Source organism: Saimiri boliviensis, chromosome 16 (genome assembly GCF_048565385.1).
Source record: "Saimiri boliviensis isolate mSaiBol1 chromosome 16, mSaiBol1.pri, whole genome shotgun sequence".
In the NCBI taxonomy this organism is placed as follows: domain Eukaryota; kingdom Metazoa; phylum Chordata; class Mammalia; order Primates; family Cebidae; genus Saimiri; species Saimiri boliviensis.
Genome location: NC_133464.1, coordinates 72,875,415 through 72,937,363, shown reverse-complemented (window position 1 = coordinate 72,937,363; position 61,949 = coordinate 72,875,415). Strand labels below are relative to the sequence as shown.

Genomic DNA, 61,949 nt, shown 5'->3' with positions numbered 1-61,949 from the left:
TCAGGTAAAACCCAGGGGACCATTGTCAATGAGTTGAGTGACAGAGGGGAGGAGCCGTTGGAGATGATGTGGTTAGATAGGCTGCAAGGACTGAGGTGCTAAACGTGCTCATAGACACAGTAAAGAATGGTTTTCCATGAATGAGATGAGAGGCCATTGGAAATTTGCAAAGAAATGGCATAATCTGATTTAAACATTAAAAAGGCTGTCTGACAGGGCATGGTGGCTCACACCTATAATCCCAGCACTTTGGGAGGCCGAGGCAGGTGGATCATCTGAGGTCAGGAGTTCGAGACCAGCCTGACCAACATGGAGAAACCCCGTCTTTACTAAAAACACAAAATTAGCCGGGTGTGGTGGCACACACCTGTAATCCCAGCTACTTAGGAGGCTGAGGCAGGAGAATCACTTAAACCCGGGAGGCGGAGGTTGCAGTGAGCTGAGATTGCACCATTGTACTCCAGCCTGGGTAACAAGAGTGAAACTCCACCTCAGAAAATGAAAACAAAACAAACAAACAAACAAAAGATTGTTCTGTCTACAGTAATAAACCGATTGTAGCGGGGAAGGTGAAAGCAGGAAGACTAGTTAGGAGGCTGTTACCTGGGTGAAAGATTGGTGGCCTGGACCAGGATGAGTACTATCCTTCACTGAAGTGAAGTGGTCAGGTACTGATGACATTTTGAAACTCAAGAAGTATTAGAGAGAGAGAGGAGCCAGTGAATCAAAGATTTCTGGCTTGGTGATGAATGGATTTGCAATTCACCAAAAGGAAAGGAGAGGAATGGTGGGGAAAGGTAATCAAAAGTACTTTTGTCTTATGTGGTAACCCCAGAGCCTTCTCGCTAACCCAGTGGCTTTCACCCACTACTGAAACTGGCCCCCAAGCTGCTTGACCACTTTCTCCTTTGACTTGAAACAGATCACACTCCGAAACCTCCCCTGTATGATCATTTTGGGTATTCTTCATATTGCCCATTATTCAGGAAAAATTTTCCAAACATGAACTTCAGAAGTTAGTATTATAAAAACATTGGGATTTTCCTTTTGTGTCTTGGACACCAGCCATTGAGAATCACTGCTGTCACCTAAGCATTTCATTTATATTTTATACACAGTTTCTGATCCACTAAAGAGAAAGGAAAAGATCTTTAAGCCCCCTTTAGCAAGAAATCTTCCGCTCCTGCAGGAGGGTCCACCAAAGACAGAGGGCCTGTAACAGTTGCTGGGAAGCACTGATAGACATCCCAGACCCTCCTCATCCCATTTCCTAGTAGCTCCCTGGCACCACTGTTTGATGATAGCTTGTTGAAATGATGCCTGTTAAAATGGCGAAGGTGAACAGCGTGAGGTGTCAAAAGAAACTTATGACTAACAATAAAGCTTGCAAATTATTTTTTTCAAAGTGAATTGGAGCTAGCTAAGATGTACCCCTCTATTTTTGCCATTCTCCCTTGCATTTGAGAGAGAGAACAGGGAGGAACTGCTGCTTGTGTGTTGGGAATTTCATAGAATCTTGGGCATCCCCACGAGAATGACTGCTCCTGTGAGAGGCATCCATTTTTGTGGATCAGAAAAAAAAAAAAGATTGAAGGCTGCTGACTTAGCTACCTAAGGACAGCAGAGTGGAGGGACTCAGAGAAAATGGAGGATGTTGCTCCTGTTTTTGCAAAGCTTGCCATTTTATGATCTTATTATAATCAAGCATATTGTTTTAACTTTATCGAGATGTATAGACAGAGGCGAATGCAATGGTAGCACTTCCCCTATCTGTGGGGTGCTGAGGTTATAGACTTACATTACTTTTTCCAGCGATCACCCCCTCTTATAACCCTCCTTCCTCCTGCCTCATCTCACACACAGGAACAGCGACTATCATCAAAGCTATTGATTTATGCCTCAAGCAGGCAGGAAGTCCAACAAAGCAGCCTGAGAAAGCAGCAGAGGCAGCTGCTTACCCAGGAGGATTTGTGGGGAGGAACCTACTGGCATAAAATGTATTTGCCCCCACTGGCATCAGATGAGAACAATATCAACGACAATAATAATAGCAACTAATGCATAATAAATGGTTACCATGTACCAAGCCCATTCTCGTTTCATTTTCCCACAGCCTTGCTGGCAGCTTCTATCAACTCCTTATTTTCACAGATTAGGAAACTAAGGCACAGAAGGATCAGGGAGGCTGCTCATGGTCACCCACTAGTATGTGATGCAGGTCGCACTTCAACTGAGGTTTGTCTGACTCTAAAGCTCTTGCGCTATTGGCTTCACACCCAGCCTGGCTTCAAACTCTCTTTTGAATCACTTCTTTTTGGTCTGAACATACAGGCAAAGAAATTACCTTCAGAAGGTTGGTAGGAAAAATAAACATTCCACACGGGTGGTGTAGGCACAGCAATACACAGATTTTTGGTTGCCTTGACAAGGCTATATTAAAAACAAAGGCTGTAGGAGTGGGTTTAACAAAGAATTCAAGAGGGGAATTGGAGACAAGTATGAACTATTTTGAAAAATTTTGTTCCAAAGGGGAACATTCCTGAAAAGGTGATAGAAGCAAAAAATAAAGTAAGCTAAAACAAAATGGCCAGGTAAATGCATTAGCAATAGATCTTAGCTGGTTAATAAGTGAGACTATATTCAATACAACGCTAATATTTTGATGTTGATATCGTATGAGGCAGCCACACTTTTCCACTGGAAGAAGGGGACGTGGGATGGCGCCACTCCCCGAGACAAACTGTAGAATTGAATAGAGTCGTGGCCTGGCATCATTTGCCATTCTCCTAGATTTAACATACACCAACTTCCAGCCCCATCTTTTGCCCAGAGTGCTGTGAAAACCAACACGGAATCAAATATGCGGATCTGAGCAAAAATGTTAAAACTTTCATTTTGAAAAGCTGGGAATTCTTGAGACCAAGACAAATGTGTAGTCATGGAAGAAAAACCAACTACACATCATCTCAGGGTTCAACTGAGTCCTGTAAAAACACTTGTCACCAAGAAAACACACCTTTGTGATGCTGCAAGTGTTAAGAATTGCAAGAAAGAATGTAAATAGTGAAGGAAAACCTCGCGGCGAGGTAGGGCATCCCTGTATTTCCAATTATTTATATCCAGGAAACCCATACTTTTCACCCCGCCTATCGGTCTGCTTTGGATGAGTTGTTACCTCCCTGTCATTCCCCCAAGGCCTGAAATGATTTCTGTTTTCTGGCCTTGAGAATGCTTTCTGTGTTTGATGAAGTATTACTTTTAAGACTCAAGGTTTCTAAATATTGAAGCTTCTATTTATTCTCAGCCATACATTATTCTATTTTAATTTTGAAAATTACAGTTGTTTGCAAAGGCTATTTTTGTTGTAGAGGTGTTAATTATTTTCTGGGGCTAAATTGTGATAGCTGGCCTAGTTATTGCAGGCCCAACAGTGAACCTGGTTTATTATGGCTTTGGTTTAGCTCCACTGAGGGACTGACCTAAAATGTCTTCTTTTTAAAGCCGGAGAATTTAATACTGTGATTGGATTGTTGTAACAGCTTCCTAACCAGTCTCCCTGCTTTCATCTTCATCCTCACCTCCCGACCCATATTCTATTCTCAAGGCAGCAGCTAAGTGAACCTTCAGTGGAAAGATTGTATCATGTCACTCCTCTGTTAAAAACTGCCAAAGGGCTTCACTCCAAAAAAAAAAATGAAAAAGTGCTTATATTGTGTGATCTGGTCCCTGCTGTGTAATAACTTGAACAAATCTCACAAATTGCCCATCTCATTGGGCAAAAGGAAGCATGCACAGAGAAATACATACAGTAATATTCCAAAGCAATTTTTCAAAATAGGCAAAATAATGTGTTGTTTTAAAAGGAATAATGGTAACTGTCTTTGGGGAAGAGGGAACAGTGGCAGTCACAAGAAAGAACTAGGTTTCTGGGGTGTGGACAATGTTCTATTTCTTGACCTGGGTACTGGCACAGGGTGCGTTCACTTTGTGATAATCCACTGTGCTGCGTACCTGTGATTTGTGCACCTTCCAGCAGGCTAATTACACTTCACTAAAAACTCTCACAAGGGAGAGAATGGGAGGTGAGGAAGTGAAGAAAGCAGACACAATGCTATGCTTTCAAGGAGTTTTGCTCCAAAGGAGAACAGAGAAATCGAGCAGTGACTGGAAGTGAAGTGGAGTCGAAAGAGGATTTTTTGGTTTTGTTTGTATAGGTGGGAAATATTACAGCATGTTTACTGTGTAATGGAATTGACCTTGGATTAAAGCACAATCCAGTGTTCAAGAGAGACAAGGGACAATTGCTCGAGGAACGTCTGTGAGTAGTGAAGAGGGGCTGAGACCCAAGCTAGAAGTGGAGGGGCTGGCCTAGAAAGGAGAAAAGTACAAATAATTTTGATGATTATTGAACAACAGAGGCATGTATGTGTTCAGGGTGGTTGGGACATTGGGTTCCAATAGGAGCTGTCCAATAGGGTGGTGGTAGAGACATGAGAAGCTTTGACTTCTGGTGACAAGTGACAGGCATGAAAAGAGTGATGAGGCTAGTTCCCATGGCCTTTTAGGAGAAGGTGTACAGTCATTTCTAATTATACTTCTTTGAGTATTAGATTCTGCTTATAATCGTGGGGCAGATTGTGTTGTGATGGGGGAAGAAAAATCAATGGCTGTCCTTGTGGCCCTCATGTCACCTCTAGAGGAGGAGGAGGTCCTGAACTCGTAATGAATTCAGAAGATTCATAATGAATTCAGGTAAATAGGAAATGTGGAATGAGTGTATGTATATTTACAATCTTGATGTTGCCAGATAATTGATGCAAATTTAAATTCCTATCCACATATGACAGTTTCCCTCAACCCCTGTTAAAGATCATAATCTTGGTCATATCTACTCTGTGAAAAATAGCTCATTGCTTTATCAATTACTATCGTGAATATCTTTTCACATTTATTTTTCTACTGTTTTGTATTCCTGAAATTAACCGTCTTTCTCCCTGGTTGCTTGTATGTTCCTATTCATTTGAAATTTCCTTTGCATATTAGGGAATCAAGCCATTTGCCAGTCATATTAATGGAAAATACAGGGGGAGGAGTGTTTAATCATATAGGTTTGGGTTTCATTGTCACTCTTTTAAAAAAAAAGTCATGTCATTTTTATAAAAAATACGTTTTCTTTATTTTATAGTATTTTTGGGGGGTGATGTAGGAATGCAGCTTTACTTCTCTTTTTTGTTTTGTTTTCTTTTTTGTTTTTTGTTTTTTTAATTTCAAATTGCTTCCCCATTGCTGTTTCTGGAATAATCTGCTTTCTCCTAACATTCTTGAAATGCTAGCTTTATCGTACCCAGTTTAAAAAGTACTTCTGATTCAACTCAAGGAGAGGGCTCATCTGGCTCCTGCTACACCCCATCAGTCTGAAAACCTTTCCTTTTTCTCTCTCAGCATATCGAGCACTTCACACTTACTCCATAGTTCTGAACTCTGCATCTGGGGCTACATTCATCTAAGCCTCTTTGTCTATGAATTTAGATACAAAAGATATGTACATTTACTATCATGATGGATGTTGCCAAATAATTGATGCAAATTTAATTCTTATCCACATATATGATAGTTTTCCCTCAATTCCCTCACCAACACTGTGTAAAAGTTCACAATCTTTGTCATATCTAGTTGGTGAGAAATGGCTCCATTGTTTTTTCAATTATAAGCATCTGTTCATATATTTATTTTCTTTGTAGAAAATTACATGAAGGTCCTACTTGTGCTATTGACTGGAAATAAGCAAGTGATCAGCAAATAACAGTCCCGTCCTCTTCCTGTTATTAAAATAGAAATGTATGACTTTATGAAGGCTTTGTAAGTCCCTGGAAATGGTTACCTTCGAAAATACTGACACGTTATATTCTTCCTTAAAGTGCTCATACATCCTCTCCCTGTCTCGTGATCTCTCTCTGCAAGTACAGTATCTCTAACTATACGATTGATGCGTTCAGCCAACAGGTCATTAGTAAGAGTTATCTCAAAGTCTTTAAAATAAAATATGTGCTTTAAGTATTTGTTGCCTGGAAGGTTTGTATGAACAGGATTCTCAAAGGCTGGCAGTGCTGGAGAGACGAGGTCTTTCTGGAGTTACCAGTTTCTGTGTTCTCTCTGTAGCCTTGTATGATCAGTTTTCTTTTCCACAAAGGAGAAAGAATACTCCCACGCTCATACCAAGAACAGTACCCCCTCCATTCCCACCATTCCGAGTATGCCACTCACTAGCTGCTACAACTGCTTTTACCCCCACCTTACCCTCACATCTCATCCCTCTACCTACTTTTGACATCAATAAATTTTTAATCACAGAGGTGAAGGCCTGCATCTACTGATCCTTCCCAGAGCCAATCACCCTCCTCACTTGTAAAGCCAAGATCCCTCCCGGGTCTTCCTGCCTTGCATACTTATTCAACTCCCTAACCCTTATCTTTTGTCAAACATGCTTGGTGAAACCCCAGTTAAATCTCTGCCTATATAACAGCAGCAACCAGGCAGCCAAATCTGTCTGGAGAAAATCCTATCACCCCCAAAGAACCCAAAGCCCTCCTTGTTTAGGACGCTTCAGAGCCAGGAAGAGTGATAGGAAGGGACATTGAGAGCCATGGTTTTTCTTCCTCTGTGCAGAGTGTGTATGGGGAGGAGACTGCCTACAGGAAGGAAAGGTGGCAGCATAAGAACAGCAGCTACCATTGGGCAAGGTCTACCACATGCCGGGAAGTTTTAGAAGCATGAGCTTTATTCCTCAGACCATGGATGAGTAAATGAATTTCATTACTCCCATTTCACAGAAGAGGAAACGAGTGCAAGAAAGTGAATAATTTACTCAAATATATGCAGCTAATGGGTAGTGGAACCAAGCCCTATTGACAACATTCTGACTTCTAATCTCGTGCTTTTCCCATAACACTCAGCTGCCTCTTCTGGGTAAGGTAATCAGTGCTCTGGCCTGAGCAGTGAACAAGTGGTGTCTGGCCTAGCATCAGGCACTGAGGGTGTAGAAGCAGAGGTCTATTTATTACAGAGGCGACGGCCTGAGAATTGTGAAGAGCAGTCGTAGGGACATGCTGCAGGAGGCCTGTGCTGGGCATGGGAGGAGCATAATCACTAATGACTTTGCCTTGCCTTTGTTCAAGTGGAAGCAGAATATCCAAGTGTAGACAGTGAAAAATAATTTTCAGCTGGAAACCTGCCGTGACTGGCTTGGCTTTGCCAATGGGATCTGATTAGTATTCTTGAGCTTTCATTAGCATTTGAAGGAAATACCCAAATGACACAAAGCCGGTTCTAGCAGCTTCGATTTAACATTTTAACCCAATTTCTCTAATGCAGTTAACCTGTGATAAAATGCTGGTTAAGCACCTTCTTTTCATAAACCATTTTGGGCCTCGACAAGCAAACCATTTATACAAGCATCTTCGCACTCACCTCCGCCAAGCCCGGCCAGTGGACGTGCCTTCTTGAAGCGTGAATTTCATCATTTGCTTCTGGGGTAGAGAACTGGGAGTACTTTTCCCAGCCTTGGCTGGACCAAAGCCAAGGTTGTAAGTGCAAATCCCTTAACATGATCTCTCTGTAACTGCCTCTTGTGCTGACACAAGCCTGCCCTGGGGAGCAGCATTTTACTGCATCCTTTGTTACAGGTTTTCCATTTTAGGGAGGATAGTGAGACTAAGTATAAACACATTCTCTGCCAGTCAAATTCTGCAGCTAGGTTTTTGAAAAGGATCTGGGAAGTCTTGTGGCCAGCAATAATATTTATGTTGAAACGCATAGCTCTTGCTTCACAGGGTGAGGGCAATGATGGTCAAGAAAGGAATTCCCTTCCCCATATACGATGCTTCTCACATGACTCAAGAAAGCAAGGGAGTATTACTTTGAACTTAGAGTAAATCCTGCACTAGTTTTTCAGTTGCATAAGAGTAAAATTAATAACCCTTTAAAAATGTTCCTTTATCCCATGACAACGTGTTCATATTCAAATTTTTCCAAATATTATTTTCTACTTCTAAAGGAAAAAAAAGCAGCTCAATTGGTATTTTGTCTTTCTCCCTTTCTTTGAACTCTATCAAAGGCTTAGGGGTGTTTTCATCCAGCTCCTGACTCTCTAACCCTACAAGAAGGTGGAATTTCCTATTGTACTGAAAAAAAGAAAAAGCCTACAATGTCTCCTTTAGAAAAAGATATGTAACATCTTTAGTTTACCAGTTAAATGTCATAGTTCAATCACAATTCTCTGTTAGGAGATAAAAATCAGTGTTCCAACCTCATTGGCCTTCTTTTTGATTACAGTAAATAAAATCTAAAAATATTAAGGAAACAAGTAACTACCCCTGGGATGTGAGTCCTATAGGTTTCTCACCCCTTCCTTAATGTTCTATAAACAAGAGTCAGCCACATTAGAATACCACAACATGAGAAAACCAGTATTAGCCCAAAGCAGTAGGAAAAGAAATCAGTGAGTTTATTCTTGTTTCTGTGTGCCTATCCTAATATACACATAACTATGGGAAAGATTTTCTACTTTTCAATAGCTGCCACTTCAAAAATGAGTCCTATTTTAGGTCTATGTGGAAAATAATCTACAAGATGCTTGCAGTGTTGAGATCTGTTATTGAGGGTATAAAATAGCATGGAGTCTCATAAGTCCTAAACAGAGAATTTTTGAACATTTGGCTATTATTTTGAAGGACACCAAGAAATATCTTGACGCAGTTTGAAAGCAGGAAAATTTTAGTGTTTTTATGAAATGCACCACTCCCAACACCCTTACACAGTCTCCACACTTCCTGGGTAAGAAATAAGCATAAAGGAATATCTGTTTGTAAAGACTTCTTGCAATCCACGTTCTTCTTAGAGCAATCTGTGCATTTTAGAAGCCTATTTCCCTGAAGTTTCTTCCAGTGGCACTTAAGCCCTCTCATTTTATAATCTCACGTCTAGAAAGCTTTGCTCTGAGCATAAATATTTTTACAAGCCTGATGAGTAAAATTCAACAACACAAGATATGTAATATAATCCTGTGTTTGTATGTGTGTCTTGTTGTTTTTAGAACATTATTCTAGGGTGTTAAAAAAAAACAAAACAAAAAAAACCTTTGAAACTAAAAAGATCAGAGGTTTCTCCATTTTCCATAGGAGTGTTACGTTTCCATGGTGATAAAACCAGCTCCTGATACCGGATTAATCAAGGTGATCTAAGGGCTTCCTGCTTCCTGCTTCCATGTAACAGGGAGATGCACAGAAGGAGAGGGGAAACCATGGCAAGCATGACAGGTGGGTAGAAAAATACCATGGGGGTTCAGTTCGGATCTTAAAATTTTGTTACATCAATGCCATTCAGAGAAAAGACAGATCCTTTCCTTTTTTTTTTTTTTTTTTTTTTTTTGCAAAAGTGGCATTCTGTTTTTAACATTATCTTTATAGTATCTTCACCAAATATGAAAGCTTTGAGAAAAATTCAGAACCACCTCTTCATGGCAGTTTCCACTGCCATCTAGATAAACCAAAATGAGTGAAACCCCCACCTCACTTTTCTGGTTTTCACTCTTCCTGGGAATACCTATTCAAAATTCACAGGGTCCACCCCCACCTTTGAGTTTTCCCACAAATGTACTACCTATTCATCTTCCTAACTTACAAAAGCAGTTTCGGGAACCCATCTCAGCAAACCCTTTCTGAATCAATCACTGTGGGAGTAATGAATGAGTGTCTCCATTGCTGGCTGCCTGGATGCAGGAGGGCAGTGCTCCTTGTGCTCCACCTCAGCCCTTCACATGCACCTGATCAGTGTGCTGTAAGTTAACAGGGGCTCCCACACTTGGCTGTGCATGAGAACCATCCTATGCAGGGTGCTGGGCCTCATTCCAGAGCTATGGAATCAGAATCTCTGGGAGAAAGTCCTAAAATGTATGGTTTTGATCAACCTACAAGTGCTTCTGAGGTCCTGCCAGGTTTAGAAGTCAATGACATATGGTTTTAGTTTGCATCTATTCTGTCCCCTATGGACATCTAAATCTCTTTATGTGAATTGGGTGTGTTTAAGAGGAATAATCAGATAACAGCAAATATATTTTGTAGTGTTCATTAAAATGCAGATTCCAAAGCACCAGGGAGCAAGGCTTACCAGATCTGACCTTGTGGGAGTATGGCCTGGGAATCTGCAATTTAACAAACCTCTCCATCCTCCCATCCCAAAGTGATTTCTTTGTATAGAGAAACGCTATCCCTTTTGGAACCAAACTGGAACACCTACTGGGACAGGGCATTTCAATGAATGAGGCAGGCTGGGTGGGGAGGGACAAACAGAAAGCCAACGCCCCCTGTAAAGGGGGAGGCACTGCTTTGCCTGAGCAGTTTGTCACTATTTTGCCATACTAGAAATAGAGCCAGTATTGTCTATGTTTTGCATTTTTCAGAAGCTAGAAATTCAGAGCAATTTAACTTCTTAACATTCAAAAAACAGCCAATAAACAAACAGCTGCCACTGGCAACTTGTACCCTCTCCCTTTGAGGGTTTTACCCACATACCTTGGATCTCTGGTGACTTGCAATGCCATGTGTCATCAGGAGCCTGGCCGAGTGACCTTGTACGATGAATCATATAGTATGATACAACTGCAGCACCACCAGCAAGCTAAGATCCACTGGCTTGAAATTCTTGCAGCCAGCACAGCAGTCTTGAGCTCAACTTGGGATGTTCAAGCTTGGTGGGGGGAGGGGCGTCCTTCATTGCTGAGGCTTGAGTAGGTGATTTTAACCTCGCTGTGTAAACAAAGTCACTGGGAAGTTTACACAGCGACTGGCCAGAGCCCACAGCAGCTCAGCAAGGCCTCTTCAGGCAGACTGTGTCACTAGACTCGCTCCTCACTGGGCAGGGCATCTCTGAAAAAAGGCAGCAGCCCAACAAGGACCTATAAATAAAGCCCCCACCTTCCTGGGACAGAGCACCTGGGAAAAGGGGTGGTTGTGAGTACAGCTTCAGCAGACTTACACATCCCTGTCTGGCATCTCTGAATGGAGTAGCAGATCTCCCAGCACAGAGTTGGAGCTCTGCTAAGGGACAGACTGCCTACTCAAGTGGCTCCCTGACCGCCGTGTATCCTGACTGGGAGACACTGCCCAGCAGGGGCTGACAGATCCCTCATACAGAAGAGCTCTGGCTGGCATCTGGCAGGTACCCCTCTGGGACAAAGCTACCAGAGGAAGGAACAGGCAGCAACCTTTGCTGTTCTGCAGCCCCTGCTGGTGATTCCCAGTCAAGTAGGGTCTGGAATGGATCCCCAGCAAACTCCAGCAGATCTCTGTAGCAGAGGGGCCTAACTGTTAAAAGGAAAACTAACAGAAAGAAAGTTTCAACATCAACAGAAAGGATGTCCACTCAGAGACCCCATCCAAAGGTCACCAACTTCAACACAGGTAGATAAATCCACAAAGATGGGAAGAAATCAGTGCAAAAAGGCTGAAAACTCCAAAAACAAGAATGCCTCTTCTCCTCCAAGGGATCACAACTCCTTATCAACAAGGGAACAAAAACTGGATGGAGAATGAGTTTGATGAATTGACAGAAACAGGCTTCAGAAGGTGGGTAGTAACAAACTTCTCTGAGCTAAAGGGGCAAGTTCTAACCCAATGGAAGAAACCTAAGAACCTTGGAAAAAGGTTAAATGAAATGCTAACTAGAATAACCAGTGTAGAGAAGAACATAACAAGTTGATGGAGCTGAAAAACAAAGAACTTTATGAAGAATACACAAATTTTAATAGCCAAATTGATCAAGTGGAAGAAAGGATATCAGAGATTGAAGATCAACTCAATAAAGTGAGAAGGCAAAATTAGAGGAATAAGAGTGAAAAGTAATGAACAAAGCCTCCAAGAAATATGGGATTATGTGAAAAGACCAAATTTACATTTGATCAGTGTACCTAAAGTGACAGGGAGAATGGAACCAAGTTGGAAAACAATCATCAGGATGTTATCCAGGAGAACTTCCCCAACCTAACAAGGCAGGCTGACATTCAAATTCGGGAAATACAGAGGACACCACAGAGATACTCCTTGAGAAGAGCAACCCCAAGACACATAATTGTCAGATTCACCAGGGTTGAAATGAAGGAAAAAAATGCTAAGGGCAGCCAGAAAGAAAGGTAGGGTTACCCAAAAAAGGAAGCCCATCAGACTAACAGCGGATCTCTATGCAGAAACCCTATAAGCCAGAAGAGAGTTGGGGCCAATATTCAACATCCTAAAAGAATTTTCAACCCAGAATTTCATATCCAGCCAAACTAAGCTTCATAATTGAAGGAGAAATAAAATCCTTTACAGATAAGCAAATGCTGAGAGATTTTTTTTTGTCACCACCAGGCTTGCCTTACAAGAGCTCCTGAAGGAAGCATTAAACATGGAAAGGAACAACCAGTTCCAGCCACTGTAAAAACATACCAAATTGTAAAGACCATCAATACTATGAAGAAACCACATCAACTAATGAGCAAACTAATCAGCTAGCATCAAAATGGCAGGATCAAATTCACACATAACAACATTAACCTTAAGTGTAAATGGGCTAAATGTCCCAATTAAAAGACACAGACTGGCAAATTGGATAAACAGTCAAGACCCATTGGTATGCTGTATTCAGGAGACCCATCTCATGTGCAAAGACACATATAGGCTTAAAATAAAGGGATAAAGGAAGATTTACCAAGCAAATGGAAAGAAAAAAAAATAGCAGGGGTCACAATCCTAGTCTCTGATAAAACAGACTTTAAACCAACAAAGATCAAAAGAGACAAAGAAGGGCATTACATAATGGCAAAGGGATCAATGCAACAAGAAGCACTAACTATACTAAATATATACACATCCAATACAGGAGCATCCAGATACATAAAGCAAGTTTTTAATGACCCACAAAGAGACTAAGACTCCCACACAATAAAGTGGGAGACTTCAATATCCCGCTGTCAATATTAGACAGATCAATGAGACAGAAAATTAACAAGGATATCCAGGACTTGAATTGAGCTTTGGACCAAGCAGAACTAATAGACATCTACAGAACTCTCCACCCCAAATACACAGAATATACATTCTTCTCAGTACTGCATCGTACTTAGTCTAAAATTGACCACATAATTGGAAGTAAAACACTCTTCAGCAAATGCAAAAGAATGGAAATCATAAAAAACAGTCTCTCAGACCACAGTGCAATCAAATTGGAACTCAGGATTAAACAATTCACTCAAAACTGAACAACTACATGGAAACTGAACAACCTGCTCCTGAATGACTACTGGATAAATAATTGAAATGAAGGCAGAAATAAAGATGTTCTTCAAAACCAATGAGAACAAACATACCAGAATCTCTGGGACACATTTAAAGCAGTGTGTAGAGGAAAATTTATAGCACTAAATGCCCACAAGATAAATGAGGAAAGATCTTAAATCAACACCCTAATGTCACAATTAAGAGCTAGAGGAGCAAGAACAAACAAATTCAAAAGCTAGCAGAAGACAAGAAATAACTAAGATCAGAGCAGAACTGAAGGAGATAGACACACACACACACACACACACACACACACACACACACCTTCAAAAAAATCAGTGAATCCAGGAACTTTTTTTTTTTTTAAGATCAACAAAATAGACTGCTATCCAGACTAATAAAGAAAAGACAGAAGAATCAAATAGATGCAGTAAAAAATGATGAAGGGGATATCACCACCAATCACACAGAAATACAAACTACCATCACAGAATACTATAAAGACCTCTATGCAAATAAACCAGTAAATCTAGAAGAAATGGATAAATTCCTGGACACTTACACCCTCTCAAGACTAAACCAGGAAGAAGTCAAATCCTGGAATAGACCAATAACAAGGTCTGAAATGGAGGCAGCAATTAATAGCCCACCAATCAAAAGAATTCCAGGACCAGTCAGGTTCACAGCCAAACTCTACCAGAGGTAAAAAGAGCAGCTAGTACCATTCCTTCTGAAATTATTCCAAACAAGAGAAAAAGAGGGAATCCTCTTTAACTCATTTTATAAGACCAACATCATCCTGATACCAAAACCTGGCAGAGACACAACTAAAAAAGAAAATTTCAAATCAGTATTCATGATGAACATTGATGTGGAAATCCTCAATAAACTACTGGCAAACCAAATCCAACAGCACATCAAAAAGCTTATCCATCATGATCAAGTTGGCTTCATCACTGGGATGCAAGTATGTGTCAAATCTATAAATGTAATCCATCATATAAACAGAACAAAAGAAAAAAAAAACACACGATTATCTCAATAGATGTAGAGAAGGCCTTTGACAAAATTAAGCAGCCCTTTATGCTAAAAACCCTCAATAAACAAGATATGGATGGAACATATCTCAAAATAATAGGAGCTATTTATGACAAACCCACAGCCAATATCATACTGAATGGGCAAAAACTGGAAGCATTCCCTTTGAAAACTGGCACAAGACAAAGATGCCCTCTCTCACCACTCCTATTTAACATAGTATTGGAAGTTCTGGTCAGGGCAATCAGGCAAGAGAAAGATATAAAGGGTATTCAGATAAGAAAAAAGGCACTCAAATTGTCTCTGTTTGCAGAAGACATGACTGTATATTTACAAAACCCCATAGTCTCAGCCCAAAATCTCCTTAAACTGATAAGCGACTTTAGCAAAGTCTCAGGATACAAAATTAATGTGCTAAAATCACAAGCATTACTATACAACAATAACAGACAGACAGAGAGCAAAATCATGAGTAAACTCCCATTTGCAACTGCTAAAAAAAATACCTAGGAATACAACTTACAAGGGATATGAAGGACCTCTTAAAGGAGAACTACAAACTGCTGCTCAAGGAAATAAAACAGGACAGAAACAAACGAAAAAACATTCCATGTTCATGGATAGGAAGAATCAATATGGTGAAAATGGTCATACTGCCCAAAGTAATCTACAGATTCAATGTTATCCCCATCAAGCTACCATTGAATTTCTTCACAGAATTAGAAAAAACTACTTTAAATATTATATGGAACCAAAAAAAAGAGCCCACATAACCAAGACAATCCTAAGCAAAAAGAACAAAGCTGGAGGCATCATGCTACCTGACTAAACTATACTACAAGGCTACAGTAACTAAAACAGTATGATACTGGTACCAAAACAGAGATAAAGACCAATGGAACAGAACAGAGGCCTCAGAAATAACACCACACATCTACAACCAGCTGATTCTTGACAAACCTGGGAAAAGAAGCAATGGCGAAATGATTTGCTATTTAATAAATGGTGTTGAGAATACTGGCTAGCCAAAGGCAGAAAACTGAAATTGGACTCCTTCCTTACACCTTATACAAAAATGAACTTGAGGTGGATTAAAGACATAAATGTAAGACCTAAAACCATAAAAAACCCTAGAAGAACACCTAGGCAATACCATTCAGGACATAGGCATGGGCAAACACTTCATGACCAAAACACCAAAAGCAATGGCAACAGAAGCCAAAATAGACAAATGGGATCTAATTAAACTAAAGAGCTTCTGCATAGCAAAAGTACTAACATCAGAGTAAACAGGCAGTCTACAGAATGGGAAAAAATTTTTGTAATCTATCCATCTGACAGAGGGCTAATATCCAGATTCTACATGGAACTTAAATTTACAAGAAAACAAACAATCCCATCAAAAAGTAGGCAAAGGATAGGGACAATTCTCAGAAGACATTTATGCAGCCAAGAAATATATGAACAAATGCTCATCATCACTGGTCATTAGAGAAATTCAAATCAAAACGATATTGAGATACCATCTCATACCAGTTAGAATGGTGATCATTAAAAAGTCAGGAAGCAACAGATTCTGGAGAAAATGTGGAGAAGCAGGTATGCTTTTACACTGTTGGTGGGAGTGTAAATTAGTTCAACCATTGTGGAAGACAGTGTGGCAATTCCTCAAGGATCTAGAACTAGAAATACCATGGAGTACTATCCAGTCATAAATAAGGATGAGTTCATGTCTTTTGCACAGACATGAATAAAGCTGGAAACCATCATTCTCAGCAAACTGACACAAGAACAGAAAACCAAACACCACACGTTCTCACTCATAAATGGGTGTTGAACAATGAGAACACATGGACACAGGGGAGGGGAACATCACACACCAGGGCTTGTCAGGGGCTGGGGGACTAGGGGAGGGATAGCAGGGGGTGGGGGGATAGGGGAGGGATAGCATTAGGAGAAATACCCAATGTAGATGATGGGGTGATGGATGCAGCAAACCACCATGGCACGTGTATACCTATGTGACAAACCTGCATGCTGTGCCCAAGTACCTCAGAACTTAAATAATAATAAAATAGAAAAGAAAAAAATTGCAGCATCACAAGTTCCTATTGGGTCATCCAGGCCACTCCCACCATTTAATGTTTAATCCCCCCACTTCGGTATTCCCCTCCAGTGCTGATGACACCCCAAGCCACATCTCTCATCTATATCTCCTGCCTGTGCTGCAATATCTGAATGTATTTTGGCTACTTCAACTCGGTATCATATAAATACCTCAAATGCAACGTATCCCCATATAATTGTCATGTTCTAGTGCCATGACTCCAAGTGTTCTCCTTGCATTCTCTCAGTGGATAGCAATACTGTCTGCCTAGCTGCTAAAGCCGGAAGCCTGGGTGGCATCCTTAATTCTTTGCCCTTCCTCACAGCCCTGTATCAGATCATCTACTATGTTTCACTCATTCTGCCTCCACCAATGTGAAATCTACAAGCTGTCACCTTTTCTAGGCAAGCTCCTTGCATCTTCTTTATTGTGAAAATAACACTGCAACTGTTCCATGACCAGCCAACTTGATTATACAAGGAAAATCCTGCTCTTTTTCTACAAGGTGTAACCCAACTAACCTTTCTTCCTTGGCTAAGAGTTAAGCTTACTTGGAAGAGAAGAATTCATTAAAAATGAAATTCTCACATTAGAAATGAATTTGGACACTTGCATGAAGTCTAGGATCATGGGACCCAGGCTTGAAAAGTAGAGAGCCCTAAAAATGGATCTGGTAGCCTCCTCTTCATGCCGAAAGGAAAAGTGGGATGAGAAAGCAAGTAGAGAGACGGCTCTAGGGGTCGGACTTTTTAGGTCCTCTGTTGAAGAGTTCCCAGTCGCAGACTTCTCTCATGGCCCACATGGAGACGTAAAGAAACCCTGGTGCAAAGTAAAAGCCCCAGCAACAATGAAGACCAGCTGGGAACACAGGCAGTAGTCCCAGTGTCCAAAATACCTTAGCAGGTTCTCTTCCAATGCCAAAGCAATTATTCCTAAAGGAAAGGGGATGAAGAATCAACCACCTGTTTTTAATAATAAAAATAAAACCTTAGTTGGAAACTTCTTGTTCCTTTATAAAGTATGTCAAACATCTACAGATTCCATCATTTTGGCATCCTCAAAGAAAAGTTGTAAAATTTGACATGAGAATTAGGCTACGCCTACAGTAATTTTTAAGCTTCTCAAAACTCTAGGATATTAAATTCCCTACATAGTACTACTAAAAGAGAGAACATGTATTTATTAAACAAAACAAAAATGGATTACAATGTTCAGGGTGAAAACTGAGTATTTTATTTAATAATAAAACTTATGTATAAGAACATTTCAGTGAAATATAAAACAAATCTTTTTTCCCCCTTATTTTCAACTGCCCTTTTTAATACCCACAGGGAGGAAGAGATGAAAAACAAAAGAACTGCTAGTCTGTAACTAAAGGTCCTGAAAGAAATATTTACCTATTAGCCGTTGTTTCACTCAAGGGATCGTGAAATGCAAAAACACACATCAATTTATTCATTAGTAGTCAAGTGAGGAGTTAAACCCCTCTTTCAGCATCTCTCTGGGTATCTTAGTTTGGATGGTGAGTGAAGAAGGAAACTCTCTAAAATGTCAAATAAGGAAAAGACACTACCTAGAAATGAGTGACAGTTATTCACGGGGATACTAAAAATAAGAGTCAAGTTGCAATATCTGTACTCAGTGACACAAGGTATCAACACACCTTCCCAATCTTATCACTTTATCGCATCTACATGGATCTTCTTTATAGCATGCTTTTTTTCATAAATTGTGGAGTATTTTTTGAGAAGAGAGAGTATAGGTCACTGAGGTCATTTGCTCTTGTAGCTCTTTGGCTGGCAGGGATCCAAGTGTGTATGAAGATGAGTGACAGCATGTGACCAGCTTTTCACTGCTGGTCTTTCTATCTACGGAAGCTTTGAGTACATTTATCAGAAGCCAGACCATGCTAATTCTTTTGATGTTAGGTCTTTGGGTGGAGCTTTCAAAATCATTCTTTGTTCCACTTTTCCTAGATGGTCAAACTGCGCCCAGTAGGTGGTTGAGAGTGTGAATTTCAAACAAGTGCTTTTAATATGCCCAAAACTGTTGCTGCAAAGAAGGGGGAAAAACCCACATTAATTGAATCCTCGCCCATTCTTACTCATAATGTCATGATTGTATTTTCTATGTCCCAAAACAATCTGAAATGATTTGCAAAACTATGTGAAATCCTCAGGTGAATAAGATTACAAGTTTTCAAATATGTCTTTGTATTAAAAATAATTATTTTCTCACAGCAATTCTACAACAAAACCGACACAGAGTAAGTATAGGTCAACAATTAAAAATAATAATATTGTAATCTTTTCTTTCATTTATCCTAGTCTTCCCATTGGATACTAATGATCATTAGCAAAATTATGATATCTGTAGACACTGTATATGTTAACATTTCTTTGCAATTCTCTTTAGAATATTTATCTTGCAAATATCTTTCAGAAGATCACTATTATTCCCATTTTATAGATGTCATATGGAGATTATAACAATATCTACCTTCAAAGGATTACCTCAGTGATTCTAATTAGATCATGTACAGTAAGTACATAGAGGATTTGGCACTATGAGTTATTGAGTGCTCAAAACATGTTAGCTATTGTTAATATGCAAAAGCATTAGCAACTATATTAAAGTTAACAGAAGTCCATTTTAAGTAAGCTAATCTGGTTTGAGTCTTCCTCTAGCACTGGACAGTTCTTCCAAACAATACAGGTACAACTGTTTCATATGCTGGTCCATCTGACAGGGCTGCTCTTGCCACCTCTCTCCTGATTCCTCACCGCTCTACCTGGCTAATTCTTAGTGGCTAGATATTAGCATGGATGGTATTTCTCCAGGGGCGAGCCGTCACTAACCTCACCCATACGTCTAGCTGGTATGTATAGTGGGGCACTCCTCCTACCCGCTTCAACCACATCGTAATTCCTGCTTCTTTGTCTGCATTCCATTAACACCAAAGCTGCATGAGGGCAGGGATCGTGTCTACCTTAGTATACTACATTCTTAGCACAATGGCAAGCTCAATGTCAGAACATAATGGGTGCTCTGTAAGTGTCTGATGTAGGAGGACATCTGGTATCTGAAAACAGCCAGGATGGTGACTGGAAGAGCACTTTCTGATGCAGTATGAGTGATGCTGCCCACCTAAGAGATAAGCAGCGGTTGGCTATGGGGCCAGATGAGGATGAGGGTGGAAAAATGGGATGTGCCGCTGCAGAAGCTCTGGGTAGAAGCGGCGGGGGGCAGGGACAGAGGGGTGGGGAATCAGTGCTAGGGGAGATCAGGTTCCACCTAGTCACTGTCAAACTAGCACAGTCCCATCCAGCTTCACTGGTTCTGGTTGTTGAGACACCAGTCCTTCAGCATGGGGAGTGACAGCCTGGGTTGACCACTCCTCCTTTTCACCCATCAGGCTGGAGAGATTCAGAATCAAGCTCTTAGGTACCAGCCTTCCAACCAGAGTAGCAACAAAATGCAGGTCAGGGGCTTCTGCTGGCTGGAGTGAAAAGGTCCAATCTGATCTATGGACCCCTGAAAACTTACCAGACAGTTGGGATGTGTAGTGCACGTCTGGCCCAACCCAGAAGTGCAGTGCTGAGGGAGAAGGTTTGAGACTGGGGGCACGGCTGAAGGTAAATGAATTGAAATGTTCCGATTTGTTACGGCAGTTTCATCGTAGGAAGGGGTGACTTTAGAATAATATCTGACAGTATGGAAGGAATTCAGAGAGAGTGCTGCTGCATTGGGAATGTGAGTTTTATACTGATCACCAATAGCATTCTCTGAGGTGGAGCTTAACGGACCTTAAATGAGAAAGAAAACAAATATGGGTGAGTATCCACAATTCTGTAATTCAGAACGACGACATTTGGCATAAACTGACTGCTATTTCATTTCCTCGCATTATAAATTTGTACTACCACTACACTCGAATGCTGATGGAAAATCAAAGTGAACTTTCTAATTGTGACATTTAGTGCAATATACACACTATAAATTAGTGTTCATGTGCCATTAAAAGACGGATTTTAGAGAAGCAGAAGATCCCTGTGCCTTTTGATGCGTGTGAACATGCATGTCAATCAAAATTGACTCTCTCTGAAGCAAGTAAAAAGGTTGGAAAGAACAACTCCATTCAGCAGACTTTTTATATCTTTATATAGCTATATTCTACATGGTAACTAGAAGAAAAGAATTAATATATAATATGAACAATGTAACCTCAAATAATACCATAAATATTTATTTTCTACTGGATATTGAAAGTAAGATAATGTAATAATATGTCTACTTTAAATAGAGATGTATCTGAAATGTTTGTGATAAAATAATTTAAGCAAATGTATACAGAGATTTATAAAATATAACAGAAAAAGGTAAGCCGATAAGGTCAAACATGTCTGTGTTACAGAACAGGCTCAGCACAGAAACCTTGGGACTTTAGGTGATCATTTAACTTCTCTAGCATTTTCTAATGAGGGTGGTAAAAGTGAAATCTGGAAGACTTAACTGATTGCAACTTCTCTGATCCTCTTTCCAAAACAATTTGGCAACATGCATTAAGAGCTATACATACATTCATGTTCTCTGTTCTCTAACTCACCCATCAGTCTTCCAGGAATCCAGTCCAAGGAAAAGTCCAAAATATAGAAAACCCCATATATGGACAAATATTTCCTATCACATGATGTAAAAACTCACTCTCCCCTCAAACTGGAAATGCTAAATGTAGCAATTGGAAAATGGCTAAGAAAAGTACTCTATAAATCACTTGATAAATGATTAAAACCATTAAAAAGATGAGTGACGCATAACAACAAATATATGTACAACACAAAGTTAAGCAAAAAAAATCAGTAAACAAAATGGGATGTCCACTGATTACTATTACAGAAAAATACACCTGGAAGAAGACTTGAAGAACATACATTAAAAAATGAACACAGTGATTATCTTAGTCGGGTTAGTAAAGGATCTGAACTGGTTTTTGAATGCAAAAATGTATTTAAATCAAATAAAAATGGAAGTTTTGACTCCTTAACCTTCAAGGCCTCCTAGGGTCTGAAGAAGCCACAGGTCTGTGGTCCTCGCATATCTCTGGCTTCCCAAGATCTGTCTCCTTAGGGGAGGCAGTGCCTTGAAATGCTGGGGCATAAACCAGCCTCAACTCGCTGCCAGGAAAGGAGTGTTTCAGAGTTTCTATAAGACATAAATAGTATTGTATGTACAAAAAGTAACATTGACAGGCATATGCCTGTGGCCCGACCTCTATCTGATTTAATCTGGGCTGATTTAATCATTCCATGTCACATTCAGCCACTGCTACTTTAAGTAGATTAACCATGGCTTATGGCGACTTTTTCTCTTCTCCTCTCTCCTCTAGGTCAGGAGAGAAGTCTAAGTTGACTAAAATAACACCCTGAGGATTCTTTGATGATAGGAAGAATCAGGGCTGGGTTCTATCTGGGGGCTCCTTCTCTTTTGACTTTAGACAGCATCCCAAATAACCTTCATCTGTTCCCATGGCTTCCGCCACATCCCATCTATGCAGGGTCCTTCCACTACAGCACTTACACGACTAAACCATATTTTGCTTTTGTGACCCTTTCTACCAGTAAGTTGTGAGCTCCATAAGAACAAGAACTGCCTTCACTCATCTCTGTGTCCCCAACTTTGAGGCAGGGACATTTAAGCTGAGAAGGAGGGATGGACCTGGTGCTAACCAGGGCAGGTGAGGGAGAAAGAGCACTCCTGGCACAGGTGAGGTGCTGAGGGAGAGCAGAGCCTGTTGGAGGAAGTCGGAAGTGTCACCTAGGACTGAGAGGCTGAGGAGAGAGGCAGTCCTGTCATCTAGCATCTAACATTCAGGTCAAGAGGTCCATATCTTCCTGGTTTCTCGATGGAGAGTAACTTTACCTTCAGGAATACTAAAAAGTCACAACCTGCTAGCTGTGTTCTTTTCCTCTATGTTTTCCCCATCCTGTTATTTCAAGTACACGGGCATGTCTAGGCTTATATAACACATATAACAAAAATGCCTCCACATTTTGTTATGTGGAGGTATTTCTGTGATGTGAGGCATTTTTATTATATGTGTTGCATAAACCTAGACGTGCCCATGTACTTGATATAACAAGATGGAAAAAAATAGAGGAAAACAAAAGGGAAAGCATTTGTTCCACAATGAATATTCATATAATGAAATTTCTTGAGCCCCTACTGTGTGCTGGTCATTGTTCTAAGTACTAGAAATTCAGCAATGAATAAAACTGGCCAAAAAATCCCCTGCTTTCATGGAGGTGACATTCTAATGGGAGAAGATAGGCAGCAAACAAAACACACAGGTAAAGAATAGCAGAAGGCAGTGAGTGCTATCAAGACAAATACAGCAGGGAAAGCGGATGCGGAGTCCCCTGTGTCATGTTTATGGTGGGGAGGAATGTGCAGTTTTATCCGGGTGGCTGCGAAGAGCTCATTGAGAGGTGACATGGAAGCAAAGGAATGAAGGAGGTAAATAAATTAACATGTTAAATGCTCAGGGCACAGTCAGTCCTGAAATAATATGAATACTACCCCTCCCCCGAGATTCTATTCATATTCTAAACAAAGTCACCAGCGTGCTTATCATTCATCAACAAGATGAGTTTTCTGGTAATTATGGTCAATTTTGAGCCCAGTTTCCGGCATAACACTATTTAAACTCCTGTCGCCACCTTGTGTACCTGAGGCTGACAACACCAGAAGGACTCATCAGCTCCCCTGGATTCCCTGGTTATGGTGGAGAATGCACAAGAGCCCAAGGGTTTGTAAGGCAATGCAGGTCCCCCTGTAAGTGGCATAGATGTTAGGTAAAGCTCACCTCTCACAGTTGCATCCAAAGAGCCCTCTGCATCAGGAGTGGTGCACACATTCCAGCACGTGTTAGACAGGAACTGGAGCCCTCTCCCAGGAGAGTAAGTGCTCGGCACACTATTTTCCCTTGAAAGGACAGAAAAAATTCTTTGCGTATTATTCAGGGAAAACAATATGAACATTGCTGAGTTCAATCGCCCTTTTTTCATTCAAGTTCCAAAAACACTGACAAAGCCTCAACTATGGATTATTTACATATGAGCAAAGAGTTGCACAGGACCCATGATGATTCCTTTGAATGTGCAAGAATGATACGCTTTTTTTCTCCACAGTTTCTCTTTGTTTACATATTCTGATCAATCTACAAAAGGATCATTTGGGAAGCCACATTTTGCCCTAGTAAGCTGCTTTAAGAACCACTAGTTGAAATAGGGCTGGATGGCTCCAGGGCCCGAGACCTCCAGAGGAACACCAGAAGCCATTGCATCCCTGCTGGACCACCACCATCCCTACACTCCCAAGGGGCAAAGCTCATTTTAAGAACCTCAGAAATAACAAAAGGAGAAGCGAGGGTGAGTCACGTGATGAAAGTCCATAGACCTGAGACTTTTTCCTGTGCTTATCACTGTAACGAAATGATACACATTGGCAATGAGAAAAATCCACTGACCCTTAATAAACCCCCTTGCTTTCACAGTGCATGGAATCAGTTTCTACATGTTTAGCATCAATGTGGGAGGAAAATAACTAGCAGACTTCAGATTCACAAGAGCCCCTTATCATACCGCTGTGCCATGACGGTGCCTGGGAGAGACAGCTGGATGGGTGTTTGTTTCTTACAAAATCTCTTGTTGCTCTGAAGTGCTTCTGTAATCTGACATATACAGAAATATATTTAGGTAGATACTGACATTTTTACATATGTACAAAGACACATACTTTCAATGATAAAAATTAAAAGAAGTAAAATTGTAGTGTTAAAGCATTGTCTATAAGGATAAAATTCAAAGCTTTGGGAGTCCAATACCTGGGCCATAACAGCTGGAGGAATTTTGTCCCGGATATATTTCACATAATCAACTGTTGCCTCAAGAACTGAAGCCGCATCATTCTTTCTCCCCTTTACATACGGCAAGAGAATACGCAGCTGCTCACAGCAATACTTGATTCTTTCTCTGGACAGAGAATTGCAATACATAAAGAATAATTAGTCTCATTTTCTTCCTTGTACCCAAAGACAAACAACCCTTCCTCTAGGTATGTTTGTAAAGGAACCATCCCCTCCCTATCTAGTCTCCATTTCAGAGAAAGGCTATGTCCCTACAAGACAGCAGCCCTCACAGTCCCTGAAATCACAGCTTCCCAGGGCGCCTACGCATATGCCCACTGCACAAAGAACCACTGCCCAAGTTCACTGTATGTGCTGATGGCAGCCCCAGCTCTCCCACCTCAGGCCTGCTGCAGAGTGCAGGATGCCCAGTCAACTGAGGAAAGCACCCACCCCCTGCTGCCTACAGAAACGTGCAGATCACTCTGCCCTCCAGGCAGAGAATTGCACACTATGTAAAAATCCTTTTGCGATTCACACTAGAAGCCCAGAAGGCAAAGAGCAGTCAGGATCTTCATGTCTGTGGGACCTAGACTGCATTTCCAACAAGATCAACTAGCGTCTAGCAACACACTAGTTGATGGTGTGAGCAAAAGGAAAATCAGAAGGCTGCTTCCTTTACATGAGGTAGGTATAGACAGAATGAGTACACCAGGATGTAGATTATCAGAAAAGAAACTAACCTGTCTCTCACAGCTCTGAAGGAGAATAGATGGGAAATGTAGATTTAATTGATTTAAGCCCTTGGTGGCTTCATTCAACCATGTGCTCTTTTAATAAACATTTTTAAGCACTTGTTTTGTGCTGAATACTACCTTGACATCTACAGGGTTGAATGGTGGCTCTGTTATTACTAACTGAGACATTAGGCAAGTTACTAAACCTCTGTAAACACCAGAATGGCAGAGAAATTAAATTCAAAAACCTAGTTTGACATATAACCAATGAATAACTCAAATACTCTGTCTCAGTGGTGTTCTCATTGATCTCTGAGGAGCTTTGGGGGCTCTGTGGGGGTGTCTCAGGAACTAATCTGGGAAGGGAAGGATGGAAGAGCCAACAATTTGACAATGTGTGTGAAGGGCTTTGAAACTTCTCATACCCTTTGACATGATACTTCCACTTACAAGGATCCATCCTAAGGAGTGAATCGAAAACACAGAGCACAGTGCATATACACAGAAGCCCATCAGAGCAATATTTTAGTAAAATATGGAAAACAACACACAACATAGGAGGATGCCTTAAGTAAGCTACAGTATATTAGTTCAGCAGAATGTCACCTGGCAGTGGAAGTGATATGTCATAAAGCTTATTGGGGAAAAGTAGGACACAAAACAGCATATAAAATATAATCCTAGACACTAAACAAAGTAAAAATGAAGCCCAGGAGAAAAGATTGAAGGCAAAAACATCCAGTACAGTTATTTCCGGATGGCTGGATGATGGATCATTTTTATTCCCTTTATTTTTTATATTTTCTGTGTGTTTTTGCTAGGCATATGTCACATTCATAATTTAAACTATTAAAATATTATTAAATTGTTTCAACATTAGAAAAAGTTTAATCATAGAGAAAATTTGAAAGAATTATATAATGAACACCTATATACTCATCACTTAAGAGTCTACAGTTAACATTTATTGTACAGGTTGAGTATTCCCTCCCCAAAATGCTCAGGGAAGTGTTTGAGACTTCAGATTTTTTTGGATTTTGGAATATTTGCATATACATAATAATATATCTTGGGGGTGGAACCCAAGTTTAACAGAGAATTCATTTATGTTTTATACCACATGTATATAGCCTAAGGTAATTATATACAATATTTGTACCTGAAACAAAGTTTATATACACTGAATCTTCAGAAAGAAAAGGTGTCACTATCACATGTCAGTGCTGAAAAAGTTTGATTTTGGAACATTTCAGACTTCAGATTTTCAGATTAGGGATGCTCAACTAGTATCTGCTTTATTATATATGTGTCATCCCGCTATTCACATATCAACGTATTTACATATACTAAAGCAACGTAAGTTGTAGACATAAGCATATTACATGCCTAAATGTATCAGTAGCTAGAGTTCAAATTATTTTCAGGTAAACACTACATAAAACAAAATGCACACTAAGTCCCATTCTGTAAGTTTGGACAAATACATACAACTGTATGTACCTGAAATACATATATAATGAAAATCCATTATCACAACCCCAGAAAGTCCCTTATGTTTCTTCCCAGTCAATACTATCCCCTAACCCTGTAAGGCAACTACAATTCTGATATTTTTTTCCATCCCACATTACTTTTGCCTGTCCTCAACCAGCACATAAATAAAATCGTACAGTGTGTATTATTTTGTAAAGCTTCTTTCACTCAGCTTTAAAGTTTCTGGGATTTGTCTATGTGGCTAACCATATCACTGTTTGCTTCTTTTCACTGAGCAACAGTATTCCATAATAGATAAGTAAGCTGTGGCATATTTATATATTATGGAATACTGTTGTGGAATACAAATAAATATGCCACAGCTTACTTATCCCTTATCTTATTGATGAATACTTGGGCTGTTATCATTTTGGGTTATTACGAATAAGGCTGCTAGAATATTCTGGATGTCTTTTTGTGAATGCATGATTTTATTTCTCTTGGGTAATATCTAGGAATAGAAATAACAGGCCATTTAATACGTTTATAAAAACTGGCAGAATTTTTACCAAACCAAAGTAGTACCATTTTACACTTCCACCATCAATGTATCAGACTTCTTGTTCCAAATCATTGATGATATTTAATATTGTCAGTTTCAATGTTAGCGTTTTGGCCTTTCTGGGGTATACATAGTAATATCTTATTATGCTTTAATTTGCATTTCCCTGACAGCTAATGATATTGAGCACTTTTTCCTGTGCCTTTTGGGCACTTGTATAGCTTCCTTTGTAAAGTGTCCGTGCAGACATTTTACCTACATTTTAACTGAATTGCAGGTCTTTTTGTTTTTTATTTTTAGCAGTTCTTTACATATCTTGAATACCAGGATTTGTCAGATATCTGTTTGGCAAGTATTTTCTCCCAGTCTGTGGCTTTTGTATTTATTTTCTTAAAACTTTTTGATAGCAAAAATTTTAAATTTTGATGAATCCAATTTATTTACACACACACACATACTCTCTCTCTCTAATGGTTATTGATTTCTATGTCCTGTCTAAAGAACATCTGCATATTCTCGGCTCATGAAGACATTCTCCTATTTTCTTGTAGAACTGTATGGTTCAATACAGTAGTCAGTAGACTTGAGCCTATTTAAATTTAATTAATAAATATAAGTTAATATTACATATATTTAAAATTCATTTCCTAAGCTGCAATAGCCACATTTTGAATACTCAATAACTACATGTTGCTAGTGGCTACTGTATTAGATGATGAAGATATAATTTTTAACATAGCAGAAGATTCTACTGAATACTGTCATCCTAGAAGCTCTATCAATTTTAGCTTTACAGTGCAGCTCTGACTATGCTTTATCTTGAATTAATTTTTTTATATGGTGTGAGGTAAGGGGTAAAAGTTGATTTTCTTTCCAGATGGGTATCTAGTTGTTCTAGCATCATTTATTAAAAAGACTTTTCTCTCCCAAAATATTTGCTTTGGTGTTTTTCCTGAAAATCAAATGACCATAAATATGTGGATCCAGTGCTAGCCTACTGTGTTCCATTGATCTATTTGTCAATTTTTATGCCAGTTACCTACTGGTGATTGTAGCTTTATAGTAAGTCTTGAAGTCAGATAGTTTAAGTCCTTTTACTTTATTGTACTTTTACAAAATTACTTTGAATATTCTAAGTCCTTTTCGCACATTGTAAAATCATCTTGTCAATCTTTATGGAAAAACACTTGCTGGCATTATGATTTGGATTCAAATAAGGTTATGTTTCAATTTGGTGAGAACTGATATCTTAATAATAGTGAGTCTTTTATACCATAATTATGGTATAAAGCATAATTTTTTATTTAACTTTTCATAGTAACATTTTGAATGATCAACGTACAGATCAGTTTTTTGCTTTGTTTCTAAGTATCCTAAAGCTATTTTATTCTATTTTAAATGTCATAATATTTATATTTTCATTGTATAATTATTTGCTGTTAGTATATAAAATACCATTGATTTTTGTACCTTATCTTCTGCAACCATGTTACGGAAGATAAGCTTCTTTAGTTCTAGTAGCTGTTTCGTAAATGTCTTAGGAGTTTGGCTTTATACCCAGTCATGCCATCTACATATAGTAAGACAGTTTTTCTTCTTCCTATTTGACATATCAAATAGTATGTCTATTTCTTTATCTTGCCTAACTGTAATGGCTAGAATCATTTATTTGATAATAAACAGAAATGGTAAGAAGGGGCACACTTAGTTTTTTCCTGATCTTTTTAAGGAGCAGTCAACATTTTATCACTAAGTACAATGTTAATTATAAGTTTTTTATAGATGCCTTTTAACAAATTGAGGAAGTTATCTTCCACATCTATTTGTTGAAAGTAAAATGATAATGGTAAATTGAACATTGTGAAATATGTTTTCAGAATTTGTTAATCACATGGTTTTTCTCCTTTATTCTGTTAATGTGGTGTTTTGGTTTTGTTTTGTTTTTGAGTCAGAGTCTCACTCTGTCACCCAGGCTGGAGTGCAGTGGTGCCATCTCAGTTTACTGCAACCTCTGCCTACTGGGTTCAAGCAATTTTCATGCCTCAGCCTCATGAGTAGCTGAGACTACAAGGTACACCATCAAACTTAGCTAAATTTTTTTATTCTTAATAGAGACAAGGTTTTGCCATATTGGCCTGGCTGGTCTTGAACTCCTGGCCTCAAGTGATCCATCTGCCATGGCCTCCCAAAGTGCTGGGATTACAGGTATGAGCCACTGCACCCAGCCCCACTGGTTGATTTCTGAATGTCACACCAGCCTTGCTTCTCTAGGATAAACCTGACGTGGTCATGATACGTTATATCTTTATATATTTCTTGATTTAATTTGCTAAAATTATGTTAAGTATTTTTGCTCCTATGTTCATGAAGTATACTGGTCTGTAATTTTCTTTATAAATAATGTCTTTGTCAGGCTTAGGGTTATGTTGTTCCCATGAAAGGAGTTAGGAAGTATTCCCTCCTCCCATTTCTGTAAGAACATGTTTAAGATTGTTATTCTTTCTTTAAAGCCTTGCTGAAATTCATTGGTAAAACCAACTGAGTGTTTTCTCTTTGGTAAGCTTTTGGTAACAAGTTCAATTTTGTAAATACAGAGCTATTTTGATTTTTTGTTTCATTTGGTATCAGTTTTGATAAATTGTGATTTTCAAGAATGTATGCAGTATATCTAAGTTGTTGAATTTACTAGCCTAAAATTGTTCAAAGTATACTCTTCTGTACTTAAATATTTATAGTAGCTATCGTGATCATCCCTCTTTCACTCATGATTGTGATTATTGTGTCTGTCTCTCTCCCAGCCTCCGCCGCGTTCACTACCCCACTTATTTGGGTTTACTTTGTTTTACTTTCTCTTTCTTCCTAGGATAGAACCTTGTATCACTGATTTTTGGACCTTTTGCCTTTTCTAGTATAAGCATTTAAAGCCACAATGTTTTCCCTAAACTTTGCTGTAGTTTATTTTAAAACTTTGATATATTGTATTATCTTTTTTTAAAATTTAAGTTCCAGGACACATGTGCAGTACATGCAGGTTTGTTACATCGCTAAAAGTGTACCATGGTATTTTGCTGATATATTCTCTTCTCAATAGATTCACTTTGAAATATTTTCTAATTTTTCTTGTGATTTTTTTTTAACCCATGGATTACTTAGAAGTTTTTTTTTAATTTCCATATATTTAAAATTTCCCTTTAAATCTTATTCTTACTGATTTCTATTTTAATTTCATTGTGGTCAGGGAACACATCTTTATTAATTCAACTCTTTCGAATGTATTGAAACTTCTTATATACACCCCGCCCCCCAATATACAGTGTATCTAAGTGACTGTACCATGTGCCATTGAGAAGGAGTGTTCTGCTGCATTTGTCCCGAGTGTTGCTCTATAAATATTCATGAGATCAAGGTGGTGAGCAGTGTTCCCATTTTCTAGAGCTGACCGATGTTTTGATGTCTAGCTGTATAAACTGCTGAGAGAGGAGTGTTAAATCTCCAGCAGTTGTTTTAAAATTATCTATTTGTCTGTTTAATTCTGTAAATTTTGATTCAAGTATTTTGAAGTTCTTACCATCCCATGCTATTTGTGATTTTAATATCCTTCTGAAAGTTGATGTTTCTATCATTACAAAATGTCCCTCTTTACCTCAGGTAATACTGTTTGTCTTCAAATCTACTTTATTTGATATTAACATGGCCCATCTGATTTTCTTATACTTCGTGTTTCCAAAATGGATATATTTCTATTAATTTTTTTTTATATTCAAAGCTTCTCTCTTACAGACAGTAGATAGCTGGGTCTTGCTTTTGCATGTTTTGATCTATTCTGAAAACTTCTGCCTTTAAGTTAGATATAGTTGGATAAAGGTCTACCATGCCGTTCCCCATAGTCTCTTTTGTGTTTTTACTCTTCTGTCCCTCCTTCTTGCCCTCTTTTTTGAATATTTTTAAAAATCCAATTTTAATTTATCTTTTGGCTTCATAGCAATGCATTTTGCCTATCTATTTAGGGTTGCTCTAGGGATTACAATATATATGTGAAGTTTTCATAGTCTGGAGTTAATGCTTTATGACATCACATAAAATGTATAACTGCTAAATTTATGCAAGTGCATTTATCCCACTCATTCTTCATACAATAGTCATATGTACTACAGCTATATTATAAACCCCTAATACATTGCTATAATTTTTGCTAATAACAGTTTTAAGTATTTTAAATAGTTTAAAATGGAAAATGCTTGTTTTTGCTTAGAAATTTGTCATTTCTGGTGCTATGTAGTCCTTCAGGTGATCCTAGCTTTCATTTGGTATTATTTCCCTTCAGCCTGAAGAATTTCCTCCAGCTTTCTTACCCTGAAGGTCCACCTGTGTCATAATATCTAAGTTGTCTTTTATTTGAAAATGTCTTTATCTTACATAAAGGGAAATAATATCTGATGGAAATATAATTTGCACAAACAAGTGAAGTCTAAGACATACTAAATATGGTGACATACATTAAAGGGTAGTTTTCTAATTTATTCATGTTTTAAAGACCAATAGCATACATTTATTTGACAGGCCTAGAACAGCTGTATACTGCTAAGATTTCTATTACAGAAGCAAGAAAAAAGTGCCCTTGTACTTTCTGTCCCTCTGATTTTGGCAGCCAAGATTGAGTGGAGGAATGCAAGAGCAAAGGATGGTAATAAAGGGAAATTCATGGGGAGAGAATTTTTGCAACTCAGACAAAACCTTGTCTATAGTGAAGAGCCTGTTTTACTGCAAACAAGAATCTGAAATGCGGATTAAAGAGATAAGAGTTAAGATTACAGGGACTGAAAATTACTTATTTTTCCAGTGAAGAGTCAGGTCCATTTCCTCTCCCCTTGAATCTTCACTGGCCTGTGCCTGCTTTAACCAAAAGACATCTGGAGAGTGACTCTATGAAAGTTCTGGGACTAGCATTTCAGAAGATGTAGCTTTGATACTGTTGGAATCCTAAGGCTTCATGCAAGAGGTCCTTCTAGCTTGCTGCAGAGACCATGTGGAGAGGTGATGAGACCACAGGGAAGAACAGCCCATTGGAGCACAACCTGCATCCATACCCACCAGAGGACCACACTTGTAGATGATGCTGTGCTGGAATCTCCAGACAGGTCAATTGCTGGCTGAACATCATGGAGTGCCATGGTTAGCACCATGCAGAGAGTAATCACAGAGCCAAGCCCTGCCCAAACTGGTGACTCACAAAATCAGGAGATATGATAAACAGTTTGTTGATTTACATTATCAAGTTTTAGAGTAATTTGTTGTACAGTATCAGATAACTTGACAACACTTACTGTTTAAAGTAAAACTATTAACAACGTAGGGTTGATAACTGATGTGGCTTGGATATTTTGTCCCCTCCGAATCTTATAATGAAATGTGATGCCCAGTGTTGGAGGTGGAACCTGGTAGGAGGTGTTTGGTGAATCATGGGGTTTAGCTTAGTGCCATCCCCTTGGTGATGAGTTCTCACTCAGTTCATGCAGATTTGGTGGTTTAAAAGAGTCTGAGGCTCTCCTTTCTCTCTCTCTTGCTCCTCCTCTCACTATGTGACACACTGGCTCCACTTTGCCTTCTGCCATGGTTGTAAGCTTCCTGAGGCCTCACCTGAAACAGAAGCTGCTATGCTTCCTATACAGCCTACAGAATCATGAGTCAATTAAATGCCTTTCTTTATAAATTACTCAGTCTCTGGTATTTCTTTATAGCAACACAAGAATAGACTAACACAATAACATATGCAAAAGTAAAATGTATGACAACAATAACAAAAAGTGGAAGAAGGTAAATAGAAATATGCTGTTGTATTTAAAGGGCATAATGTCAATTCAAGGTAGATTATGATGAGTTAAGGACGTATATCATAATCCCTAGAGCAACCAAAAATTGGTTTTAGCTAAAAAGTCAATAAAACAGATGAAAAGAAATGCTAACGTATACTTGATAAATCCAAAGGAAAGCAGGTAATGCGAAAAAAGAGAAAAAAATAGATTAATGAAAACAAACAGAAAAATTGTAGACCCAAAACCACACTTAACAGTAAGTACATTATATGAAAATGAGCTAACCATTCCAAATGAACAACAGAGACACAGAGACTGTCAGAATGAGTAAATAAAAAATAAAAACAAGATTCAACTATGTGCTATTTACAAGGGACACTCTTCAAATATAAAGACAGATACAGGTTACAAAAAAACCATGCAAATACCAATCACAAGAAACCTGTATTAATATCAAAGTAGATTTTTTAAGATAGGGAGTACTAGGATAGATAAATTAGCATTATCATTTCCTCATGATGAATGGGTCAATGCAGCAAGACAGACATCTACCAACAGTCTCAAACTATATGAAGGAAAAACTCTCAGAAAGAAAGGGAAAAAGAGTTGTCACTGAAAAATTTAACCCTCAAAAAATAATAAGGGTACAGATTACATAAAAAACACTATCAAGCAGTTCTATTTCATTAATATTTATAGAACACTACACTCCACAAACAGAGGAATACAGTCTTTTCAAATGCATACGGAACATCATTCATCAAGGGAGATCACACTTTGGGCCATAAAACAAGTTTCAGAAAATATCAAAGGACAGAAACCTTACAAAGTATGTTTTCAGATGACAACAGAATTAAATTATAAATCATTACCTAGAAAGTCTCCAAACATTCAAGTTATACACTTCTAAACAGTTACTAATGAAAAGGAAAAAAAAAATCACAGGGGATATGAGAAAATATTTTGAACTGAATGATAGTAGAAATATGTCAAAGTTGATGAGATGCAGATAAGCAATGCTTACAGAAAAACTTTTATAAAGGAAAAGTTTTAGTTTTAAGTGTTTATTTTAGAAAAGAAGAAAAGGTTAAAATCAACTATCTAAGTTTCTACCTACAAAGACTTTTTAAAAATATACTTTAAGTTCTGGGATACATGTGCAGAATGTTCAGGTTTATTACATAGATATACATGTGCCATGGTGGTCTGCTGCACCCGTCAACCCATCATCTAGGTGTTAAGCCCCGCATGCATTAAGTATTTATCCTAATGCTCTCTCTCCTCTTTCCCTCCACCCCCCTGCTACAGGCCCTGGTGTGTGATATTCCCTTCCTTGTGTCCATGAGTTCTCATTGTTCAACTCCTACTTATGAGTGAGAATATGTGGTGTTTGATTTTCTGTTCCTGTGTTAGTTTGCTAAGAATGATGATTGCCAGTTTCATCCATGTCCCTGCAAAAGGCATGAACGCATTCTTTTTATGGTGTATACGTGCCATATTTTCAAAGACCTTTCTTTAAAAAAGCAAAGTATAGAGGCCGGGAGTGATGGCTCATGCCAGTAATCCCAAAACTCTGGGAGGCCGAGATGGGCAGATCACTTGAGCTCAGGAGTTTGAGACCAGCCAGGGCAACATGGTGAAACCCCATCTCTACTAAAAATATAAAAATTAGCCAGATGTGGTGCCAGACGCCTATAATTTCAGCTACTCAGGAGGCTGAGTAAGGAGAATCACTTGAACCTGGCAGGCAGAGGTTGCGGTGAGCTGCGATTATACCATTGCACTCCAGCCTGGATGACAGAGCAAGATTCTGTCTCAATCAATCAATCAATAAAAGCAAAGTATAGAAAGACAAAGAGCAGAAATCAATGAAATAAAAGAAATGGGCTAATATAGAAAATCAATGAATCAAAATCTGGTTCACTGAAAAAAAAATCAATAAAACTGAGAAAACTGTTGCTAGGCTGATCAAGAAGCAAGGCAGAAAACACAATTTATCAATACCAGGAATGAAAAAGCCATCATCACAGACCTATAGATATTAAAATGATAATAAGATCATGTTGCCAAATAAATGTGACACTTAGATTAAATGGACAAATTTCTTGAAAAACATAAATTAACCAAACTGAGATAGGAAAAAATAGGCTGTTTAGTCCTATAATCATTAAAGAAATTGAATTTGTAATTATAACTTTCCCACAAAGAAAATTCCAAGCCTAGATGACTTCATTGTTGAAGTCTATCATACATATCATTTCTACACAAATTCTTTCAGAAACAGAAGACTTTCCATTTGGTTTTATAAGGCCAGCATTTCCCTGATACAGAAATGAGATAAAGACGTAAGAAAACTACAAACCGATATCCTTCAGAAACACAGATGCAAAAATTGTTAACAAAATATTAGCGAATGGAAACTAGCAGTAAATAAAAATTATCTATACCTTAAGACAAAGTAAAGTTTTGCATTTTTAAAAAATCAGTCATAATCAGCATGTTAACAAACAAGAGGAGAAATAATCATCTTACTAGAGAAAAAAAAGACTGACAAAATTTTACATTCATTCATGACAAGATCCTAAACTAGGACTAAAAGGGAACATTTTTTTAGGCTGATATAAAAGCATGCACAAAAGTCTGTAGCTTACATCATAATGTGATGGTAAAAGACAGCATTTTTCCCTCTAAGACTGGAAACAAGGCACACGTGTCTACTTGGGGCTCTCCTCTATACAAATGTGTCTCAAGCAAACAAGGACTCACAGGGAAAGGTATCTGGGCCAGAGACAACTTGGAACCCTCTGAGAACTGCCTGTTCTACCTTTCCTGAATTTCTAAGACTTGTCTAGTCCTGCAAAAGTCTTCATTTATGGCAAAGCTCAAGTTTCCCTTCGTTTCAAGTGAAATAATCATTTCTTATTACAGACTCCTTCTGGCCTCCAGAGACAATTCACTGTGTTACATTCTATTAGAGTGTTCATTCTAAGGTATAAATCTCGTATCACTCCTTTGCTAAAATCCTTTAGAAACTGCCCAACAGACCAGGTTGCAATTCAAATTTCATAGCATGAAATACCCAGCCCCTACCTACCACCTCTCATCTCTTGCCTCTTCCTGCTGGTGTCCTGTTATGGACATACATGCAGTTCCATAAAGTCACTGTACTCTCTAAGACTGCCAACCTCTGTACCTATTATTCCCTCCATATAAATAAAATACCCTTCCCTGACTTCCAAACCAAATTAATAGAAACTTGTTAAAAGCTCAGTTTAGCTACTGCCATCTCAAGAATGCCTTTGCTGTCCCCTCATTCTTAGAAAACTTTCCTAATGTCCTTACTTTGTGTTCTCAACATGAGATGTATTAAAAAGCATCATTTTCTACTTAATAGCCTATTTAAAAGTGATCTGTCTGAGCACTAGAGTGAGAACACCTTTGAAGATAGAGACTTACTTTTTATCTCAGTTCTCCAATCATTCCTTGGCATGCACTGCAGACTCAGAAATGTTTACTGAATAACTACGTGGCTGAATGAGTGAGTGGCATCTATTTATTTGCTAAATTTACTAGTTTCACTTATACTTTTAACAATATTACAAAAAAGGTATAAAATTAATGAAAGCAACTTCTCCCTACAAAACAATAATGCTTAAAAAGTGCTATATTAAAATTCACCTTCTTAATTTTTCCTTGCTTGAATGAAGAAGAGAAATCTTTTTGCTTTTCTCGAACTCTGACAATGAAGCATTTAATTCAAGCTCATTGCCATTTCTTAGAGATTCAGGGCTAGAAACAAGAGAAAATCATACCATACATTAAAAGGGAAAATCGTCAGGTAAAATTAAACAATACACACCAATATACTAAACAAAGGATGCTTCTCTAAGTCTCTTGCTTCATACAAAGGGGCAATAATGTCAAACCACCTTATCTTATACATTTAGTGCAGAATGTTTATTTTAGAATTTCAAAAGAATGTATTATCAAAATCATCCTAAATTCAATGACTGATCAAAATTCTAAAATAAATTGTTAGCAATAGATACAAGCAGGATTAAAACTTTCTGACCTCATCAATTATGACTATACCATATATATATATGTACATACCATATATATATAGTCATATATAGACTTTATCCACCCTAGTCATATACAGACCTTATTCACCCTTCAGAAGGAAAAGTACATTACAGGAAAAAAGCATAAAGGATTAGAAGGTCAAGATACACCCTAGCCCAACCCAACCAGCAAAGCCCAGCTTCCCTCCATTTTACAATTTGTCATTTAATGGGCATTTTCTGGCTTGACTATTTTTGCAGAACTTCTTCAGGCATTCTGATTTAAAAACATATTAACCTAAGAAACTTGCAAACTAATCCTATTTCTTCTATCCTAAGAGATATAACTTGATTTGAAAATTTTATGTATGGAGGTAGGGTGCTGAGGAAAGACAGAAAGATTCAAGATGAGTAGAGATCAAAAAGCACATGCATACTATGTAGTCGTAAAAACCTTTTTAAAAAGAAAAGCAGTTGCAAGTAATATAAGAAAATCATGAAGTCTTCCAAAACCTTTCCCAACCCCATATCCTAGATGAGGGTTAATACAGCCAGCCTCTTTAAGATTAAAATGTTAAATAAGACCAAGAAAGCTGTTGGTATCTCTGCATTACCAAAGTCTGCTTTGGTTTAACCACACTTACTGACTGCCAAGTCCCTTTCTTGTTCAAAACAGTAGATGGCCACACTCCACAAATTCTGGAAATGACTAACTTAAAATTCTCACCATCATCAGTACCCATGCCCTCAGCAGTTATGTCCATTCTTTGTATCCCTAGGCTGTACTTAAAACCTCCTTGGAAATCAGCTTAAAGTGAAGGGAAGAAACTCACAAAAACTGAATTTTACAAGAATACTAGCATTGGAAGAGTCTGATCCCCGGTTCAACTGCCTACCCAACGCAGGTTTGAATGCCAGTTCTAATATCTGTGTGTGTGTGTGTGTGTGTGTGTGTGTGTGTGATAGAGAGAGAGAGAGAGAAACACAAGGAGACACAGACACACACACTAAAACTTGCCTTGTATACCAAAGAAGGCTATTCCAAAAGCTACATGAGGTATGTAAAAGAAACTAAATCCTTTTTAAAGGATGATTTTCAATAACTGGGGGTATAGGTTCATAGGTTCAAGAAAGATAACAGGAAGAAGCTGAGTGGTAGGTGTATAACAGGTGAGGCTGTTCTTATCTGTTTAAGTATTGGGGTTCCATGTAAAATTTCCACTTGAGGAATTCACTCTTTTTACAAAGTTTAAATACCACTGTTGCGATTTAACTTTGCTTAGTGATAACACAGACTCTAATACTGATCATATTCCCCAGTGATGGGGAACTCACTACCTTACAATTTGACCTGCTCCCACGTGGTCAACTCTAATTGTTTACAAAGTATTTTCTTTTATTGAGGTGAATACTTCTGAAATGTGTACCCGGTGCCAGCTCAGGATCCTTAAGTACAGCAAACACTGCATCCCTCTTCCACAAAACAGCCACAATCAATAAGTCCTCTAAAAACATTGCTATTATGAAAAGGTATAAAAAACTAACCAGGCAAATAGATTAGTAGAAAAATATCCCAAGTGTTCGCTGTAAGACCTCTGCAGGGGCAATCCAGGTTCTTCAGGCCCAGTAGCATTTTCAATCTTAACTGAAAGTTTTGAGAGGGGAACTCTTTATTTATAAAATCACTTAAGGAGATGATGCTAATCAAACACACAAGCCCTACTCCTTAATGCGGTTGTCATCTTTTACTCAATAGATTTTACAAAGCAGTACTTTTAAAACAAAAAGCAATTTACAGATTTCTGTGAAGCATAAAGCCACCTAGGTTAGAAAGCAAAAACTAAAATAAGCTATGTTATTACCACGATACCTTTAAACCAGATTCTAGTAACTTAGCAACAGGTGTGCTTAAACACATTCAACTGAGTTTATTTATCAAGTTCCTATTTATAGGTAAATGTCAGGAGACAAAAACCATGCATGAATCTTCAATAAGCAGCTGCAATGTCAAAATATAGCATCTGAACATTTTTTTTTCCTTTTTTGCAGCTGCTCATCCTTGGAGCAAAGATAAGACAACTGGAAGCTGACGTGGTCATAACCAGCAGAAGGCCATGAGCGGGTGGTGAGCAGCTGCTCCATTTCACCGAGAATCAAGTAAGAAGAAGTTGCAAAAGCCCTTGGTCACCATGGCTGGCCATTTCCAGGAGGAAATGCAAGGGCTGGCAGCCACTGGAATGTCACAAACAGACTCATTCATCTGAATATTAAAAAAGAACATTAAGAAAGGAGTACACTGAATCCCACATCATCATTCTCACAGGATAATCCAGGAAGTGTCTCTCAGGCCCATTATAAGAAAAAATCTTATAATTTTATTTAAAAAAATTTTCCCAGCTTTATTAAAGTATAATTGAGAATTTGAGATTGCACATATTTAAGATGTACAACTTGAGTTGATAATATACGAGTACATTGTGAAATAATCACCACAATCAAGTTAATTGACATATCCATCATGTCACCTAGTTAGCTTTTTTGGTGATGAGAACACATAAGATCTACCCTCTTAGCAAATTTCAAGTAGACAATACAGTGTTGTTAACTACAGTCACACTGTGGTAGAATCTGTTAATCTTACATAACCAAAATCTTGTACCATTTGATCAATAATCATCTCAATTTAACATCATCTTAATTTTAAAAGATTTCTTATCTAGTATCCCAGGCCTAGAAATACCAAAAATCGTCACAGACCAATAATGATTCTAGTAGAATTTAATTTCTGTAATTGGAGTCTGTCCTTTCACAAGCCAAATGAAAGCTAATTTAATTAGTTTAAGTGTTTAGATACTGATGATCTGCATAATACAACAGCCAAAGAGTTTAGAAATGTGAAGTCTAATTGAAGCATTGACATTAATCCTCTGCATCTAAAATGTAAAATAGAAAGGACGACTACCCATTAACTTTAAGAAGTAAAATAACTTTTACGCAAGTGTTTTGCAAAGTAGAAAGTACAATACAATTGTAGGTTAGTACCCCTGGCTTTTAGATAATCACACAATGACACAGCACGGTTAATTCCATTTTAATGAGTAAGAAATGATGTTAGCTAAGCTACCAAAATAGAAAAAAAATAGTGACACAATTCTGCTCCCAACCCCCAAGCCAAAATCCTGTGCCTACCGCAGCACTGTATTTGCCAACACACTCTTAACTTCTGAAGATGTTTTGTTTTTCTTTCCAGGCAAAGAACATATATTTGTCCCTTTATTTTATTTATGCTTGTTTTTGTCAGATTGCGTAAGCATAGTTTTCAAAGATTTTAATTAGAATTTTCAAACCTTTAGAAATTTTTTACTCACCAGTGTTTGAGAGACACATTTTCCAGTATTTTACCACAAAACTCATTTTTTCCATTGTCAGTGGTTCAGTTAAAGTCATATCACCTCCATGCCCTGAAATACAACCTAAGAATCTTTATATTAAATATTGACCTTATGGTTTCTATTTAGAGAAAAAACAAATACTAAACTTAGCAGGTACATACCTTTAAAATTTTCAGGGATTATAAAAACAAACAGTGAATGTGTGTTTTTCTTTTTGCCAAATCTGAGAGAGGAAAAAAAATGTTAAAATGAAGCAAAATCATTATTCCAAAAAAGGGGATCAAGAGCTTTAGCTTACTAGAAACTAACTACAGTGACTTTCTTCATTTCTTTAGAATTTGCAGTAATATCATTCATATGGAAATCTAGTAAAAGTGGCAGCTCAAATCATTGAGGAAAAAGATGAATCACTTTTTCTTAAAAGTTAAAAAAAAAAAAAGCCTAACCCTTACCCAAATTTTTGATCAGATCATCAGTTTACAAGAAATTTCTGGAAGGAAAGAAACATTTTAAAGAACACCATGGGCATGAATAAGCAGAATCTAGAATGGGAGGAATTTTGTAAGACAAATGACTCCTTAAAAAAAAATATATATATATATATATATATTTATGACTCAGATATATAAATTGTATTAATATGTAATATAATACATATATATATATCTTTAAAGAATAAGACAAAAAAGAAAGAGAAAAGAGAAAGTTCCATCCTGATTTTTACAAACTCACAGATTTTTAAAAATCATATTATAAGATAAGCAGGGACATCTGAATGTTGATGGGATATCTGACAATACTAAGAAGTGATTATTAATTTTTAGGTATTATATGGGTTTGTGGTTATTCTTTGAGTCCTCACCTTAGAGAGGTACCAAAGTATTTAGGATGAAATAAAATGGTATTTTAGATTTATTTTTAAATAATCCACTGGTGGGCAGGGGTGAAAATGCAGAGAGAAGCACTGTGAGCCAGATGTGAGTGACTGCTGAGGCTACGTTATGGGTGCATTATCATACTGTCTCCCCTTTTATGTCTTGAAAGTTTTCAAATAAAACTTCTTTCTGAAAGTGGCATCATAGTTTACTAAGGTCAGTACAGTAAGTCTGGAATTCTGATAACTGAATGAATACTGAGCTTTGGCATTAGCCAAAAGAAAATTATTTCCAAGGAGAATGTGACTGTGAAGGAGACTTTAAAGAGAACAGTTTAAAGCTACCTAAGAAAAACTATTCTCAAATACTTAAAAATATTATTTATTCGCATGTGGTTATATATGGTTATTATTTATTCATTAAAACAAGAACTGGGAGCATCTCCACTGTATAACAGTGTTACGAAGTATACATTCTATATTTCAAATTAAATTACATATTAATATAATTTATATATCTGAGTCATACATATTGAGAACCTCTTATGTGCCAGCTCTCTGCTAGGCTCTGGGGGATATCATGGTAAATAGACAAGGTTCCTGCTCTCACACAGCTACCATTCTTAGGGAGGAAAGACATTAAACAAATCACTCCAGATAATTTTGTGCCTGAAAATGTGTCCAATGCTGGGAATGAAAGCCAAAGGGGCCAATAGGAGCCCACGCCTGGGCACCAACCTGCCTCAACAGCCTTGGGGGAGGCTTCCAGGCAGACAACACTTGGTGCTGGCTAGACACAAAAAAGGCGGAGAGAGTGGGAGGGCAGAAAGCAGATGTGCAGCACAGAACATTCTGGGCAAAGGGCACAGCATATGCAGGAGCCCTGGGGTGGTTGAGAACAAGGTGAGTTTGAGAAGGTGCAAGATGTCCAGGACAGCTCTGGCACAGGGCATCTGAGGACGAAAAGCACGAGTGGAGACCAAAGAGTGAGTGGGGGCGGGGGTGCTGGGCTCTGCTCACAGAAGACTTGTTAGCCCACAGGAAAGGTTTGGTATTGAAGAAAAATGGGCAATGGAAGATGATGAAGCTGGGGTGCAACCAACAAGATTATATTTGCATTTCAGAAGGACCACTCTGCCAATGATGGGATGCGCTGATAAGGGTAACATGGGGTAGACTGGAGAGACCCTATGGCAGTGACCCAGGCAAGAGCTGATGGTAAGGAAAGCAGGCATACTTGCAAATTTTTGGCAAAATTAAATATTTCAGAGTATTTACTAAACTAATTACTTCAGAGTAGCAGGATTATGAAGAAAGGTGACACCCCGTTGAGACTATTCAGACTTGATTCTGTGCTATGAATTCTGGGGAGTTAAGGCTCAGAATTCATAGCAAAGAATCAAGTCTGAATAGATCTCAGTAGGGTCTCATTTCCTCATAGAAACCATATATTCTTTCCTTTCTTCTAAGAAGATATATATGGTTTTCCTTTCTTAGAAGAAAGGAAAGAATATATGGTTTCTATGAGGAAATGAGACACTCAGACAGAAATATACTGTCATCAAAATAGGCATATGCAGGAGGGAGGATAGAGTTTGCCTGGTCTACCAAATGTGGAGGTAAGAAAGGCACTTCCTACACTGGTGTGGGTGGCGTGCTGACATGGAGGGAATAGGGATATCAGAATGACACCTGCTAGGATGCCAGCATTTCATGTATATATATATATGCACATTATAGATATTTAGATTTCTTTTTTTGACAGACAGACAGACAGGTAGGTAGGAAGGTAGGTAGGTAGGTAGACTTTTTTTTTGAGACGGGGTCTTGCTTTGTCACCCAGCAGGCTGAAGTGCATGGTCAAGGCTCACTGCAGCCTCAGCCTCCCAGGCTCAAGCGATCCTGTACCTCAGCCTCCCAGGTACCTGGGACCACAGGTATGTGCCATCACACTCGGCTATTAGTATTTTTAGTAGAGATGGGTTCTCATTATGTGGCTGAGGCTGGTCTCAAACTCCTGGCCTCAGGCAATCTTCTGGCTTCAGCCTCCAAAAGTGCTGAGATTATAGGCAAGAGCCACTGTGGCTAGCCTTGTATATATTTTTTAAGTGATGAGAAAGTGTAGATTATAATGGAGGTATGGACAACAGAATGAGGAAAGAGAAGTAGAAGGGAAAAATGGACTGAGCAGATGGGACCACTGAAAGAAAATTATTGGGTAGTTTAACTGTTAAAAAATACTTCATAGTGGATTCAAAAGTAAATTATCATCAGTTAAATATGGTTAAATAATTTTTTAAAAATAGGTTGTTTGCTTTTAGAAATCTTCCTATGTCCATTTTTGAAAATCTGATTTTTCAAAAATTTGAAAATTGATTTTATTGACATAAAAATATGTTAGATTTGGATATATGATTTTATAGGCTCCAGTGACTTTCAAATTTCAAGCTTTGTATCAGACAGAGGTGGGATTCTTGAACTTTTGTTATTAGCATAGAATCAATTACCAAACACACACTCCCTCCGCTGTATGGGAACTCTAGCAATCGATAGAGTTCCCAGAATCCAATACTCTGGCCTTAAGCTCAGCTGCTCATTCACGTTCCCTACAAATCAATAAGCTAAAAGAGTTCTAGTTTCCAGGATCAACCAGAAAATGGTCTCTTTTTCGTGAATGAATATTCCTGGAAACAACTAAGCAATGCAAATACAAAACAAAATAAAAATCACTTTTATCCAAACCAACTACTACTACTTCCTGTTCTATATGCCAAAATCAAATTGCAGGCTCTGAGACCTTCTCAATTAATGTCTCTTGTGTTTTGCAATTCATTTGGGGACAATTCATTTTCCCTCATGTTTCATGATTGCACTGCTGAAATGTTTCCTGAGGCTACACCTTACTTTTGAGATTGGATACCAGTATTCTTGGTTCTATTTCTATGCCTGCCTGCCGTGCCCTCTGGAACTGGAGCCAGCATCAGCTCAACCTGCAGCAGCACCCACCTGCTGTCTCGCCCCCATCCCCGGGTCTGTCTGTGGTAGCTGAAAAAACAAAGGTCATGTACAAGCGTGATCTTTGTTTTGTACACTCTGCTGATCAAAGGGTCTCAGAAAAGCCCTGGCCTCTGAAATCCATCATCTAAGAGGACCAAAGTGGTGTTATAAGTCCCTATGAAGCCTGTGGAAATTTCTACATTTACTTCTCTTAGAGCCATAGGACTTCAAGGAACAAAAGGCAGTATCATCTTTGGGTTGTGGTCTTTTTGAGTACAGTTATTCATTATTCTGTGCAAGGGCTAAATGCAGCCAAACTAGCCTGGTATGACCTATACGGAACTTGTAATAAAGAACGTTCTTTGTTAATTACTTAATTAAGCTCTGATAGTTTATTCTGGCTAAAGTGAAGGCTGGTTTGCCCTGTTCCCACTCGGTTCTCTGCAGAAGAGTTCCTGCTGCAGCATTCACCATGTGACAGGGTGCTAGAAGTTAAAGAGTTGCTCTCAGTTCCTACTCATTTCCTCCACCAATTTAGAGGAGAAAAGCTTTAGTAAAGCTACTTAGATGTTTTGCTGTTATTGTGTTTATTGTCAAACATTCAGAGGAGTGGGACATGTAAACTGCCTAATAAGATTTAATGAGTTACGCTGTCAAGTCAAGGATGTCTTGGAGACATGAAAGGACAACTTAGATCTCTGTGGCTCACAAGATTGCATTTTCTTAGTGATCAGTTAGCTGGAAAGACAACTGAAACTACACGAGGGAGAAATGAAATCAGATTCAAACTTGATTTGTTGAGGGAGCAGATGGAGCCACAGCCTGCATGCCTTTCCTATTGCTAAACTGCTCTGAGCTCATGAGAATCACAGAATCGTAACTGCAGAATCGTTTCATGGAGAAGAAAACCACAACTCCCCATATACTGATGAGTTTTAAACATATTTAAAATTTCTGTACCTGTTTTTGGAAGATAAGTATTAGGATGTGTCTGAATTACCAGGGATCTGCCCTTTGAGTGTGGCTCAATTTTGAGAACTTCTCTAAGCCAAAAGTACAATGTCCCTGGAATTCTGGAGTTAAGCATATGAATCCTAAGATGATCTTAAAATATGTTACCACTGGGTAGTGTTTGAGTTCATCTGCTCAATAAAAATACACTCTTTCAATACATTTATGAGATGAAAAAAAATTAGGCATTACTATCAGGAATGCTAACCTGTAAGTGAGATGTACCATAATTCTTGAGCTATTAGTACTATAAAGTACTGATATTTTATGAATGATTAAAGTCAATCAATCACTAGCACCAAGCCTAAAATGTAGTTTTGTAAGATTAAATTAAGAATCTTTTAAGGAGGCTGCTTTCATTTTATTCTAAAATAAATTTAATATTACGGCTAAGAGACTAAACTTCATTCTTATTTGCAATAAAAATCCATATGACATACATTACAGATATAGAGATTTGTGATCATGTGCTCTAAAAATGAAAATATATATGGCCACTTTCATTCTACCATAAATTCCTCATTCATTGACAGGAGACATAAAGCTCCTAGAGAAAGAAGAATAAGGCAAGCAGTTGTACATTTTCCTAGACCTACAGAGCTTTTGAGATATTACAAGACAACAACAAAGATCTAAAGAGAAAAATTTAAAATACATCACAAGAAAAGCAGAGCCAGGCTTTTCATTCTGGTTTAGTCATTAAATATAGCCCAAACTCAAAGGGTATAGTGCTTTAGGATAGATGAAGGTTTAAACTCGTTACAAACGGGGCAGTACGTGTACAGGACTCATTACCATAAGAAAAATCATAGATTGAAAACTGGAAACACTCTCTACAAGGGTTTAAACAATTCAACAAATCATAAACTCATAACAATTCTGAGGGCAGGAAAGAGAACTTCAGAGACATTCATAGCCTCTGAGGACAGCACCATGAAAGCAAAGCTTATACACACACATGCGCACGCACACACACACACACACACACACACACACACATAAACACACACACACAAAACCAAACAACTGTCCCTTTTCACAGAGAAGCAAAAAAGTGAGGAGGCATGGCCTGCCTAGGATGGCACTTCTGCCACTCATCCAGTCATTCACTGGAGCTACAGCAAGGCAGATAACACCTGCTACTAGTCAAGACCTTCACTGGGTATTGGGAATAGTGCAACGGGGACAAACAAGGAATACAAATCCAGGTGTATTACACAAAGTATTTGTTTTCTTTCAAACAAATGCTTTCTTTTAAGGCAAAATAACAGAACTGCCATTTATATAGCTATATACTCAGTACCTTCATCTACTTTGTGTTCTCTGCTAAGAAATCTTAAGTTACATTACTCAAGCAATAGAAGTTGCCAAGGTGAGTATCAGACAAGAAATTCTCTCCTCTAATCTCCTAGGTTTTAATATGTGCAACTAAACATAAAGCTGGTTCTTAAACAGAACTTCATTCTTATCTTGTTCAAAAGGTAGCTCTGACAGTGAGCAAATGCAAAGCTTTACTCCATTGAGGGAGGCATAACTAGGGTCCCAGTCTTGAAACAGAGAGACCAGGGTTCTTTCAAAACCATTATCTATGTTTGGTTTACACCCAGCTCGGCAAATACTGAACCTCAGAGGTGAAAAAGAGGTGGCTTCAATACAAAAGTCAATTAATTACAGACTTTTAGAAAGAAAATGAAGGGAAGCGTAGAGTTCTACTCTAGTTTTATAAAATTAATCTGAGTTTCGTAGAAATGAGCCATGTGGTCTTAGGCAAGTCACTTCAGCCTCAGATTTCTGATCTGTCAAGAAGGGACAATAAAATCCTGCAAAAAATTTAAAAATACAATATAAATGAGAATTATGATGAGTCCTCAGCCAAGGAAACTCTATTTTTTTTTAAGGTCTGTAATAAAATAAGCATATTGTCAGAAGGAGGATAGTTCACAACAGGTTCTGGAAGTGGTATTCACTTTGAGGTAGATAGTTTGCCTAGTGTGTCTAGAGTTCATGTGCCTAGGAGAAAGCCAGAAGAAATGCAGGAGACCAGTTGTTCTAAGAAACACCAAGATTAGTTTCTGTCTGTCTGTCTCCCTGTTTAACAAGTAACTTGATGGCTTGGGCTTCTCATTCCAACCTTTCTTTTCCCTTAACATAATCTGCTTGCCCCTTTATTCAGGGATCAAAATATTGTCTCTGAATTTTGTCTTTTAGCCAAAGAAGACTTGTCTTGTAATTCTGACAAGCTCTCATATGTTCCAATATAATTGACAATTCTACTTTGTCTATCAAGTATTTCCTGGAAGGAGAACAAATTTATTCTAATCTAACCCAATCTAAATATATTGTAAGTGGCAGGGAAGAATCTAACTCTCCCACCACTGGACTCCAATGTTCTAGAGTTGGAGTGGGTTAAAAAAGGCAGAACCTGGCTGGTTGCAGTGGCTCATACCTGTAATTTCAGCACTTTGGGAGGCCCAGGCGGGTGGATCATGAGGTCAGGAGTTCGAGACAGCCTGACCAACATGGTGAAACCACATCTCTACTAAAAATACAAAAATTAGCCAGGTGTGGTGGTGTGTATCCCAGCTACTCAGTAGGCTGAGGCAGAAGAATTGCTTGAATCTGGGAGGCAGAGGTTTCAGTGAGCCAAGACAGTGCCACTCCAGCCTGGGTGACAGAGCAAGACTCTGTCTCAAAAAAAAAAAAAAAAAAAAAAAAAAAAAGAGAGAAGTAGAACTTGCATGGAGTTAGAAGACAAAATGACAATACTGGAGGTGGTGGTTTCTGGACCCAGTGAATCCAGAGGGCCTCAAGGCTCCAGGAGACACCTCAGTCCCTAGCTGACAGGACAGAGAGCTAAGAGTGCTCACTTCCTTTAGTGTCTGCCACTACAATTAATGGACTCTGAAAAGATGCACCATTTTAATGATACAGTTATTAAAAAAGAGTTAGTGTGAAAATAACATAAGCACTGCATATTAAATAAATTTCTATGACCAATTGATTCTTACATTCAAATCCATACTTTTACTTTAAAAGTTAAAATAATTCTCATAATAAAATGCCACAAACTGGAAATAAAAACAACATGTAGATAGAATCTCCCCATGAAAAATATCCCTCATTTTTTTTTTTTTTTTTAAGAAATAGCACCTCACTCTGTTGTCCAGGGTAGAGCGCAGTGACATGATCATAGCTCACTGCAGCCTCAAACTCCTCAGCAATCCTCCCACCTCAGCCCCCAAGTAACTGCAACTACAGGTGCACGCCACCACGCCCGGCTAATTTTTTAAATTTTTTGTAGAGACAGAGGTCTCACTATGTTGCCCAGGCAGGTCTTGAAATCCTGGGTTAAAGCAATCCTCCTGCCTTGGCCTCTCAAAGTGCCAGGATTAATGAGCCACTTCCTGGACCCTCAATTTAAAAAGTAAAATAGAAATATATCATCTTTTTAGGATTTTTATAAAAATGGGTTTTTAAAAAACAATTCTAAAGATACAGGGTCAAGGCTTTTGAAGTTTACCTAATTAACTGGATGGCTTCTAGCTCCTCAGCGCTTAGTGAAGAAGGCATCTTCAAGAAAACCATATTGAATGTCCAATCATCCAAAAGTGCTGCTGCCTCCTTTATGTCACTGATGGTGATGGTGACTTCTGCTGTGTTTGAAAATAATTTCTGTACCGTATCAGCCAGGTAGCCCACAGTGAGATCTCCAACTAATAAGACGTCTATTTTCGCCTGAAAGAGAGGGAAGCAGAGGCGTCACATAATTATTACCTAGGCATAGGGAAAATGTCATGCATGAGAGGATAAGACAAATACAGCTCACAAATAACACAGTGATGGACTCCACATCTAGTCTGACTGGCTAGATGGTCAACTATACGCAGCTCAAGGACAAGAACTATTAATTTCACATCTTCACTACCTAGAAGTAGTGGAAAAATCTGAAGATCATTCTTTTTTAAACATTTTGCCTACTGATGCTATTCTACTTCGGTTTTTCTGCAAATTTCTCTCTCATCCTATTAAACAACAGAGTTCTTATGACTCACTTTCCCAAAAGTCTTTCCTGCTGGAAAATCCATTTATTGCTGAAAGGATCAAAGTGGTGACTCTCCCACATGATTTATTTTGGTGAAACACACATTCCAGGGAACAGAGAAGGATCTAAATTCCTAAATCCTAAGAAACACCGAAATAAAGTCCTTTCAATGAAATATATGTGCTATTCAAACCTCAATATTAGGAACCAAAAAGGCTCTTTATTTGCATTTGGAGATATTTTCAAGTATATTCAATTAGGAAAAAAAGCATTCCCATCTTCACCTTTTATTTCTCTCTGTTTTATTCTCTACAGCTAATGAACTCAACCCATTGAAAATGCCAAAGAATGGGGACACTTAAATTAATGGAAATAGAAGACAATAGGAAATGCCAGGCCATAGACAGCTATATGAGAAAACAGATTTGGGAGGTGATTAGAGTTGAAGCCAAAAGAGTGAGTGAAGGAGTTGGAAATACTTGCACAAAGAGAAAGGCAGCTTGTCAAAGAAGCAACTCTACAGGGCAGGGCGCTGGTGCAGATGGCCCGCCTGGGCTTCCCTCTCTTTTCACCCTGGTTTCCTGAGGACTGCAGGAAAAAACAGGTGAGGTGCAAGAAACTAGGCAAGAGTAAAGTAAGCAAAGCTTCTGCACTTCTACCTGCTCACCTAATTTTCTTCCTTCTTTTTATAAAAAAGTCAATCTTCCTTTAGCATCTCTCATATCCTAATTCAATCCCTTCTCTAGAAGTGAGTGCTGTCAAGAGCTTGGTTATCTATCCTTCCAGACAATTTTTGTGTCAACCATATAAGTACAATACACACCTAGATAGCTTTTCATAAATGGGCTGTTACTATTTCTTGAGGTGAGTTGCTTTTTTCGTTTAACAATATAGTTCAACAATTTCGCAAACATTCTGATTCACTGGGAACATTCTCGTTTTCCAGGGTGTTATAGATTTATTCTCATAAAAATATGTTTTCTGTTATTTGTTGGGATCAGGGGTGAATGTGCTCATCTGTCATCTTGATCCAGTCTTCCTTATTTTTGATGATGATAATCGACTGAGACATTCTCCTGGTGTTGGGTTGTAATGTTACTATAGTGCCATAATGAATACCTTTATAAATATATCTTGTGCAAATAAGCATATATCCTACAATCGAAACTAGAAAATCAGAAAATAAATTTTTACTTGTTTTGCATACTCCAAAGGATACAAAAATTTATATACCCATAAACAATATATTTGAGTACTCATTTCCCCAAACGCTTAATAAGGCCGATTATTCTTAAACCTTTTAAAATGTTTGCCAATATTGCGAGCAAAAACCTTTATCCTTTTTATTGGCATTTTTTGAATGAATGGAGCATCTTTTCATTTTAGTGGCAATCTGCATCTTATTATCACATATTTATTATGCATGCCCATTTACTCCTTTTGTTCACCTTCCTATTTGTGGTTTGTATTTTTCTTACTGCATTGTGCGAGTTTATATAGACTGGATATTAGTCAACTACTTTTTTTTTTCCAGTCTGTCACTCTGCCTTTAATTCTGATTATAAGGTCTCTTGTCACTAATAAGTATTTAATATTTAGGGACAAATCTATTGTTTCTTTCATGGCTTTGGTGAATTTTATCTTGCTTTCAAAGCCATCTTTATTTATGTTAAAATATGCTTTGGTAGAGTGTTCTAATACTTTTAAGAGTTTATTTTTGAATTTAGCTTTTTATCCTAGCTGGAGTTTATTTGGTAATTAATATGAGGTAGGTATCTGCTTTCATTTTTTTGAAAACGCAGAACTAATTGACTCAACGTGATTACTGAACAGACTAACCTTTTCTCAGGGTTTTCATGAGACAAGTTTTCACAATGCCAGGTAGGGGTGTGTGTTGGTGTGTGTTTCTGGACTTCATTCTGATCTACTGATCTATTTGCCTATTCCTGGTTAATACCACACTGCTTAATTACTAGCTCTTTATAGTGTGTTTTGATATAGAGCATACGGTTCCTTCCTTGTTATTTTTCTATTTGGTTATTAGATATTTTCCAACAATTTCTGTTCCAACAGAAATTGGAATCAGTTTGTCAAGGAACCTTGTTAAAGTTTTAATTATGGTTGCCTCTATTTTTTAATTAGAAAATATCATTGCTATATTAAATCTCCGTATTTAGGAGGTAGGTGTCTCAGAGATTTGGGTCTTCTATTATGTTCTTCAGTTTTATGGATTTTCTTATCAATTTTGCATGTGCCCTAGTAAATGTATTCCCAGATATTTCAACATTTGGAGGTCACTGCACAGGGGATCTCTTTTCTTACTCACTACATTTTCTGATTGATTACAGCTGACATATAGAAGTGCTATTGATTTATGTATAAAAGGACTTGTTTCAAATAATGTACTTTATAGTACTCTCTGTTCAGTTCCAATACATTTCCATTGACTCTTCTCAATTTCCTAGGTAGGCAATCCTACTGCCTTCAAAAAATGACGCTTTTGTCTAGTTTCCAGAATGCATACATCGGCTAGAACATCCAAAACAAGTGTGAATAGCAGGAGTGACAGCAGGCATTCGTCTTGTTCCTGACTTTAGTGGGAGTATTTCAAATGTTTTTACTACTAAATATGATACTGAAGATACCTGATCAATATCCTTTATCAGTTAAAAAAATTTCTATTTGGAAGCTAAGAATTTTACATCAGAAAAGGGTGTTGATATTTATTAAATGCTTTTTCAGTATATTATTTTTTATTCTTTGATCTGTTAGGTAGTGAATTCCATTAACAGATTTCCTAATGTCAAAACATTATGGCATTGCTGGGATAAACCTATTCATAATGTGTAATAAATTCAATTCTTTCACCTTTAGATTTTTGTGATAAACCTATTCATAATGTGTAATAAATTCAATTCTTTCACCTTTAGATTTTTGCATCTATGGTCACAAGTGAATATTGATATAATTTTGTTTTATTGTCTTATTTCATTTGGGTATCTGGGTTATGCCAGCCTTGAAGAATAAAGTATTAATCTATGGTCTTGAATAGTTTATAAAACACAGAAATTATCTGCATCTTAAGTTTTGGTAAAACATGTCTAGAAAATCAGGTTCTTAAGAAATTTATAAAGGTGGATCTTATACTTCGTTTTATAGTTCCTTATTGATGAATGGCAAATTGAAATTTCCCACCTTCTCATAAATGAATTTTGTTCATGTACATTTTTACAAATTCATTTCATATGGATTTATGTTAATGTTTTAATTTTAAAATGTATATAATATCTATTATTGACGTTGAGTTCATTTTGCTTCCTAACTATAATAAGTTTAAGTTTTTCTTTTTCTGGTAATGCTTTATTGTGAATATAGAACTGTGTGGGCCACTACATTAGCCACATGTGGCTATTTAAACTTATATTAATTAAAATTAAATAAAGTTTCAAATTCGGTTCAGTTGCATTAGCCATATTTCACATGCTCAGCATCCTCATGTGGTGAGTGTGGATTAACAGATGGTATAATTACACATTTTCATCACTGTGGAAAGTCTGACTGGGCAGCATAGTAGAGGATCTACATTTTCCTCCTAGTGGAATTTTGTTGCACACCATAAATTTTTATATATAGTGAGTTCATGTTCATTCGCTGTTAGTTTATAATTTCAGTTTATATTTCCATTTTAATCTAAGACTTTTATTAAATACCTCTATTTAAAGGTATTTTTAATTTTCAAGGGGATAGTGTGTTTTTTTGTTTGTGTGGGTATTTGTTAGTTGCTCATTTCTTCTTTCAGTGCCTTGTCAACAATGAATGTGTCCCAAATGACGTCTACTTTTTAAAATTTGTTGACATTTTCTTCAGCGCCTAATACGTAGTCAGTTTTTGTTAATCGTCCATGGGTACTTGAAAACAATGTCTATTTTCTGTTGTGCATAGAGCTCTATATATATGTTTTAGAGCAAACTTGTTAATTCTTTCTTTGCATCTATTAGGTCTACTTGATCTTTCAGGTTATGAAAGAGGAGTATGAAAATCTCCTTAATTATGCTTTTGTCAATCCGTCAATTTCTCTAATCACAGTTATATTTATAATTATGGGTTAAGTACATAAAAGTTCATGATAATTAAATTTGTATACATATATAATATTTAACAATATATATGATCTGTTTGTTATTAAATGTGTGTATATATATACATATATATATATATGATTCTGTGTAGAGAATAGTACTATATGAAATATACCTCCTTCCCTTTAATGCTTTTCACCTCAAATTTTATTTTTGACATACAGCTCTTGGTTCTTCATATCCCCTTATTTTGAACTCTTCCATACCAGCTTGATTTTCTCTTTTATAAATAGCTTTTAATTGAATTTATATGGTTTTTACAATCTGACCTTTCAGTTTTTAATGTATAAATTTGAGTAATTAGTTACATTACTGACATTAACTAGTGTACATTAACTTCATTAACGTAATGTAATAAATTAGCTAATGTTAATTAATTATGAACATTTACAATTGAATGTGAAATTACCTTATTCCTTTTCATTTGTTATTTCAGGCTTCCTATTTACTGTAATTTTTTCTTTTTTCCCATAGCCACTCCTAGCCTGATCGAATTTTCATTTTTCCATCCTGTTGCTCCTATAATATTATGAGAGTGAAATCCCTAATTTCTATTTCTTAAGTGCTTAATTGTCTGTTTATTTGGAATTAATTTTAGATTTACAGAAGAGTTGCAGAGAGGGCATGGTGAGTTCTCATAAACACCTGACTCAGCTTCCCCAAATATTAATATCTTACCACCACAGTATGTTTATAAAAACCAAGAAATTGTGGGGTTTCTTTTAATCACAAGAAAGAAAACCCTAAGAAATTAATATTAGCATAACACCATGAGCTAAACTACAGACTTTATTTGAATTCCACCAATTTTTCCACTAATAGCCTTTTTCTGCCCCAGGATCCCACCTGGGTAACAGGTTGCACTTAGTAGTCCTCATGTCTCCTCGTTTCTTCTAACACGCAATCGTTTCTCAGTTTTTTTCTGGCTTTGGAGGAGTGCTGGTCAGGCATTTTGTAGATGTCTCGCTACTTGGATTTGTCTGGCATTTTCTCATAATTAGACTGGGACTATAGATTTTGGGTAGAACACCATGGATACGAGTGCCCCCTTCTTACGTTGTCGTATATCAATGGGAGATTGCCAGAGGCGTTCGCCTTGGTAGCTGGGTTAAGATGGTGTCTGCAAAGTTTCTCCATTGTCAAGTCACTTGTTTTTCCTTTCCACACTCTTGTTTTCAGAAGGGAGTCCCTAAGTCCAGCCACACTCAATGGAAGGGGACTAAAGTACCACCTCTTGAAGGGAAGAATATCAAACAATTGTTGATGTGTTAAAACCATCACTGTAATTAATAAATATGTCGGGGAAGATGGTTTGAGTCTTTGCAAATCCTCCCATTTCTCCGTAAAGTTATGCCCTAAGTTCCTGCCCTTCATTCGTGGAGCTTGCGCGCAACAACTATTACTAGGACATTCCATTGGTGATTTTCTATTTCCTTCCATCTACATTTGTGATTTGGAAATCTTATGTAAGGAAGATATGTCCCTTCTCCCTCATTTACTTATTTAGTCAACTGTTTATTTAAATCAGTAAGGACTTTTGGATATTCATTTTATTCTTTGGGTTACAATCCAATACTAACATTTGTTTTGTTACTCAAATTAACTCCACTTTGGCCACTGAAATCTCAGAAATACTTAATTTTTAGTAAGTATACATAGCCATTTTCAATTAAGATAAAGAGTTAATCTAAATCTACAGCCTCTCTCCAAACAAGGCAGCATCCTTAACATGTCTCCCTGCACCCCATGCACTTCTCATGCTATGACTATCTGGAATTTTAGTTCCAGTCGTTATTCAATATTAACATTTATACTTAATTCTTTGTTTCCCTGATTTTCATGGTTTCTTGTTTCTCATATTTGCTTCTTCCTTGGATTCATTTTATTGAACTGAAGTACAGGCTCAAAAAATTCTTTTAAAGTCTATCTGATAGCATCAGAGTCCTAGCATGTCTGAAAACATCTTCACCGTGCTCTCACAATTCAGTGCAAGTTTCACCCAGCAAATACTTCTAAGGTCAAAATCACTTTCCTTCTGGAATCCAAAGTTGCTAATGAAAAGAATAAGCTGCTTCGTTCTTCTTTGGATGCTCTTCTCTTTTTCCTCTGGGTTCTGATAGTTTCTAGGTTGTGTTTAAGCATATACTTTATTCATACTACTTGGCCACAGTGGATCTTTAACTCTGACATTTTAATTTTATTGTTTCTTTATTTCCTCCTTTCTGTTTTCTTTGTCTCTCCTTGTAAATCTCTGTGTGGTGCTGGCTGTCTTAAAGTGATCCTACATGCCTCAAATTCTCTCTCAGAAATTTTCTCATTTTCCAGATCACTGGCTTACTCTTCAGTCCTTCTAAGGTTTTTTTTTTTTTCCAATTTCAATCTATTTAATGTGAATTGCTAATTTCTAAGGTATTTTTAGTAATTTTTCAAAACCTAATATTATTTAGGATGTAATATTCTCTCTACAGATACAAATTCAAATTTTAAGTTTTTTTTTTTTTTTTTTTTTTTTTCTATTCCTTTATGTCCTAGTCTATTGGAGCTGCTATGACAAAAGACCACAAACTGGGTAGCTTATAAACAACAGAAATTTCTCAGCTTGGAGGCTGGGAAGTCCAAGACCACAGTACTGGCAGATTAAGTGTCTGGTGATGGCACAATTTCTGGCTTATAGATGGCAATTTCTCTGGGTCCTCACATGGTAGAGAAGCAAGGGTTCTTGGGACTCTTTTATAAGGCACTAATCCCATTCAGGAGGGCTCCTCCCTTATGACGTCCCAAAGATCCTACCTAATGCCATCACCTTAGCAGTTAAGATTTCAACATATAAATTTTGTAGATGGCACAAATGTTCAGACTATAGCACCTTAAAAATCTGTCTTTTTAATTGTCCTATCTGTGCATGTGTCTAGTTCTGCTAACGTCTGGCAAGCCTTGGTTTCCAAACATAAATATGAATCAAGAACTAAGTGGATATGAACAGGCAGTTTCTCTTGCATTTGGGGTGGTGTTTCCCCAGTGGGGGCCTCCTTTAATGAGACAACTGACTATGGGTTTGGTGTGAGTGAGCAGAGCGAGCGAATGCAAACACTGGAGAACGGAGAGGTTGGCGCCAGGTAATTGTCAAATCAAGGTGGGCTTTACTCTGAAGACCAAGCATGTTAGTTTATTTCCCTCCTAGGAAGAACTACCTTTCCTTTCCTTTCCTTTTTCAATTACAGAAGTCTGGAAATTACCCACACCAAGAGTCCTCATCCCACGTACAGTTCATTTTCTTTAGAGAATAGTTCCTGGGCTTTATTCTTAAGTTAGAAATCATCATTGCTCTTGCGGTAGCAGGACTGAGCTGGGAGAGTCCACGGGGTAAATCAAGGGGGCCCAGCTGGCCCTGGGTGTGCTGCATCCAGCTAATTCAAACCAGGTGAGCACCCTTTGGGCTACTTTCATTTTTGTTTCTGTCAACACTGAGCCTGGACTATCACTAAAATTGTTTTATCACTGAATTTCTTCTCTTTATGTCTTGTAAGCTATGGTTTTTCTACTTTTGTTTTAGTTGCAATTGGACCCCATTCACTTTCTAAATGCCACGTTTTTCTGTGTGTGTGTGTTTTTTTTTAATCGTTTAGAGAGGAACTGCTTTGTTCAAACCAAGATCCCATTAAGAACTATGCATTGTATTTGTTTGTTATAGCTCCTTGATCTTTTAATTTGAAATACCCGTCGTATTCTTCCATGTTTACTTGAAGGAATCATCACATTTTGAAAATATTTCCTGCTACAGAGTTTGGGGTAGAGAGGGAGGTTGACCTGTGTGCTCAATTCACCATCATGAGCCAATCTCCTTCACCTGAGCTATCCTACTGTAAACAGAATACAAATTTAAACTCCTTAGCATGGTTTTTCATAGCCTGCTACCAACCTTATTTCCTTCTACCTCCTGCAATACTCTATATTCCAAGAAGACAGCTTAACACTTTTAAATAAGCTTTGAAATATGGAGTTTCTATAGGAGAGAGTGTTGGGGCCCTACTAGTTGTTTCCTTTTCATTTTGTAAACACTCCTCATTTCCAGCAGCACTTTAGGAGCAGTATGGGAGGCTAAGCCTCTGTGATGCCTGTAAGTGCAGATGGTTTTTAAATCTCCCCTGTAGCACATGATTTCTTCTATACAAATATATTCTTTGTGAATGCAAAGCCAAACAATGAAACAATCATTAACAAGCGATAACAGGAACAATTATAGTTTTGTTTTTTAATTAACCGGATTAATTGAAGTGAATATGAACGCCCAAAAATAACCCATCTAGTACAATTAGGGTGGATGACCATATAATTGACCTTCCAAACTGAGGCGTTTTTGAGAATGAAAGGAGGTGCTATTAATAACCACACTACAATAACACATATAAACCAGGGTGTCCTGGGATATAGTTTGTAAAACTTCCTATTAGTAAGGTTTATTTTTTCTTTTAAAATATCCTGCCACTTTATGTATCTGCGTAAATAGGCTTGACATTTATTCTCTCCATAGATATTTAATGAGTCTTTACTATAGGGCACACACAGGACTGGGTCTAGGAACACAAGGTGAACAGACAAGGCCCTTACCCTCATGGGGCTTACATTCTAAGAGCCCTTTTCTCTGCTGATAAGAAAGCATGGTATTTGATCTTTGGAATGCAGGAAGACTAGAGTATGACCAGTTCTACTCAAGGCTGTTACTAACCCTTTTTCAACAGCTTGATGCAGTGGGAAGGGAGCAAAGCCATTTGAGACAGACCAGAATCTGTCACTTAGTTCAACTATTTACCAGAGGCTTTGCATAAGACACTTAAGTGATCCTCACCTGGAGGATCAAAATAGTTACATTGCAAGATTGTTATGAGACGTGTCTGTATAGTGCCCTGCAGGTGGTAGTTATTGCCATGCTTTCTCAAGTAATACTGAACCTGAGCACAAAGAACACAGAAAGCATCAAATCAACCTAGCAGAAGAGGGGTCCGGGAGAGGGAAAAATGTGTCCGTGTTGGGCACTGACGACAACTCTCAATCTAATTGATCTCTGCACTGTTTGAATAACATTGCTCAGGAAACAGGACCTCCTGCAGAGCATAAGTTGTAGAATAACAAAAATCAGCTGTCTAGCTTGAGCCTTTCACTAGCTAGCACATGGCATTCTGACTGCACTATTACCCTCAGAGGCTCAGTTCCCAATATCCCCAGAATCTCTCAGCCTTTTGAAAAAAAAAAAAAAAGTCAAGAAAGAGTTATGAAGGGCAGAACAAGGGTACTGGGAAGTGAGGAGAAATCTGAGGGTAGGCAGGAACACAATCTGAAAAGGGATGAGGAGAAACAAGCACCACTAACCCACCATTCTGTGTAGGAATCTGAAGTTTTTACATAGTGTTTTGCATCATGGCACAGAGCGGGTATGACATAAAGCAGCTCTGGAAACAACTGATTTGCTCTCTTGCCAAATGCTTCTTTCCCTGCCTTATAAAATCAGTGCCATAGCACACTTGGAATGTTAATAGACAAATCAGAACACTGTTCAAGTCCACTATCCCAATTCTAGTTAACTCAAATTAACGGAATACTTTATAATTAACATAAATCTGAATATTTATTTAAAAATATCTTGTTGACAATGTAATATGAACACAGGCAATGAGAAAGATCTATTGATGAAAAAGGAGTGTTTCTAGTATATTCTGCTTGGAAAACTGCCTGTTAGTACATCTATGATTTTCACCTGTGAGCACTATTATTTGAAGCAATGCTAGACTTCGTTTGATGAAATATCTTTTTCTGTTTGAATTGCTTACTAAACCTTTTTAAACAAAAGTAACATGTATTCATTGGGAAATATTGAAAATTTCAAAAAAGAAACGAATCTGTAATTCCACCACTCAAGGGTAAGCCCTATTAACACCTTGGTACATATCCTTTAAGTGTGGGCAGTTTTAATAACACATCATTGTCAGCAACACACTTTATCCACGCTGTTTCATTTCTGTGATCACAGTAACCTGCAGGGCACTCCAGTCTCTACAATTTTTAAAACACTGGATTTCCATTTGCAATCTGTGGCAGGCTAAACCCTTAATTAGTAACAGCAGGTGCTGAAGTGCTTAAAGCAAATCACTCCTACATTTTAGTGAGTTGTTATTTATGTCACTCTTATCACCAGGAGCAGTGTAGCCCACAATCAGCAGCAGCTGCAGGGCTGAGGCTCTCAGGAGGCAATTGTGGGCCTTCAGTTTCCCCAGGAGTCAAGGGACTTAAACGGCTCTATCTGGAGAAACTGGGCAACTCACTCTTCTCACAAAGGCACACAAAGAAGTCAGTTGGGGCTCCACACTCTTAAGAGGAGGAAACCACAATTATTTATGTTCTACTAGATAATCAGATATTTCATTCAGAATTCGTTTTGTGCAGCTTTGCCTAATCCCGCATCATAAAATACTATTTTTCCTTAGAGTTTAAATAGGTTCCTCCATCTTGAAAAATTAAGAAAACCTGTTAAACGAGTCTACTTCAAAGTGTTCATAATTTCTTTTCAAAAAGCTTGCTCTTAGGGGAGAAATTAAGTTTGCAGAGCATTCTAAGAGGTAAAAAGACTAAACTCAGCACAAAAAGTTGCCTTCTCCTATTTATCAAGACGTGGAAAATACCAAGATGAAAGCCCCCTGCCCCAGCTGGCCTTGCTTTCTGGAGTGGGGAGGTTTTCGCCTATGCTTTCCTCCCAGTGGGGTAATCATCACCTTTCACTTTTATCGAAAACAGTTACAAAAGTGAATTTTGTGCTTTGCTAAAGGGGCTGAAAAATAAAGTGCTTTCAAGAGACGTCAGTGGGCTCTTTGATTTCCATGGAGGTGGCGGATGGTGCCGAGCACGTCCCCTTCCCATCACGGCTTTAGTTCCACACAAAGCTGCCTGTTTGGGTGGAAGCTCCACGAAGGACGCTTTGGGACGCCACGCCAGTGTGCAAACTGAAAATAAGCATGCCCATCTGTGCAGAGGGCAATGCAGGAAGACCGCGCACCTAAAGACACTTTTATATTAAAAATAAAAATCATTCACATTTTTCACCGGACCACCAGCCCCAGCGTGCCTACTAAATTGTGTTCTAGGTAGCCAATGCTACAAGTGGCCTTCTGCTCGAAAAATAAATTGGGCAAACGTCAAAGACTAAGACGTTTATAAATTGGAGAATTCACATTTATTGAGTAATTGATGTGATATAATCTGAAATTTTTGGATTCCAGGTAAGTTTCACTCTGAACATTTCACTTAAATTTCATTTACACTTGGTTTTCTGTATAACCCAATTCAGTCCTATTTCTTCCATAGCCTCCTCTCCTGAGATAAATCAGCCCCTTCCCTGCCCCGTCGCCCCCCAGACTTCAGTCCCTAAAAGCCGGGTGGCACCCGGGGCCACCCTCGGAAGCAGAGTCCGCGCTTCCCCGGCTCGGAGCACACAGGGAGGGCGAACTCATGCCCTGGAAGGGGCCCTTCCTGCCACCCGCTCTTTTCGGTACCTCCAGAATGAGAGCTCCCCGGGCTGCGCTTTGAGGGCCGAGGGGGCCACCAGCCCGGGGCCTGCTCGCGAGGTTATAAACGCAGCTGCCTCCCCTTCCTCCGCCTCTTACCTGGCCCGAGATCCGGCCGTGCTCCTGGCAGATAATTGAAGCAGCCATGGCCGCCGCCCACGTGCTGGGTCCTGGGGCAGCCTCCCAGCAGGAGGAGCTCCACAGCCGCTGCGTGCCGCCGCAGTAATGGCTCCTGGCTGCAGCTTGAGGGCGAGCACGCCCCGGGCGCCCTTAAAGTGGCCCTACCATAGGGTCTGGCGCCTGGGGGAGTGGCAGGCCGCTCTAAGGAGTCCCCGTGGAACCCGGGGCGGGGACTGCTCAAGTTGTCCTGGCGCCCTTAGGAGACCGCGTCATCAGCAGCCCGAGCATCCCAAGTTCCCTTCCCACGGCAGCTCTCACGACACCAAGCCCCACGTAGTCACCCCCATGGCGCCGCCTGGGGATGAGGAGGCAAGGCGTCACCTCAGGATGGACTAACGATTTTACGAAGTCTTTTCTTACGGCCAGTCTTTCCAGTGTAAATGTTAGGAATTAGTAAACACTTGGGTTTGTTTTGCTGTTTTCCAAACAAACATATGTAGAGGATATAGGGAAGGCGAATACTTTCACAGTGCTTTCTTTTCACGCCACTAAGAAATTTAAAATGTTAAGCCGGGCATGGTGGCTCACGCCAATAATCCTAGCACTTTGGGAGGCGGAGGTGGATCACTTGAGCTCAAGAGTTCAAGACCAGTCTGGCCAACATGGCAAAACCCCGTCTCCACTAAAAATACAAAAATTAGCCTGTGCCTGTAATCCCAGCTATTTCGGAGGCTGAGGCAGGAGAATCGCTTGAACCCGGAAGGCGAAAGTTGCGGTGTGCCGAGGTCGTGCCGCTGCACTCCAGCCTGGGCAA

The 61,949-nt window shown here is 38.3% G+C and overlaps 1 protein-coding gene across 2 annotated transcripts; it reads right to left on the bottom strand.

Moving 5' to 3' along the window:
- Window positions 1–17,666: 17,666 nt before the first annotated feature.
- Window positions 17,667–61,192, bottom strand: SOHLH2 (spermatogenesis and oogenesis specific basic helix-loop-helix 2). 2 transcript variants are annotated; one of them, XM_010344991.3, is made up of 11 exons: window positions 61,115–61,192; window positions 48,802–49,016; window positions 40,561–40,622; window positions 40,376–40,480; window positions 38,553–38,652; window positions 36,622–36,732; window positions 24,338–24,485; window positions 24,096–24,184; window positions 23,318–23,436; window positions 20,002–20,261; window positions 17,667–18,507 (listed from the first exon to the last, which is right to left on the bottom strand). In XM_010344991.3, exons 1-11 carry the CDS (start codon window positions 61,160–61,162, stop codon window positions 18,487–18,489), a joined length of 1,278 nt encoding a protein of 425 aa, XP_010343293.3. In that variant the 5' UTR covers window positions 61,163–61,192; the 3' UTR covers window positions 17,667–18,486. The 2 variants fall into 2 exon arrangements, with proteins under 2 accessions (XP_010343293.3, XP_010343294.1); XM_010344992.3 differs by lacking the exons at window positions 17,667–18,507; window positions 20,002–20,261; window positions 23,318–23,436; window positions 24,096–24,184; window positions 24,338–24,485 and adding an exon at window positions 31,628–32,800.
- Between the last annotated feature and the right edge of the window lie 757 nt (window positions 61,193–61,949).

Bases quoted from the DNA above. Each gene is read 5' to 3' on its own strand.
- SOHLH2 (XM_010344991.3), bottom strand. From the start codon at position 61,162: ATGGCTGCTTCAATTATCTGCCAGGAGCACGGCCGGATCTCGGGCCAG. The intron at 36,733-38,552 runs GTTAGTTTTTTA...TCTTGTTTCTAG, and splicing joins TCTACTAATCTATTTGCCTG to CCCTGAATCTCTAAGAAATG. The intron at 20,262-23,317 runs GTGAGCTTTACC...TTCTCATTTAAG, and splicing joins TTTGGATGCAACTGTGAGAG to GTCCGTTAAGCTCCACCTCA.